Source organism: Zingiber officinale, chromosome 1A, assembly GCF_018446385.1.
Source record: "Zingiber officinale cultivar Zhangliang chromosome 1A, Zo_v1.1, whole genome shotgun sequence".
NCBI classification, from domain to species: Eukaryota; Viridiplantae; Streptophyta; class Magnoliopsida; order Zingiberales; family Zingiberaceae; genus Zingiber; species Zingiber officinale.
The window spans coordinates 48897993-48970081 of record NC_055987.1 but is presented as its reverse complement, the minus strand read 5'-3'; the positions used below and the strand labels follow the sequence as shown (position 1 = coordinate 48970081).

The 72089-nt window shown below is 38.9% G+C and overlaps 2 long non-coding RNA genes across 4 annotated transcripts; both read left to right on the top strand.

Moving 5' to 3' along the window:
• Nucleotides 1-46246: 46246 nt before the first annotated feature.
• LOC122003116 lies at nucleotides 46247-47624 on the top strand. Of its 2 annotated transcripts, XR_006117798.1 has the most exons (4): nucleotides 46247-46615; nucleotides 46721-46824; nucleotides 46942-47218; nucleotides 47564-47624. It is a non-coding gene; the product is annotated as an uncharacterized LOC122003116 (long non-coding RNA). The 2 variants fall into 2 exon arrangements; XR_006117793.1 differs by lacking the exon at nucleotides 47564-47624 and having other exon boundaries at nucleotides 46942-47325.
• Nucleotides 47625-53788: 6164 nt separating this feature from the next.
• On the top strand, nucleotides 53789-55219 carry LOC122003100. Of its 2 annotated transcripts, XR_006117783.1 has the most exons (4): nucleotides 53789-54210; nucleotides 54316-54419; nucleotides 54537-54813; nucleotides 55159-55219. It is a non-coding gene; the product is annotated as an uncharacterized LOC122003100 (long non-coding RNA). The 2 variants fall into 2 exon arrangements; XR_006117777.1 differs by lacking the exon at nucleotides 55159-55219 and having other exon boundaries at nucleotides 54537-54920.
• Nucleotides 55220-72089: the final 16870 nt, after the last annotated feature.

Genomic DNA, 72089 nt, shown 5'->3' with positions numbered 1-72089 from the left:
TCTTTAATTTATCAATGGGTGAGATTTAGTTCGATGAATCAATAAGCCCGATAAGTTGAGAAATGATATCACTTATAGTGTGTGTTGTTGATTATAGAAGGAAACTGTGTCCTAGTAATCTAGGTTGAGAATGTCCCCAAGAGGAGCTCATAAGGATTGTCATGTTAAACCCTGCAGGTGGACTTAGTCCGACATGACGATGAAGTTGAGTGGTACTACTCTTGGATCTAGATATTAATTAAGTGAGTTGTCAGTAACTTACTTAATTAGTGGACATTTGTTATCTTAAACACAGGGAGACTAACACACTCATAATAAGAAGGAGCCCAAAAAGTAATTTGGGATTGGTGCGGTAGTTCAATAATAGTTCTTTAGTGGAATGAATTATTATTGATGAAATTAAGTTGTGTGTTTGGGGCGAACACGGGATGCTTAATTTCATCGGGAGACCAAAACCAATTCCTCCTCTCGGTCCCTATCGTAGCCTCTAGTTTATAGAGATTTATACCCACCGCATACCCACCTTCTTATCCATCTAATGGGGCCGGCCAAGCTAGCTTGGAACCCAAGCTAGGGCCGGCCAAGACCAAGTGGATGAGCCATGTAGGTGGCCGGCCAAAGCTTGGGTCCCAATCTTAGGTGGCCGGCCACTAGAATATTAGAAAGGATTTTTATTAAAATTATTTATTATGTGGATATCATGATTTTAAAAGAGAGTTTAAAAATTAAAAATTTCCTTTTATAGTTTTCTACAAAAGATTAAGAGAAGAGATTAATCTCTTTCCTTATTTGTAGTTTAAAAGGATGGTTTTAATTTTTGGTTAAAACTTTCCTTATTTGTAAATCATCTACATGTTTAAAAGAGAGTTTAAAATTTGAAATCTTTCCTTATTTGTTGATTAAAGGAGGATTTTAAATTTTAAGAAGACTTTCCTTTTTAACCATGTTCATGATTTAAAAGAAAGTTTAAAAATTAATAATTCTCTTTTATTACTTTCTACAAAAGATTGAGAAAAGATTTGATATCTTTCCTTATTTGTAGATTAAAAGAGATTTTAATTTTTAGAGATAACTTTCTTTTTATCCACATGTTTAAAAGAAAGATTTTAATTTATTAAATTTCCTTTTTATAAACCAATCATGAAGGGATAAAAATTATTGAGAAATTTTTATAAATTTCCGGAAGCAAATAAGGAAGTTTTAATTGTTGTTTAAAATTTTATTTGCTTGGAGTTTTCTTGGTGTGGCCGGCCATTGCAAAATTGAAAAGAAAAATTGTTTTTTAATTAAATAACTTTCCTTTTCAATGGCAAAATAATTAAGGAAGTTTTTATTAAATTTTCCTTATTTGTCAAGACCAAGGATTATAAAAGAGGGGGTAGAGGAGGCTTCAAGGTGAACAACTCTATTATTTTTCTCCCTCTTTTCTTCCTTGGGTGTGGTCGGCCCTTTCTTTCCTCTCCTCTCCTTTGTGTGGCCGAAATTTTCTCATGGTGGAGATAGCTTTGGTGGCCGGACTAAGAAGGAGAAGAAGGAGAGAAAAGAAGCCTCTTTTCTAGCATCCCTTGGAGCATGGTGGTGGTGGCCGAACCTCTTCATCCTAGGAGAAGTTTTGATGGCCGAAACTTGTAAGGAAGAAGAAGGTGCTAGGTGGTTCTCATCTCGGAAGATCGTTGCCCACACAACGTCCGAGGTTAGAAGAGGAATACGGTAGAAGATCAAGAGGTCTTTCTAAAAGGTATAACTAGTAATTTTTCTTTCCGCATCATACTAGTTATTTTTGGAAATAATACTAAATACAAGAGGCATACGATTCTAGTGTTTCTAATTTGTTTTCGATATAGTGTTCTTTTGTTTTTCTTTTCCTTGTGATTTGATTGTTCTTTTTGGTTGACCTAAAGTTATTTTAGGAAATTAAATATTAGCTTTCCTTAAAAGGTTTTGTCTAGTCGGTGGTGGTTGCTCCCATATCCAAGAAGGCCATGTGCCTCGCCACGTCAGTATTGGGAACCAATTTTGGAAATTAATATTTAATGGAATTAATAACTTAGGTGATTTGGATCAAACGTGTTAAGTTCCGCAGGAGATCCAAGTCAAAACCTAAAAGAACAAATAGATTAAGTTTTGGATCAAACGTGTTAAGTTCCGCTGGCGATTCAAAATTTAATTTAAAAGAACACATGGTAGCTAGGAAAAGGTTCAGACCTTTGTACAAAATTTTTGTACAGTGGAACCTCTAGGTTTTCCGAGTAGCAACCAACAATTGGTATCAGAGCTAGGGTTTTGCCTCTGTGTATTTGGTATTAGTTTAATTATGCACATGTCATACATAATTTAGGCAGGATAATAGTAGGATGTGCTAACTTTGTGGATGCAAGATCCAACTATTATGGCTTATAGTTATTATGTGTATGATTGGACCCTTGGACATGTCAAGGGCATTTTATTGTGTGTGCATGATTGTATTATAAAATACAGAAGGAGCTGTATTTAGTTTTATTAGGATTTTATTTTTGATCTAGATACATGTACATTCCTTTTATGGAATATAGGATCAAAATGTAAAATTCTATTTATGTCGCGGATCGAATCTTGCAAAGCGTGGAACCTTCTAAGGACCAGAGGCGCAGCGGAACTAGGAGCAAGATTGATGCGACAGCTAGACCCGGTGGCAGTGGACAAATATGGCAGCAGCTTGGGATGACAACACACGGAGGACAACTAGAGATAAAAGCCATAATAGTTGAAAATTAGATTTTCTATTTATTGCTTTTATATTGTGCTGTGTGTGCATGTTAGTTTACATATTTAGTAGGCTAGCATAGTTAAAATTCCTCATTTATAAATAACTAAGTGGGAGAGGGATTTTTAAGTAAATCCCATGGTCTCCATTGCTGGTTTGTAAGTGATGCAAACAAGCTTGCGCGTTGGCTCTGAGTGCCTTCCTCCATAACGGATGAGCTTGTTTGTGGATCACTAGAACAGACTTCCATTTTTGGATGACTATAGGAAGTTAATTAAGAGCGTGTGATCTTCCCCAACGGAAGGGGCATAATCTTATTAATGGACATAGTGTCAAGTAATGGTATACACTTAGACACATCTAATAGTATCCTCCCCATCGGAGTCACTGCTATTATTTGTGTGACCAAATGATACCAACTATTAATTTTATTTGTCAAAAAGTTAGGTTGACAAGATAATAAAATTAATGGGTTAAAATCCTCCTTTTACAAATGTTGAATTTGTATACGTCCACACTAACGTGGCATACAAAATTCACGGTGTTTGAGGTGTTGGTGAATTTAAATAATATTGTTGGAGGAATCAATATTTTTTTAAAATTCAAAAGTTTTTGACCAAATATTTGATCAAAGACAGATCAACTATTAATTTTATTCGTCATAAAGTAAAGTTGATGAGATAATAAAATTAATGAATAAAATCTCCTCTTCGATTTTGTATACGTCCACACTATCGTGGCATACAAAATTCATGGGGATTTTTAAGGAGTTGATCTTGACCAAGTATTTTTGTGATTCTTAGGATTTAAAATGTTTGTCAATCTCCTAGTAGTCATACTATAAGAAAGACTTAGTAATCCCAATTGTAATGATTGGAAATAGGACTTGGACATTAAGGTAGACTGTCTTCTTAGAACTAAGAACAATATAGGTGTATTTAATTCATTAGTTGAAACATGTTTAGTGGTGTTATCTACTAGAACCTGGAGTGTAGATACAGATGCCATTAATCATTACAGGGTTCCAGGAAACCCGGCAACTAAATGAAAATTAAAACACCGTCTACATGGGCACTACTGTAAAAATGGTAGCTGTTGCAGTGGGAGATGTTTATCTTTTGATAAGAATAAAACATGGATTTTTTAGTAATTGTCTTTACGCACCAAGTTTAGAAAGAACTAGTTTTCAGTTTCTAAACTATTCAAAGAACTTGATATTCTGTCTCTTTTAATAACAATGTTGTTATTAAGAAAAAGAGGGAAGTTATCTGTTCTGGTATGTTGGTTGGTAATTTATAAATCCAATAACTCTCACGATGCAACAAATGGAAATTAGTAACACATCTTCTAACTTTAAGAGAAAGTAACCTTCGAAAATGAACCAATTATATCTTTGGCTTCTAAGGCTAGGTTATATTAACTTGAGTAGGTTTCATTGGTAGCTGATGAACTTTTGGGTTCATTAGTAGTGGAAATCTTTCCAACCTACGAGTCTTACTTGGAAGGAAAAATAACCAAGAAGCTTTTAAGTCTAAGGGGTATGGAGTCAAAGATATATTGGAATTGGTTCATTCTGATTTGTGTGATCCTATGAGCATCCATGCAAGAGGTTGTTTCAAATATTTCATCTATTTTATAGACAACTATTTGAGATACGGATATATTTACTTGATGTGCCGCAAGTCTAAGTGCTTTGATTAGTTCAAAGAGTACGAGGCTGATGTGGAGAAACGACAAAGTAAAAGTATCAAGACACTACGGTAAGATCGTAGTGGCAAGTACCTCTTGGGAGAATTTAGGAGTCATTTATCAGAAGTAGGGATTCAATCCCAACTAACTGCACCTGGTACACCCCAACAGAATGGTGTAGGAAAAGGAAGGTATAGGACTCTTATGGAAATAAGTAGATTGATGAGTTATTAAGAATATTATCAAAATCATTTTAAGGATATACTCTGGAAACGGGAGTGAATATAGTACCTTCTAAAGTCAGAACTCTCTACTCATATAGAATTGCTGAATAGGCGTAAGCCTATTTCGAAGCATATTCGGATTCGGGTAGTCCAGCACATATGCAGAAGAGAGACAATGATAAGTTGGACAGGAATTCACTTGTTTGTGGGTTATCCTAGAGAAATGAAAGTAGGTTTATAGTCTTAAAAATCAGAAGGCCATTGTTAGCATCAATGACCAATTTTAGAAAAAGGACTATGTAATAAACCATGTGCCCATAAGAAAACTTGTTCTTAAGGAAATAATAAAAGACATGTCTAATCTAGTACCAATTGTACAAGATGAGATACCACAAGGAAACTGCAACACGTATCACAAATGATACACAATTGCAAAAAGTGTCTTGTCGTAGTGGGAGGGTTGTTAGGCAACCTAAAAAGATTCATGTTTTGGGAGAGTTTTTAGACTCGATCCCCGAAGGACATGAACCTGATCTCCGGACATATGACGAAGCACTCCAAGATAAAAATGCAATATCTTGGCAAAGAGTAATGAATAACAGAATTAGAATATATGTATTCTAATAAAATCTGGAAGCTTGTAGAACCACCAAATGGTGTAAAAGCCTTTGGGTATAAAAAGGTCTATAATAGGAAAAGAGGGATAGATAGGAAGGTAGAAACTTTCAAAGCAAGGCTAGATGAAAAAGGAAACTTTTTCACTGGTAGCCATGCTTAAGTCTATCCGGATTCTTTTATCTATTTGGTAAGTGGATGTCAAGACAACATTCCTTAATAGAAGTCTTGAAGAAAGCATCCATATAAAGCAACCAGAAGGGTTCATTGCAAAGGGCTAAGAGCATCTTGTGTGCAAGCTCAATCAGTCTATGGACTGATACAAAGCTTCAAGGTCTTGGAACATCCAGTTTATCAAAGTAATCCAGACCTTTGGATTCATTTAGTAACTGGATAAGTCTTGTGTATACAAAAGGTGTGATGGAAGCGTGGTGGTATTTCTTGTACTATACGTAGATAACATTTTTGGTAGTTGGAAACAATATCAAAATGTTGTCAGAAGTAAGGGTATGGTTGTCCAAACAATTCGATATAAAGGACTTGGGAGAATGTATATATTCTTGAGATCAAAGTAATAAGGGATCACAAGAAAAGAATATTTTACTTATTCCAAGCTTCATACATCGGAAAAATCCTTGCTCGTTTTAAGCATGCAAAACTCCAAGAAAGGTTTCTTGCTTTTTTAGGATGGAGTAACTTTATCTAAAGATATGTCTCTGTAGACATCAAAGGAGATAAAGGAAATAAAGGCAGTTCTTTATGCTTCGGCTATCGGAAGCCTAATATATGCTATGCACGAGATCAGAAATCTGTTTTGCCAAGGGCATAGTTAGCAGATATCAAAGTAACCCTGGACAAGGACAGTGGACTGCAGTAAAGCATATATTGAAGTACCTTAGAGGCACTAGAGATTATATGCTAGCTTACAAGGCAATTAATTTGGTCCTAGTGGGTTGCATGGATTTTGTCTTCCAATCGGATAGGGATAATAATAAGTCAACCTCGGGGTTTTGTGTTTACTTTAGGAGGTAAAGTCATAATTATGGAAGAGTGATAAGCATAGGTGTTTTTCTGGACTCCACCATAGAAGCTTAGTATATGGCAAGCCTCTGAGGTAGCCATAAAAGCTGAATGACTCAATAACCTCAAGATAGACTTAGATATGATTTCTGGTTTGTCCAAAGATTGTTACAATTTATTGTAATAATGTTGGTGCAGTAGCAAAACTCGAAGAAACCATAAGTCTATAAGGCAAGTAAACACAATAGAGCGCAAGTACCACCCAATACGAGAAATCGTATAAACGAGGAGAAGTTGTTGCTGCCTAGATTACATCAGGTGATGACCTATAGATCCTTTCACTAAGGTCCTTAAGGCAAGAGCTTTTGATGGGCATGTTGAAGGGTTGGGAATCAGATGTATGGCAGCAGATATGGCAGCTTAGTCTTTTAGTATAAGTGGGAGATTGTTAGAGTGTATACTAAAAGTCTAGCTTTTGGTATAAACATTTATCTAGAAATAAGAATCACATTGGTCAAATGTCTACATTTGTGATAAATATAGTTGTTCAATTAATTTATATTGTAGATAACATGTTGTGTGGTGTCACACACAGAAGATCATGTTATCAGTACCTTATAAATTATAAACAGTAGCTCACGACCATGATGGAAAGGAACAAACCATTGGAAGGTCGTAGTGTAATTAGGTGTTAATTTATCTTAACTATATAATTACACTAGTACACTAAGAGTGTATTGAGTAGGACTATTAGAGGTCGTTTCTTTTATACTGACTTTATAAAGGGACAAAGACCTCAGTTATTATGGAAGTGTGTGCTCTTAATCCTAATATAATAACAAGCACATATATTTGATATTTATTTCTTTAATTTATCAATGGGTGAGATTTAGTTCGATGAATCAATAAGCCCGATAAGTTGAGAAATGATATCACTTATAGTGTGTGTTGTTGATTATAGAAGGAAACTGTGTCCTAGTAATCTAGGTTGAGAATGTCCCCAAGAGGAGCTCATAAGGATTGTCATGTTAAACCCTGCAGGTGGACTTAGTCCGACATGACGATGAAGTTGAGTGGTACCCTGCAGCCGATCGATCCAAGAAGACTGAATCGATCAGTGGATCGATTCAGCAGGGTTCAATCGATTGAAACCCAACTCCAATCAATCGAAGATGCTGATTTTAGCTGGGAAGGTCTGATTTCAGCATCTTTAACCTATTTTAGTCTAGGTAACCATTCCAAACCCCTGAAAATACATTTGTATACATAAAAAGGGTGTTTTCGTGTGGAAAACAAGGATGGATTGGTTAAGGAATGCTAAGTTGAAGTTTAGGTTGAGGTCTGTTTTCAAATTTTGAATATTTGAACCTCACAACTTCGAAATTTGGGTTTCTAAAGGTTTAGGGATTTCAAGTCATTGTTGGTGCAATGGCAGAAGTTATCACCATGTCTTTAGGGGGAGGGGCTCTTTAAAGACATGAAAATTATTTTTCATGAACCTTGGAAGGTGGTTAACCTTCCGTTAAGAACATGCTCAAGGTTGAGTGTTTGAACTTTAATGGGGAGTGGATATCCTCTTTGTTCAAGTGGTTTCAATTGGATAATGCTCAAGGATGGACATTTACCCACATTGGGGGAGAATGTAGGGTTAAGGATAATGAAGGGTATGGGATCTTCATTATCGTGTTAATCACAACGAGTGAAGTTGTGAACAACGATGAGCAACTCTTCAAGGGGAGAGTTTTCAACAAGTGAATTTGTTGATGTGTGCCCAAAAATGGGGCATGGTTTGATGTGTGCCAATAGGGGGAGAATGAAAGGGAGTAAGTTAGGATTTCATTACCTAAAGGGAGTTTGCCCTCTTAGGGGGAGAATAAAGGACTTAACTTATGTATTCATTGCCCAGTGGCATGAAGCAGGTTTAGGCTATGGGATTAGCCTAACTTACATGTGGTATTGTAAGTGATAGTGTTGGTATTGTCAAACATCAAAAAGGAAGAGATTGTTGGTGCAACATCCCTCAGGTCAAGGTTGACCTGGTTGACCAAGCTTGAGTCTTGGTTTGGGTTTCGATGTTTGACGATGCAAGGTTGATTGAAGAAGAGTCAAATAGGTCAAGGATGACCGGATACTTGACTGGGAAGTCCTAACTGGGATGTTAGGCAGAAGGAAAGACCTAGTGAGTGAAGCTAGGCAGTGAGGAAAATCCTAGTAAGTGAAGCTAGGTGAAAGTCCTGGTGAGTGAAGCCAGGCAGAAGAAAATCCTGGTGAGTGAAGCCAGGTGAAAATCCTAGTGAGTGAAGCTAGGTGAAAATCCTAGTAAGTGAAGCTAGGTGAAAGTCCTGGTGAGTGAAACCAGGCAGAAGAAAATCCTGGTGAGTGAAGCCAGGTGAAAATCCTAGTAAGTGAAGCTAGGTGAAAGTCCTGGTGAGTGAAGCCAGGCAGAAGAAAATCCTGGTGAGTGAAGCCAGGTGAAAATCCTAGTGAGTGAAGCTAGGTGAAAGACCTGGTGAGTGAAGCCAGGCAGAAGAGAAGTCCTAGTGAGTGAAGCTAGGCAGATTGGAAGTCCTGGTGAGTGAAGCCAGGCATGGGGAAATCCAGATGGGTCAAGATTGACCAGACATCAGGTGAAAGTCCAAGTAGGTCAAGGGAGTGACCGGATACTTGGCATGATGAAGGAAAGTCCAAGTAGGTCAAAGGATTTGACAGGATACTTGGCAAGAGGAGAAAAGTCCAAGTGGGTCAAAGGGATTGACCGGACACTTGGTGAGGGAGTCCTAGCAGGTCAAGGGAGTGACCAGATGCTAGGCATGATGTACCAACAGGTCAAGGTTGACCGAATGTTGGTTTGAGAGGCTTGGGACTTGGTTTTGGGCAAAAACCAAGAGCTGGATCGATCAGTGGATCGATCCAGGAGTTGGATCGATCAGTGGATCGATCCAGGCTTTTCCCCAGCGAACAGAAAGCCTCTGGATCGATCAGTGGATCGATCCAGGCCTTTCCCAGCGAACAGAGAGCCTCTGGATCGATCAGTGGATCGATCCAGAGGTCCCAATCGATCAGCCGATCGATCGGGACGCTGCTGGTTCGCGCGATAAGCGCTGGATCGATCCGTGGATCGATCCAGGCGTTTTCCCATAGCATAGAGGCGCTCTGGATCGATCCGTGGATCAATCCAAAGCCTCCCCGATCGATTGGGAGCTTTCGAATCGATCGGGATCCGACCGTTGGCGTCGATTTAAGCCGCAGGCGTTCATTTCCTTCGGTAGGACTTCACGATTTCATCTCAGATCAACACAGCGACTTCTCCACACTTCTCTCAAGCTCAGATCGCCAGTTCTTGAAGGTTCTTGGAGGTTTCCCAAGTCAAGAGGCGGATCAAAAGCAAGAAGAAGAAGTTAGGGTTAGGGTTTTTATTGCACATCTTGTAAGCTTTTGCTTATCTTGTATTTCCCTTTCTTCTTCTTGTATTGAGAGTGTTGTAGGGCTTCTCCGCCTTTGGTAGTTACCATAAAGGAGTGTTATTCATAGTGAAGGGTGCGTGAGTAGGTGTGGATTCTTGGACTAGTCACCTCTTATGAGGTGGATACTAAGTAAACCATCCGTGTTAGCGTTGTATACTTTTGTTTCTTATATTTCTGCTGCATATCTCTGAAGAAACGAGCAACGCCGACGACGAGCACGCGAAGAGCTATTCACCCCCCCCCTCTAGCTACTTTTCGGTCCCAACAGTGTGGTGTAAGCCTAGCCGGCTAGCATGTCATGTATTTTGGTTTTCTATCGTTTTTCTGCTGTGGTTTGGATTTTTGTTCCAGCCGAGTGGGCTGATGATATAAACTGCATGGATGACTTTGTGTTATATTTTTATTACTGTTATTGTTCCGGCCGTGTTGGCCGAGGTATATGTGGCCTTGAGGGCTTTGTATAAATGTTTCAGATTGTCACCCGTACAGGGGAGGTGCTGCCGAAATTTCTTCGGACAGGGACTTCCTCGGGGCGTGACAATACCTGTTCCTTCGCGAGGAGTAGTGTGGTAAGCCCATAGTATACTAGGTAATTCATCAACCCAACTTCCTTTGACATTATCAACTTTAGTTTTGAGGTCTCTAATAATTTCTCTATTAGTGACTTCATCTTGGCTATTTCTTTGAGGATACGACATTGATGTAAAGGTCCATAACTTGAGCAGCATTCTTTAGTTTTCTAGCCCTAGAATTATCTTCCACTATCTGAGATGACCTTGTATGGAATCTCGAATCGACACATAATATTTTTCTAGAGGAATTTGATAATCATCCGCTCGGTGATCTTAGCCAGTGACTCTACCTCCATCCATTTAGAAAAATAATCCACTGCTATCAATAAGAATTTTTTTTGAGCGAGTGTTATGAGAAATGGTCTTACGATGTTCATGCCCCACTGATCGAATGGACAGGAAACCATTGATGTTTTTAATAACTTTATGGGATAATGTGGAATAATCTCGTACTTTTGACATGATAGGTAAGTTGTTACCAATTTGATAGCATCAGCCTGTAGAGTGGGCCAAAAATACCCGACCAGTAATATCTTCCAGGCGAGTGACCGGCTACTTGCATAGCTTCCACAAGAACCTTAATGCACCTCTTGTAGGATATACTACACATCTTCGGGGCCTACACACTTGAGTAGTGCTTAGGAGAAAGTCCTCTTGTATAGATGGTCCCCAATCAGAGTAAACTAATCGTCTCTCTTCTTAATCATACATGTTTATTCCCGGTCGGCTGGCAAGACACGCTTTTGGAGAAATAAAATTAATAACATTCTCTAGTCAATCTGTAGCTCTAGCTTGACCTGTCTTTTAATGTGAGATACCAACAACGTTTGTTCCATAGCTTTGTCCAGAGTCCATGGAACTATAGTAGAGGCCAACTTGGTTAGATTATCTACTGTTTGATTTTTCAATCGAGGAATCTTTTGTATAACTACCTCCTGAAACTCAGTCTTCAATTTGCCAAATGCCTTTGCATAAAGTTTAAGTCATTCATTATTAATTTCAAAATTACCTAATAATTATTGAGTGGCTAACTGAAAATCTGAATAGATTAAAACCTAGGCAGCCCCTTCATGTCAAGCGACCTATAAGCCAGCTATCAGTGCTTCATATTCAGCTTTATTGTTAATAGCCCGGTAGTTAAGGCAGGCGGGCAATTACATTCTATCCTCACTTAGTGATATCATAAGAATTCCTATCTTGCTACCTTATTAGGTAAATGATCCATCCACATTTATCTTCTTGGTTTCTTTTGACTCGAGGCTTGGTATTTTCATTATAAAATTAGCTAAGGTATGATCTTTGATGGCCGCTCAGAGCTGATACTGCATATCATACTTACTTAACTCCGTGATCCACTTAATCAATCTCCCTAAAGTCTCCTAATTGATAAGCACTCGTCCCAGGATGCTATTGGTTGGTACAATGATCAGGTGGGATAGAAAATATGGGTGCAACCTCTGAGCGGCTAAAGCCAGTCTATACACTAACTTTTCAAGTGTGGTGTAGCGACACTCGGCTCCTTTCAATAAATAACTTAAGAAATATATAGGTTGTTAATATTTCCCTCTTGCCTCACTAACACCGACCCAACTACATGTTTATTGGCAGACAAGTAAACCCATAAAGGCTCACCCACTACTGATTTAACAAGTATGAGCAAGGTGGCCAAATAACTATTTAATTCTTTGAAGGCTTGTTGTAGTCGGAATCTTATTGAAATTTGGTCGCCCGATAAAGTATCTTAAAGAAAGGCAAGCTTCGGTTGGCCGATCATGAGATAGAGTGAGATAATGTTTTGATCCGACCAGTCAATTTTTGCGCTTTCGTCAAATTGCGTGGGAGAACCATGTTTGAAGAGCATGTACTTTACCTAGGTTGGCTTCAATTTCTCACTGGTCACAATGTAACTCAGGAAATAACCACTGTTTGCTCTGAACATACATTTACTGGGGTTGAGCTTCAGTCCATACTGTCTTAAAGTTTGGCAGGTTTCTTCTATATTGACATACAAATCTGTCGCTCGAAGGAACTTAATAAGAATGTTGTCTACATACACTTCCATGTTCCACCCGATTTGTTTCCGGAATACTTTGTTCATGAGTTTAACATATTAATAAGAAGTTGCTCCTGCATTCTTTAATCCGAATGACATGACAATATAACAATAGGTTCCTTCAGCAGTTATGAATCTAACATTTTCCTGGTCGTCTTTGGCAAGCGGGACTTAATGGTAGCCTTGGTATCCATCCAGCATGTATATAAGTTCACAATCGGAAGTTGATTCCATCACCTGGTTAATGCGTGATAAGGGATAATAATCTTTAGGGCATGCCTTATTGAGATATCTGAAGCCAATATAGACTTACCACTTGTTCCCTGACTTAGACACCATGACCACATTGGACAGCTAGCTCGGGAATTATACTTCATGAATGTTGCCATCCTCCAGTAACTTGTCCACTTTTACCCGGATGATTTTATTTTGATATACTCCAAAGTGCCTCTTCTTCTGCTTAACCGGCCGAGTGTTTGGGCAGACGTGGAGTGTGTGCTCCATGACTGTTGGTGAAACATCTTTGATTTCCTTGGGTGTCTAGGAGAAAACATTATTATTGCACATGAGACACGCGACCAACTCTACTTTAAGCTCTGAAGCTAAGTCGGCAGCTATCTAGGTGGTTGCTTCTGGTCGACCAGGCTAAATCTGTACCTCCTCTTTCTCCTCATAAACAAGTGTAGGAGGCACCTCACAAATAGTATTGACCTCCATCCACTGGATCTTCCGGGATGTATTGGCTTTAGTTTTTATTATGTCAATATAGCACCTTCTTGCTATCAGTTGGTTTCCTTTAATTTTCCTGACCTGGTCATTCATGAGAAATTTTATTTTTTGACAGAAAGTAAAGATGATTGTCGTCAATTCATTTAGGGTCGACCGACCCAAAATGACGTTGTATGCCAAAGGCACATCCATGACTATAAAAGTTGATTGGCGCATCCTTATTAGGGGCTCCTCCCCTAATGATATTGTCAGCTTATTTAGCCGAGCGGCTGGACTTCATTGCTCATGAAGTCATACAAAGGCGTTGCCATGGGCTGAAGCTCGCTCGGCTCTATTTGCAGCTGCTCAAATGCTTGTTTTAAGATAATATTGACAGAGCTACCTGTGTCAACAATAGTATAATGGATGTTATAATTGGCTATAACAACCTTAATTATTTAAGTGTCATCATGGGGCATTTCGACCCCTTCTAAATCCTTGGGCCCGAAGTTAGTCTCAAGCTTTTGTGCCTACTCTTAGTTATAGTCGACTGATGTGCATAGATTATATATGTTATTTTGTATTATTTAACGCACATCTTTCTGTATTCATTGCCTATAATCTATGCTTTTGCACCATTTATCATGTTAATTTTACCCTAATTAGTATTTTGCATTCAGAGATCTTCTTAGTACTTATTTTTATTTTCAGGAGCAGTTTGGAGTGGTAAAGGATTCAAAATATGCAAAAGAAGATAACTTGAAAAGACTACGATCAAGCCATGTCTTCCCCATGGTGAGAAAAGCAAAGGATTGGAGTGCCCAAGTCAAGGGGCGCAGGCAACAACCACTTCCAGAGGCAAATGAGACCTAGCCATGCCTTAAGGCACAGGCAAGAGAAGCTCCAAAAACTAGCCGTGCCAAAAGGCATGGCCAAGGAACTAATGAAGTTACTGGTCGTGCCATTTAGCACGGTCAGGAAGGAGAACCAGCACAAGTGAAGACTTGGTCATGCGAAATGGCATGGCTAGGAGCCAACCCGTGCAGATTTTCAATTCATAAATGGGCTTGGTCGTGCCCTGAGCCATGGTCATGCCTCCTTAAAATCAGAAAATACATGTTTGAAGAACTAGCCATGCCAAATGGCACGACCCAGAAGTTGAAAGAGAGTAGTCTCTACTCTGGTCGTGCCAACAGGCACAACCAAGAAGCCAGAGATAGATTTGGTCATGCCTAATGGCACAGCTTGTTGGGGTTGCAAGGTTGCAAACATAGTCCCACATTGAAAACACATGGGAAAGATCATGGGTTTATAAGAGAAAAGATATCTCCATTGGAATGAGGCCTTTTGGGTAAAGCCCAAGAGCAAAATCATGAGGGCTTAGGCCCAAAGTGGACAATATCATGTCATTGTGGAGATATCTAAATTCCTTTTGATCCTACAATTGGTATCAGAGGTCGGACTGCGAGAAGGTTTAACCATCGACTGTGCACAAGAGCTATGGTCTGATTGAGCCATGTGGGTATAATATTGACCTCAAACAAAGAAAGTGGGGGCTCCTATGTTTGGATCAAGAGGACTAGACACCAGGCAAAAAGTCCTAGTAGGTCGGGTGGACCAAGGGGCAAAAAGACCTGGTGGGTCGAGGATCGGACGTGGGAAGCCTGTGGTCCTTTGTTGGGGGGGGAGGGGGGATTGTTGGGGTTGTAAGGTTGCAAACAGGCCCGGCTCTGGAGGAGGGCAAACCTGGGCGATGGCCCTGGGCCTAGATTTTGAGGGGGCCCAAATTTTTTTTTTAATATTATGTTTAATAGTTAGTGGAGGAATGAAAATAGATTAGGGCAAAACTTACTTCTGCCGTGCGATGGAAAACTCGCTGCAGACCTGCAGCGCTCATCGCGACGCCGTCACACCGCCTCCCGCTTGCACCTGCGCCTACTGCCTACGAGAAGGACTCAAGATATGTCTTCTTCTCCCTGTTGCATCTCTTCTTCTTGCTCACGACTCCGCTCTTCAATGGTTATTTCTGTCATTCTGTGATTATGTCGCATCTCTTCTCTTCTTCTTCTTCTACTTTCGCATCTCTATCACTTCTCAAGAATTTTTTACCGTTATTTTTGTATCCACAGAGATGCTCAGATGAGAGATGATAAATACAGCCCATCTGCGCATGGAATGGAATTAGAATTTTCATTGTGATTTGTGAATTTGAGCTTTGGTAGTTTGGTTGTCTATTGATCACTGTGCTTCCTCTGTTCCTCGCCGGCGTTGCCGCCGGAAAATGCTCGTCCGCATCCTCGAATGCTCGCTTCCCTCTGAAACATTTGGTGTTTCAATTTAGAGTTTAGGTATGCTAACTTGCCCTAGTTTCAATGGTTTCTAAATTCTAATTTCTATTGGCATTGGCGTGTCTAGTTGTAGAACTAGGTTATCCTGCACTAGTAATAGTATGATACTATGATTATACTAGTTCTAGATTAGATTGGTAGGATGCCTTTTGTAAATCTAGTTAGTGGATACGTGAATTCACGGGAATAAACTAAAGATAAGTGCTTGAAATAGGAATTTTGCCTTGTGTTATTGTTTATAATAAAATGCATCCTTTTTTTAAGATTTATCTAATGCGTACCAGTATCATCTGTATTCTCTTGGTTTTATTTATATGATTGGTGCAATTGGATATCATACCAATTTAATGATGTGGTATACTAAAATCAAAAGGAAAAAAATAACCAGCTGCAGTTCTAAGCCTTTGATGCTATTATTTACTTTTGTTTGTAAACTTATTAAATAAACAAGTTTTGATGCTATTTAGTCCTCTATCCACCCACAAAGAAGAGGATCATCAACTGTCCAACTGAATCTTCTCAAAAAGCTCAGTGCAATTGATTCATTAATAATGAAGAAATTGTTTCTTAGCTGTTATTAAGAACTTGAATTGTAAGTTTTATACCAAAAATCATTATTTCCAAGGATCAAAGGTTTCGTGTTGATTTGTGATAGAAATTTAAGATGAAATAGACTTTTTTTATTAGGTTTTTGACTTCCATAAAAATTGTAGCATGTGTTTATAACTCCAAATTGTTTAAAGTCTTAAGGCGCAAGTTGATTTGTAAATCTGCTTGCATCACGGAGATCATGGAATGATGGAAAGATAACCAATAGGTTAAGATTATAACTTGTGTTGTTATAATTAATATTGTTGTTTCTTTAAGTATCATAATTTCACTAATTAGTTTTAATTTGATAATGATTTAATTTTCTTTTAACAGGTGTTGTCTGATGAGGTGCTTAACTTAACGACCTAGGACATTTCCATTAATATTGAAAACTATCATATTTCAGGTGCTATTATTCCTTTATTAGTGAAATAATTTGAATTATCTGTTTTTTTTGTAATTGTTGTGGTTTTATACATTATAATATGTTGCTTAAAAAACATCTTTCCGGATGTGAGAAAAGGAAAAAAAGAAAAAAAAAACTAGAACAATTGACTGAATCACAAAAAGGTGCTATTAATAAATTCTTTATTACAAGTTCTCATGGAAATCCACAAAATTTAACTATGACTGTGAATGATGTAGATGAGTGTAATGTGATTCACGATGTTAATAAAGAAAGGGAAAATTTGAGTGAGCATGAAAATGTTTTAAATAGGGTAAATAATGAGAATATTAACATTGATGAACAATTTATTTCTTCACTTGATATATATGATCCAAGAAATTGGGATAATCTTGATAACAATGCACGTGATATTTTAGTTGAAAAATGACCTATAAGATAAATGAATATTGTATATCCTTTGGACGACACTTCTAGGCATTTTTCTTATGCTCATTATTCTAGACATTTAAGTAATGGAGAAATAAGAGACCGAAAGTGGTTGGTTTATAGTAAATATGTGGATAAAGTTTATTGTTTTTGTTGCAAGCTGTTTAAATCTGAAAACAATATAAGTTCACTAGTAAAGGATGGATTTATAGATTGGAAACATCTTAGTGAACGACTTAAAGAACATGAAAATACTATTGAACATATAACTAACATGAACACTTGGAATGAATTAAAAATGCGATTAGATAAAAATCTAACAATTGATAAAGACCTACAATGAGAAATTTCCAAAGAAAAAGAGCGTTGGAGACAAGTTATAACAAGAATAATAGCAACTGTAAAATATCTTTCTAAATGTTGTTTGGCTTTTTGAGGATCTAATGAAAAACTTTATCAAGATAATAATGGAAATTTTTTGGGGTTGATTGAAATGATTGCTGAATTTGATTATGTGATGCAAGATCATATTAGACGTATTCAAAGTAATGAAATTCAATATCATTACCTAGGTCATAAAATTCAGAATGAGTTGATTTCTATTTTAGCTAATAATGTTAAAACTGTTATCATTAATAAAATTAAAGAAGCAAAATATTTTTCAATAATTCTTGATTGTACCCCAGATATAAGTCATCAAGAACAAATGACTTTTATAGTACGATGTGTTAATATGTCAGGTAATAAAGTGAAAATAGAGGAGTACTTTTTAGAGTTTCTAAAAGTAGATGATACATCTGGTTTAGGACTTTTTAACGAATTACAAAATGTGTTAAAATCACTTGATCTTAGTATTGAAAATATTAGAGGTCAAGATTATGATAATGGTTCCAATATGAAAGGAAAACACCAAGGAGTTCAAAAGAGGTTACTTGAAATAAATCCAAGAGCGTTGTATATGCCATGTGTTTGTCATAGTCTTAATCTAACTCTTAGTGATATGGCACATTCTTGTGTTAAAGCTGTTTCTTTTTTTTGAGTAGTGCAACGTATATATACATTATTTTCAAGTTCTCCTAAGAGATGGAAAATTTTACTTAATAATGTGAAGGGATTAACTGTCAAATCTTTGTCGAATACTCATTGGGAAAGTCGTATTAAAAGTGTTCAAGCTATTAGATTTCAAATTGTGGAAGTGAGAGCAGCTTTACTTGAATTAAATAATATTTGTGATGATGCAAAGTCAATAAGTAAAGCTGAAAGTTTAGCTAATTCAATCAAAAAATTTGAATTTTTACTTGGTATGGTCATTTGGTATGATATCTTATTTGCTATAAACATGGTGAGTAAGAAATTACAATCAAAATCTATGTGCATTGACTCTGCCATGAAACAATTAGAATGTGTAATCTCATTTTTTGAAAAGTATAGGAATGATGGTTATGCTGCAAGTTTGACTATTGCTAAAAGTCTTGCATTAGATATGAATATAGAGCCAATATTTACAACAAAGCGTCATATTTTTAGGAAAAGACAATTTAATGAAAGAGATGATGATGAAGTTTCACTATCATTAGAAGAGTCTTTTAGAATTGATTATTTATTGTTGTTGTGGACATGACAATTGCTTCTTTAAAATGTAGATTCGAGCAAATGAAAACCTTTGAAAATATATTTGGTTTTTTATTTGATTAAAAAACATTAAGAACTTTGAATGATGATGAATTAAGAAAATATTGTGTCAATTTAAAATCTACTCTAACTCATAACAACTCATCAAATGTTGAGTTAGATGATTTATTTACTGAATTAAAAATATTACAAATGACTTTATCAAATATGATAATGTCTGCAATTGATATTCTTGAATTTGTTCAAAGTGTAGATTGTTATCCAAATGTTGCAATTGCTTACAGAATTTTGTTGACTATGCCTGTTACAGTAGCATCGGCTGAAAGGAGTTTTTCAAAATTAAAATTATTAAAAACATATATGAGATCATAAATGTCTCAAGAAAGATTAAATGGATTGGCAATTTTATGTATTGAGAAAGATATCTTGGAAATTCTTGAAACTGATAATATTATAGAAGATTTTGCAAATAGAAATGCTAGAAGAAGTTATTATAGATAAATTATGTATTATTAGAAATTTATTTGGGATCTTATTTTATTATTTCGCCCAGGGCCTCTTCAGCCGAAGGACCAGGGCTGGTTGCAAACATAGTCCCACATTGAAAATACATGGGAAAGATCATGAGTTTATAAGAGAAAAGATATCTCCATTGGCATGAGGCCTTTTGGAGAGAGCCCAAGAGCAAAACCATGAGGGCTTAGACCCAAAGTGGACAATATCATGCAATTGTGGAGATATCTAAATTCTTTTCAATCCTACACAGCTAAGCTATCTGGCCAGAGCCAATTTAGCTCTAGCCATGCCAAATGGCACGGCTAGACCCCAGAGACTGGCTTGGGCCACGGCCACCCTGTGCCTCAATTCTATATATGGGGCTTGCACCCGAAGACATCATTTGGATGATCTAAGGTCGTTCTATTGCTCCATCCTTGTCGACACTCCAAAATCTGGATCCAAGGACTTCACTTGACATTAAAAGATAAGTTTCTTCTCCCCTTCCTTAGGGTTTCCAAAGTTTCTATCATTTTGAGTTCTTGGATTGTATTTTTTCCAATTATAGAGTAGATCTGCATTGTTCTAGGATGAAGGAAGTAATTGTAATGTGTGGATGATGTAAAACTCTATGGGATTGTCAATTTACTTGTTTGATGAAGCTTGTATGATACTTGTTCTATTTGATGAAATGCTTGCAAGAAGGTTTTCTCTATGAATATGAATTTATCTATCTAGATTGTATTTTTATATGCATAGATCTAATTTCTGTACTGGATACATTGTTGTGTGTTTAGATCTAAGCGTGAATCTAAAGTTTCATTGAATAGATACATAGTTGTTACATCTTTTGAGTGTATGTTCCGATATAGCTTGGGATGACTTTATGATGCTTATTTAACGTTGAGTATCTAAGGTAACTATCCTTCTATATGGATCATAACCTCCTAAGGAAGAACAATTTTATGTATGGATGAGTTTTTCACTTGACCTAATGGGCTTTCTCTAATCATATGCTATGCAAGTGACCTATGTAATCTAGAGACATAAATTCGGGGGAGGCCTTGTGACAGGAGGCACTCTACTGAAAATCTGAACTCTCTAGGTTACTTCTTCATTTGATGGCATACTTGGTTACTAGTAGGAAAGGTACTCTGATACACCATCGTGGGGTGGTAATCGATAGTAGTTTAGACCATCCTACAAACATAGAAGTGAAAACTAGAAATGGGCAAATACATAGCACAACATTCACCATTACAATGAAACCAAAGGCCTAGAACATCTTCTTAAATTTAGGACTTCCTCAATTATCTTTCTTTTATTTTCACATCTTAGTTGAAACAAATCAAACGATTATCGATTATGTTTAGATGAATTTGAAATGTAAAATCAATTAGTATTTAATCCTCAGTACTCGTGGGATCGACTTATATAAATTTTATTATTTGACGATGCCTATGTGCTTGCGGGACCACATCAAGTTTTTGACGTCGTGCCGGGGACTGAGTGTTTTAAATCTAGTTAATTTACATTAAAGTTTATCTAGATAATTCTTTAATTCTTATATTCTTTATTCTTTATCTTTCATTACTGCATTTCTATTTCTACATTTTCAATTCTACAATTTGTTTTCTAAAAAGGAAAAAAAGAAACAAATTCTAAGAACAACAAATTCTAGTTTTTCTCTTGTTTGTGTATGCAAAAAAATACTACAGGTCTTTTGCCCATTGATCAAGATTGACCAGACATATCATCAAAGATTAAATCTGTAAAAGAATCAACAAGAGCAAGAACAAAGAATTATGGCGAACAAACCTTTGAAGGACTATGTCGCGTCATATGCAAGAGGGGCCAAGATTCAGTATATCTAGACCTACAGTTGAAGCCAATTACTTTGAATTAAAGTCAGCCTTCATTTCCATGGTTCTAACAACATCAATATGGCGGTAGACTGATGGAGGATCTTAATCATTATTTTGATAACTTCAATGAATTATATAGCACGATGCATATTAATGGAAGTTTCTAAAGTTTTAAACAATCGTGTAATCATTATCTTCTCCCCTTCCTTAGGGTTTCCAAAGTTTCTATCATTTTGAGTTTTTGGATTATATTTCTTCCAATTATGGAGTAGATTTGCATTGTTCTAGGACGTAGGAAGTAATTGTAATGTGTGGATGATATAAAATTCTATGGATGTAGGAAGTAATTATTTAAGCATCATCATAGGGCATTTCAACCCCCTCTAATCCTTGGACTCGAAGCTAATCTTGGGTCTTTGTGCCTGCTCTTGGTTATAGCTGACCATGTGAATCTCCAATAGGCGGGCATGTGACTTCTCTACCCGGTTGAAATCCCCATCAGTCGGGCCTCTGACAATCATATCAATATCTCTCCGAGCGGCATTGTTGTGTTTTTCTTCTTGCCACGTTAGGGGTTGCTCCTGCTAGGCGCATGCGGGGGCCTGAGCCCGATCTCCCTGCTACTGAGGCGTCCTTTAGCATAGATTGACACCCTGGTAGTGTCTCCTGGGCGGACCATTCGACCACTGATATTGTCAGTGGTTGGGAAACGAGGAATGCCGGCGGCATCCTTGGTTAATGGCTTAGCGATTCCCATGTTTGTAATGATAACAATCCTGGGTGTTGTGAGTCACCAAGTAGTGGTATGTACAGAATCTAGGTGGAGCCCATCTTAGGGGTTCGAGGCATTCCACCCGCTCGACCTCCACATGTTGCACAATTTGAGGTTGGGGTTCTGGGTGACATGGGGGAGGACCTGCTCTAGGCCCTTTATGCGGGAGAGGCGGTGGACGCGCTCAATGGTTTGTGGAAGAGGCTGAAGTGGGCGTAGAGACTTCCTTCTTCCAAGCGGACTGTGCTTCCTCCACATTAATATATTCAGTCGTTCGGCTACGTAGATGATCGAAATCTCTGGGAGACCTCCTGATGAAAGAGTGAAAGAGATCATTATCAGGGAACCCTTGAGAAAAGGCCCTTAATAGAATTTTTGGAGTGGCCGAGAGAACATCCATGGTCACTTGATTAAATTTTTTTATATAAGCTCTGAACGTCTCCTTAAGCCCCTGCTTGAGCGAAAAGAGGCTCAAGGGGGTCTTGTGGTAACGGTGACTGCTGGCAAAATAATGGAGGAAGACCTTATGGAAATTCTTAAAACTACAGATGGATTCAGCGGGCAAACGCTTGAACCACCTCTATTGCGAGCCCAAGAGTGTCTTGAGAAACACTTGACACTTCACACCATCCATATACTGGTGAAGGGGGTAGCATTTTCAAATTTCAAGTGGTGATCCTCTGGGTCTGCGGACCCTGCATATTCCCCTATCGTTAGGGGACGGTAGTGTTTAGGTAGTTTATCGTCCAGTACTCCCTGGGAGAATAGTGTACTAATCCGTTCGGGAGAGCCACCAACCATCAAGGATTTTCCTTTGCGTAAATTTTAAGTGGGCACGTTTCCAGAAGACAATCCTTGGGGTCATTCCCCTTAGCCTATATGCTCGAGCGATGTGCAAAATAGTGCTCGGTGATACGCAAGTGATTGGGGCACAGATGGTAAGTTGATTGGTGGAACATATGGTAGCACCAAACCATCCACTGGAGAAATTGGCTAGCACTCCATTGAACCTCCCACCCGAGCCCTTCGCTCAGTATGAGGGCCTATTGTTGACGCAGCAGGGTCGTGCGGCAAAGTGCCACTGGTTGCTACTGCTAGTTGCTACATCAGTTTCTGTGCTCGGGCGTTGATCAGCATTTCTAACACCTCTTGTGTCAAGGTAATAGCGGTGAGTCGTCCATTTTTTTCATCCCTATGTTTTATATTCAGGCGAAAAATCCCACAGATGGCACAAAATATGATCCTGTCTAAAAGTTAGAGAGATGGTGCAATGGACAAGTGGCTCAGATGTTGACTGGGAGAAGACTTTTAACCAGAGAAAAGACTACGAGCGAGAGTGAAGATCCTCTCTACACACACTCAAATGGGCAGACATAACATCAGTGTCCAAAAACCAAGGAAGGGGTTCCTGATGAAGGTCCTCCGACACTCAAGTCAATACAATGTTTGGGCGGGCAAAATGGAGAGAAGAATAATAGAATGTGTGCACGTAAATGAGACTGATTTAAAAGTGCACCTTACCAACGAAGAAAACCCCTCTTTATATAGCACCTCTAATAATCTCTGTAATCATAAGGTGGCAGAGAATGTTGAGTGTCAGAAGCTATCAAGTAAGAGAATATGTACAGCCTGGGAGATATATAATCACCATCCGAGGAATCTTCCATTACTTGTGTGCACCCTTTTTATAACTGACGCCCTTAATGAGGTGGTTGAAGGAATATGCTATTAAAATATGTCGGCTGATAGAAAGTGTAGAGTCGCCTTCAAGAAAGGTTCCATTGAATACTCATGTAACAATAAAAGAATATTATTTGACAAGCGATTGTTATTCTCTAATATGCTATTGTGATTCTCTGACAATGTAGTCCCCCGAAGATATCCCAATCGGATATTTAGATGACAGGGTGTCACGCCCCGAGGAAGTCCCTGTCCGAAGAAATTTTGATAGCACCTCGCCTGTACGAGTGACAATCTGAAACATTTCTACAGACACAATATACATCAGCCACAGGCGGCTGGAATATATATACAACCACGTAGTTATATATGCAGCCTACTCGGCTGATACCACAAAAATACAACCACGCAGTTATATATAAATCTAACAACCCACTCGGCTATATCAAAACCAAACACAGTAGAAATCCAATAGACAACACATACAACTATAAACAAAGACTGCTAGTCGGCTAGGCTTACACCACACAACCACACAACACTCCGGAAACAAAACCGGAACACAAAGCCAAATACAGACATATCATAATCCAAGATAAAAATAAACAAAATGCGGAGACTGGTCTTCTAATGTAACGTGGGGACCGGCAGGTAGGATACTCCAAGCAACTCCATAAACAACCAGGTACCTGAAAAAGATAGTGTCCATGGGGGTGAGTTCAACAACTCAGCAGATACCAGTTGGCATGTATAGTAAGATATAACAGACAGTAATAACTATGGAGTACAGACTCTTGGACTAAAGCTAGAAATGCACAATAGAATAGGCTGAAGAGAACTGTACTCACCAGGGCCTCCTATCAGAATAGTCAGGTCGTCAGACCGAGAGTATCATAAATCCTGTATGCATGTCAAACATATGCATCCATCTAAATGCAGCATATAAGTGCAACAAACACAATCAGTATATGCATCAATGCATATGATGTCAATGACATGGTCACCCCTTACGCTAGTCAGTCATCTCACACACAATGGTGAGACCGAGTGGGTAGAGCTGTGACAATCGTGCACTCTGACGTCACTGCTCCTGATGAGTGACCGAGTAGACGAGATGCTGTCGGAGTACACCTATCCTCCTACCCCAAATCATAAGTGGGGGAGCACAATGCTCTCATCTCCCGGTACACGATGACGGGGAGGGATCTCGGCGTGCTACCACACTGCAGTACACTACCCATGAGCATCCCAACGAAGCACCACCGAGCAAACTGACGTGCTACCACGCTGCATCATGCTACCCATGAGCGGACGAACGGAGCACCGACAGTGATGAAACTAGCGATGTGCTCAACAATAATGGAGCAGACTATCGCGCAGCATGCAATCATGCGAATGATACATGACACTAAGCATGGCAATATCCTGAACCAATCCACATATATATAAAATGTGTACCCTAGTATCAATAAGTCATATCCGAAAATCTAAGGTACACAAGACAAGTATGGTATAAACAAAAACTTGGGTCCTGAACATAATAAGGCATGGTATGTCACTACCTCTATGAGCATATATATAATCATGTGGGTACTAACATAAAATGCATAACAGGTGAGCAAACAAGCATGTAACAGGTATCCGGTAGTGACATATCGAAACAAGAACGAACATAATTATTACTAAAAGCTATAACCTACTAAACATATCAACGTGACATTATCAAAGATAAGTCAAAGTACTCGCCTCAAATAGCAGGTCCAATCCATTCAAATCCAACGTCAAGACGCTCCTCTCGAATCAAAGTCCTGTAATACATCGTACAGTTTAGCTAAAAACAAAATAGCTAAACAAAATCCTAATCCGATTAGGAAACTATGTTTTAACTCCATTTAATTTAATTATCTTATCCTTTCTTCATAGTTCATATCCTTGAATTAGTCCAACTAGAGAAGTCAACTACTGAATAAATCTCAAATCCCTAATTAAATATAACTCAAGTTAATTAGGGTTAGTTTCATTAACCTTAACCCTTCCCTTATTCAATTGATCAGATCTATATATATAACTAACCTACTTAAATAAATTCGAGTACAATTTATTCTTAACCTTTCCTAGTTCAAATCCTGAGCATGCTGCTACAAATGAGGAATTCTTCCATTCCTTACCTCACTTCACCGCCGCTGCGGAAACCAGGTGATGCTGGAGGGAATTTCTGTCAGAACCAAGAAAAGATCCTACAGAACAAAACCTTGCCTCACGACCATGATCAAGTTGCTGTCCACCAACCGGATCAAGAAGAAGATGTCAGAATTCAACAAAACAACCTATCACCAACTAATATCCAACAACAACTATGCACCTTACCTCTTTTCCTCTAATCCCGTGACCTCCATCCGTAGCACAGAAAAGAAGATGCAAGATCTGATCAGGAGGAAAAGGAATGGAGTGGTCTGACACTCCCCTTAATCTAAACAAGAAGGATTAACACAGTAATCTAGCGAAATCCGTAAGCCAACTAGGGAATCCGGAAATGGATCAAGAGGGAAGAAAGGTTTCGGTTGCTCACCCTCGAAGCCCTAAGGCATCTTCACGTCAGCGTCGGCTATGGCGCGAGCTCGACTAAGGGGGAGAGGAAAGAATTGGGGCAGAGGATCTAGGGCAAAGAGATCAGCAACCGGCGGTCTGTGGCGTCGGAGATCAGAGTGGCAAGGAGGCGATGGGGCAGAGAAGAGGGAAGTGACGTTGGTGCTTCGGCGTTCCTTTGGCCGAGGGTTATGAACGCAAGGGGAGGAGAGGAAGAAATGACCAGCGGCGGTTGCGGCGCTGATAGGGAAGAAACGGCTAGGGCACGCGCACGGGAGAAGAGAAACGGCGAGGGAGAAAAACAAAGGAAAGAAAGAAAATAAACGAAATAAAGAAAAGGAAAAGGAAAAAACTTAATTTTTCCTTGTTTAAATGGGGTAGCCTCAACAGGCTTTCCTGGGGCCCAATATTATCCCCGTAAACTCATCCACTGAACTTGCCCAATCACTATCAGTGAACCTGCAAAGATCAAATTTTGAAACTTTAGTCTAATAAATTCCATAATCCACGGTTTCCAGCAACATAGCATAAAATCCTTTTAGTTACTCCAAGATGATGCTTCGTAGGATTTTGCATAAACCTGGAAATTACACCAATAGAAAAAGAAATATCTAGTCTAGTATTAGTTAGATGAATTAAACATCCAACCAAACTTCTGAAATTTCTTGCATTAGTTTTTTCTGAAACATCTTCCAGTTGTAATTTCTCATTTATATTCATAGGTGTAGTAGCTGGATTGTAATTGAATAAGCTAAACCTTTTCATAAGATCTATCGCATATTTTCTTTGTGAGATAAAAATCCCATCAACTCCTTGCTTTACTTCACGACCAAGAAAATAATGTAATATTCCCATATATGACATCTCAAACCTCTTCATCATATTAGATTTAAAATCGGCCAATAGAGAATCAGAATAACTCATATAAGTTATATAAAGGCACACAATAATATAATCATCTCTACCTTATTTTTTCACATAAAGAGTAGCTTCATTTTCATTTCTTGTAAAATCATGTTGTCGAAAATAGCCATCAATCTTGCTATACCATGCCCGTGGGGCTTATTTTAACCCATAAAGTGCCTTTTTCAATTTGTACACCTTCGTCTCTTTGCCTTCAATTATAAAACCTTTTGGTTGATCTACATAAACTTTTTCTTGCAAATCGTCATTCAGAAATGTAGATTTTGTTGGTTAGTCCTAGGAAAACGTATCGGTTCCACTGTACAAAATTTTTTGTACAAGTGTCGAACCTTTCCTTAAATAACCTATTGTGTTCTTTAGAAGTTAAATTAGGAATCACAAACGGAACTTAACATCATTGATTCCAAATTTAACTTATATGTTCTTGATGGTTTAGATTTGGATCGCAAGCGGAACTTAACACTATTGATCCAAATCCACCTATGTTATTAATTCCATTAAAAATTAATTTCTAAAATTAGTTTCCAGGACTGCATGGCGAGGCACATGGCCTTGTTGGATATGGGAGCAACCACCACCGCCTAGACAAAGCCTTTTAAGGAAAGCTAATATTTAATTTCCTTAAATAACTCTAGGTTAACCAAAAAGAATAATCGAATCACAAATTTGAAAAAATAAAATAAAAGTAACATAACTTCGAAACAAATCCGAAAACTCTAGAATCATATGCCTCTTGTGTTTGGTATTTCCAAAAATAACTATACAAAGAAAACTAGTATGATGCGGAAAATAATTACTAGTTATACCTTTCTTTGTAAGTAAATAACCTCTTGATCTTCTACCATATTCCTCTTCTAACCTCGGACGTTGTGTGGGCAACGATCTTCTGAGATGAGAATCACCAAGCACCTTCTTCTTCCTTCTAGGTTTCGGCCACCAAAAGCTCCTCCAAAGATGAAGAGGTTCGGCCACCACCAAGCTCCAAGGGATGCTAGAAATATCGCCTCCTTTTCTCTCCTTCTTCTCCAAGCAAAATCCGGCCACCACAAGGACTCCAAGGATGAGATGAGGTTCGGCCACAAGATGGAGAAGAGAGAAAGAGGAGAAGCCAGCCACACCCAAGGAGAAAAAGAGAGGAGAAAAATAATAGAGTCGTTCACCATGAAGGCACCTCTACCCATTCTTTTATAATCCTTGATCTTGGCAAATAAGGAAATTTAAATAAAAAACTTCCTTAATTCTTTTGCCATGAAAAGGAAAATTTATTTAATTAAAAATAATTTTCTCTTCTCAATATACATGGCCGGCCACTTATTTCCCCAAAACAAGGAGAGTTTTAATTAAAACAAAAATTAAAACTTCCTAATTTGTCTCCAGAAATTTATAAAAAATTTCTCCAATAATTTTTCCCTTCATGGTGGTTTGTAAAAAAGAAATTTTATAAATTAAAATCTTTCTTTTAAACATGTGGATAAAAAAGTTATCTCTAAAAATTAAAATCTCTTTTAATCTACAAATAAGGAAAGATATCAAATCTTTTCTTAATCTTTTGTAGAAACTTATAAAAGAAAATATTTAATTTTTAAACTCTCTTTCAAATCATGAACATGGTTAAAAAGGAAAGTTTTCTCAAAATTAAAATCTACCTTTCAATCTATAAATAAGGAAAGATTTCAAATCTTTTCTTAATCTTTTGTAGAAAGCTATAAAAGGAAATATTTAAATTTTAAACTCTCTTTTAAAACCATGATATCTACATAAGAAATAATTTTAACAAAAAACCTTTTTAATATGATGTGACCGGCCACCTAAGCTTGGGCTCCAAGCTATTGGCCGGCCACCTTAAGGCTCAACCTTTAGGCTTGGCCGACCCTAAGCTTGAGCTTCAAGCTTGGCTTGGCCGGCCCCTATTGGTTGGGTAAGAAGGTGGGTATGTGGTGGGTATAAATCTCTATATACAAGAGGCTACGATAGGGACCGAGAGGAGGAATTGGTTTTGGTCTCCCGATGAAATTAAGCATCCCGTGTTCGCCCCGAACACATAACTTAATTTCATCAATAATAATTCATTCCACTAAAGAACTATTATTGAACTACCGCACCAATCCCAAATTACATTTTGGACTCCTTATTATGAGTGTGTTAGTCTCCCTGTGTTTAAGATGTCGAATGTCCACTAATTAAATGAGTTACTGACAACTCACTTAATTAATATCTTAGTCCAAGAGTAGTACCACTCAACCTTATCGTCATGTCGGACTAAGTCCACCTGTAGGGTTTAACATGACAATCCTTATGAGCTCGCCTTGGGGACATTATCAACCTAGATTACTAGGACACAGTTTCCTTCTATAATCAACAACACACACTATAAGTGATATCATTTCCCAACTTATCAGGCTTATTGATTTATCGAACTAAATCTCACCCATTGATAAATTAAAGAAATGAATATCAAATATATGTGCTTGTTATTATATTAGGATTAAGATCACACACTTCCATAATAACTAAGGTCTAGTTCTTTTATCAAGTCAGTATAAAAAGAACTTACCTAAAATGGTCCTACTCAATACACTTAGAGTGTACTAGTGTAATTTATTAGTCAAGATAAACTAATACCTAATTATACTACGACTATTCCAATGGTTTGTTCCTTTCCATCTTAGTCGTGAGCAACTGTTTATAATTTATAAAGAACCGATAACATGATCTTCTGTGTGTGACACCATACACCATGTTATCTACAATATAAATTAATTGAACAACTACATTTATCATAAATGTAGACATTTGGCTAATGTGATTCTTATTTCTAGATAAATGTTTATACCAAAAGCTAGGCTTTTAGTATACATCCTAACAATCTCCCACTTATACTAAAAGACTATGCTGCCATATCTGCTGCCATACATCTGATTCCCAACCCTTCAACATGCCCATTAAAAGCTCTTGCCTTAAGGGCCTTAGTGAAAGGATCTTCCAGGTTATCACTTGATGCAATCTAAGCGGCAACAACTTCTCCTCGTTATACGATTTCTCGTATTGGGTAGTACTTGCGCTCTATTATGGTTTCTTCGAGTTTGCTACTGCACCAAATTATTTTGGGCAAACCAGAAATTATATTTAAGTCTATCTTGAAGTATCTGAGCCATACAGCTTCTATGGCTACCTCAAAGGCTGTCATATACTCAGCTTCTATGGTGGAGTCCGAAAAAACACCTATGCTTATCACTCTTCCATAGTTATGACTTTACCTCCTAAAGCAAACACAAAACCCCGAGGTTGATTTACTATTGTCCCTATCCGATTGGATGTCAAAATTCATGCAACCCACAGGGACCAAATTATCTGCCTTGTAAGTTAGCATATAATCTCTAGTGCCTCTAAGGTATTTTAATATATGCTTTACCGCAGTCTAATGTCCTTGTCCAGGGTTACTTAGATATTTGCTAACTATGCCCTCGACAAAATAGATTTTTGATCTCGTGCATAGCATACATTAGGCTTCCGACAGCCGAAGCATAAGGAACTGCCTTCATTTCCTCTATCTACTTTGATGTCTACGGAGACATCTCTTTAGATAAAGTTACTCCATGCTAAAAAGGTAAGAAACCTTTCTTGGAGTTTTGCATGCTTAAAACGAGCAAGGATTGTTATGAAGCTTGGGATAAGTATAATATTCTTTTCTTGCGGTCCTTGATCGTGAGAATATGTGCGCATTCTCCCAAGTCCTTCATATCGAATTACTTGGACAACCGTACCCTTACTTCTGACAACACTTTGATATTGTTTCCAACTACCAAAAATGTCATCTACATATAGGACAAGAAATACCACCATGTTTCCATCACACTTCTTGTATACACAAGACTTATCCGGCCACTAAATAATTCCATAGGTCTGGATTACTGCAATAGACCAGATGTCCAAGACCTTGAAGCTTTGCTTCAATCCATAAGATGCTCTTTGCCCTTTGCAATAAACCCCTACTGGTTGCTTTATATGAATGCTTTCTTCAAGACTTTCATTAAGGAAAGCTGTCTTGTCATCCACTTGCCAAATCTCATAATAGATAAAAGAATCCGGATAGACTTAAGCATGGCTACCGGTAAAAAGTTTTCTTTTTCAACAAGCCTTGCTTTGAAAGTTTTCACCTTCCCGTCTATCCTCTTTTCCTATTGTAGACCTATTTTCACTTAATGGCTTTTACACCATTTGGTGATTCTACAAGCTCTCAGACTTTATTAGAATACATATATTCTAATTCTGTATTTATTGCTCTTTGCAAAGATGCTGCATCTTTATCTTAGAGTGCTTCGTCATATGTCCGGGGATCAGGTTCATGTTCACAAGGGATCAAGTCCAAAGACTCTCCCAAAACATGAATCTTTTAGGTTGCCTAACAACCCTCCCACTACGACGAGGCACTTTCTGCAATTGTGTATCATTTGTGATACGTGTTACAGTTTTTGTGATATTTCATCTTGTACAGTTGATACTAGATTAGATGTGTCATTTCTTTAAGAACAATTTTACTTATGGGCTTGTGGTTCATTGTATAGTCCTTTTCTAAAATCGGTCATTGGTGCTAACAATGACCTTCCGATTTTGAGGACTATAAATCTCCTTTCGTTTCTCTAGGATAACTCACAAAAAAGTGAACTCCTGCCCAACTTATCAATGTCTCTTATGTGCTAGACCACCCAAATCTGAATATGCTTCAGACTAGGCTTACGCCCATTCTGCAATTCTATGGGAGTAGAGAGTTCTGACTTAGAAGGTACTATGTTCACTTCCGTTTCCAGTGTATATCCTTAAAATAAATTTGGTAATTTTTCTGAATAACTCATCATCGATCTAATTATTCCATAAGAACCTCATACCTTCTTTCCACTACACCATTCTGTTGGGGTATACCAGGTGCAGTTAGTTGGGATTGAATCCCTTCTTCTGATAAGTGACTCCTAAATTCTCCCAAGAGGTACTCGCCACTATGATATTACCATAGTGGCTTGATACTTTTACTTTGACGTTTCTCCACATCAGCCTTGTACTCTTTGAACTAATCAAAGCACTTAGTCTTGTAGTGCATCAAGTAAATGTATCTATATCTCAAATAGTTATCTATAAAATAGATAAAATTTTCGAACCTACCTCTTGTCTGGATAGTTATAGGACCACAAATCAGAATGAACCAATTCCAACACATCCTCGGCTCTATACCCCTTAGACTTTAAAAGCTTCTTGGTTATTTTTCCTTCCAAGTAAGACCCGCAGGATTGGAAAGATTTCCACTACCAATGAACCTAAGAGTTCATTGGTTTTTATTCTTTGAATCCTTCTCAAGTTAATATAACCTAGCCTTAGACTGCCAAGGATGTGATTGGTTCATTTCCGAAGGTTCCTTTCTCTTATTAAAGTTAGAAGATGTGTTACTAATTTCCATTTATTGCATTGTGGGAGTTATTGGATTTATAAATTATCAACCAACGTACCAGAATAGATATCTTTCCTATTTTCTTGATAACAAGTTTGTTATCAAAATAGATAGAATATCTATTCTTCGATAGTTTAAAAATCGAAATCAAATTCTTTCTAAACTTGGTACGTAAAGATAATTTCTTAAAATCCATATTTTATTCCTATCAGAGGATAAGCATCTCCCACTGCAACAGCTACCACTTTTGTAGCAGTACCCATATAGACGGTGACTTCCCCTTCATTTAGTTATCGGGTTTCCTGGAACCTCTGCAATAAATTACAGACATGATCAGTGGCTCCCGTATCTACACACCAGGTACCGGTAGATAACACCACTAATCATGTATTAACTAATGAATGAAATACACTTATTTTGTTCTTAGTTCTAAGAGGACAGTCTACCTAAATGTCCAAGTCCTATTTCCAATCATTACAATTGGGACTACTAAGTCTATTCCATAGTATAACAATTAGGGGATTGACAAATATTTTAAATCTTAAGAATCACAAAAATATTTGGTAAAGACCAACACCTTAAAATTCCCATGAATTTTGTATACCACGATAGTGTGGATGTATACAAAATCAAAGAGGAGATTTTATTCATTAATTTTATTATCTCGTCTTCCTAACTTTATGACAAATAAAATTAATAGTTAGTCTATCAAATATTTGGTCAAAAACTTTGAATTTGAAATAATATTGATTCCTCAAAACAATATCATTTAAATTCACCAACACCTCAAACACCGTGAATTTTGCATGCCACGATAGTGTGGACGTATACAAATTTAAACATTTGTTAGAGGAGGGTTTTATCCATTAATTATCTTGTCAATAAGTTTTTATGACAAATAAAATTACCTCAAATACCGTGAATTTTGTATGCCACGATAGTGTGGACGTATACAAAACCAAACATTTGTTAGAGGGGGGTTTCCCATTAATTTTATTTCCTTGTCAAACTGACAAATAAAATTACCTCATACACCATGAATTTTTGTATGCCACGATAGTGTGGACGTATACAAAATCTCAACATTTGTAAGAGGGGTATTTAATTTTATTATCTTGTCAACCTCTCTTTATGACAAATTAATAGTTGGTTTTCTTCGGTCACACAAATAATAGCAGTGACACCGATGGGGAGGATACTATTAGACATGCATAAGTGTATACCATTACTTGACACTAAGTCCATTAATAAGATTGTGCCCCTTCCGATGGGGAAGATCACACGCTCTTAATTAATTTCCTATAGTCATCCAAAATGGAAGTTTGATCTAGTGATCTGCAAACAAACTCATCCGATATGGAGGAAGGCACTCAGAGCCAACGCGCAAGTTTGTTTGCATCACTTACAAACCAGTAATGGAGACCGTGGAATTTATTAAAATAAATCTCTCTCCCACTTAGTTATTTAAAGTGAGAAATTTTAAACTATCCTAGCATACATCATATACATACACACACATCACAGTAAATAAAAGTAATAAATATGGAAATTTATTTTCCAACTATTATGGCCTTTTCCCATCACTGTCTTCCGTGTGCTCCAACCCTAGCTGCTGCCATCTTTAGCCACTGCCATCGGGTCGAGTTGTCGCATCCATCTTGCTTTTTATTCCGCTGCGCCTCTGGTGCTCCAAAAGTACCACGCCTCGCAAGAATCCGATCCGCGACAAAAATAGAATTTTACATATATCGATCCTATATTCCACGAGGGAATGTACATGTAATCTAGATCGAAAATAAAATTCTAAAATCCTAGGGCTAATACAGCTCCTGCTGTATTAGTTACATACAATCATGCACACACAAAATAATGCCCTTGACATGTCCAAGGGTCCAATCACACACAACATCTATAAGCCATAATAGTTGGAGCCTACAACCACAAAGTTAGCACATCCTAATATTATCCTGCCTAAATTATGTATGACATATGCATAACCTAATTTGAAAACCAAACACACAGAGGCAAACCCTAGCTCTGATACCAATTATTGGTTAGTCCTAGGAAAATGTACCGGTTCCACGGTACAAAATTTTTTGTACAAGTGTCGAACCTTTCCTTAAATAACCTATTGTGTTCTTTAGAAGTTAAATTAGGAATCACAGACGGAACTTAACATCATTGATTCCAAATTTGACTTATCTGTTCTTGATGGTTTAGATTTGGATCGCAAGCAGAACTTAACACTATTGATTCAAATCCACCTATGTTATTAATTCCATTAAATATTAATTTTCAAAATTGGCTTCCAGGACTGCATGGTGAGGCACATGGCCTTCTTGGATATGGGAGCAACCACCACCGCCTAGACAAAGCCTTTTAAGGAAAACTAATATTTAATTTTCTTAAATAACTCTAGGTTAACCAAAAAGAATAATCGAATCACAAATTTGAAAAAATAAAATAAAAGTAACACAATTTCGAAACAAATCCGAAAACTCTAGAATCATATGCCTCTTGTGTTTGGTATTTCCAAAAATAACTATACAAAGAAAACTAGTATGATGCGGAAAACAATTACTAGTTATACTTTTCTTTGTAAGTAAATAACCTCTTGATCTTCTACCATAATCCTCTTCTAACCTCGGACGTTGTGTGGGCAACGATCTTCCGAGATGAGAACCACCAAGCACCTTCTTCTTCCTTCTAGGTTTCGGCCACCAAAAGCTCCTCCAAAGATGAAGAGGTTCGGCCACCACCAAGCTCCAAGGGATACTAGAAATATCGCCTCCTTTTCTCTCCTTCTTCTCCAAGCAAAATCCGGTCACCACAAGGACTCCAAGGATGAGATGAGGTTCGACCACAAGATGGAGAAGAGAGAAAGAGGAGAAGCCAGCCACACCCAAGGAGAAAAAGAGAGGAGAAAAATAATAGAGTCGTTCACCATAAAGGCACCTCTACCCCTTCTTTTATAATCCTTGGTCTTGACAAATAAGGAAATTTAAATAAAAAACTTCCTTAATTCTTTTGCCATGAAAAGGAAAATTTATTTAATTAAAAATAATTTTCTCTTCTCAATATACATGGTCGGCCACTTATTTCCCCAAAACAAGGAGAGTTTTAATTAAAACAAAAATTAAAACTTCCTAATTTGTCTCCGGAAATTTATAAAATTTCTCTAATAATTTTTCCCTTCGTGGTGGTTTGTAAAAAGGAAATTTTATAAATTAAAATCTTTCTTTTAAATATGTGGATAAAAAGAAAGTTATCTCTAAAAATTAAAATCTCTTTTAATCTACAAATAAGGAAAGATATCAAATCTTTTCTTAAACTTTTGTAGAAACTTATAAAAGAGAATATTTAATTTTTAAACTCTCTTTTAAATCATGAACATGGTTAAAAAGGAAAGTTTTCTCAAAATTAAAATCTACCTTTCAATCTATAAATAAGGAAAGATTTCAAATCTTTTCTTAATCTTTTGTAGAAAGCTATAAAAGGAAATATTTAAATTTTAAACTCTCTTTTAAAACCATGATATCCACATAAGAAATAATTTTAACAAAAAACCTTTTTAATATGATGTGACCGGCCACCTAAGCTTGGGCTCCAAGCTATTGGCCGGCCACCTTAAGGCTCAACCTTTAGGCTTGGCCGGCCCTAAGCTTGAGCTTCAAGCTTGGCTTGGCCGGCCCCTATTGGTTGGGTAAGAAGGTGGGTATGTGGTGGGTATAAATCTCTATATACAAGAGGCTACGATAGGGACCGAGAGGAGGAATTGGTTTTGGTCTCCCGATGAAATTAAGCATCTCGTGTTCACCCCGAACACATAACTTAATTTCATCAATAATAATTCATTCCACTAAAGAACTATTATTGAACTACCGCACCAATCCCAAATTACATTTTGGACTCCTTCTTATTATGAGTGTGTTAGTCTCCCTGTGTTTAAGATGTCGAATGTCCACTAATTAAATGAGTTACTGACAACTCACTTAATTAATATCTTAGTCCAAGAGTAGTACCACTCAACCTTATCGTCATATCGGACTAACTCCACCTGCAGGGTTTAACATGACAATCCTTATGAGCTCACCTTGGGGACATTATCAACCTAGATTACTAGGACACAGTTTCCTTCTATAATCAACAACACACTATAAGTGATATCATTTCCCAACTTATCGGGCTTATTGATTTATCGAACTAAATCTCACCCATTGATAAATTAAAGAAATGAATATCAAATATATATGCTTGTTATTGTTGGAGGATCTTGCGGCCGGCTTGAAGGGGGGTTGGATAGACGGCACCCCCAAATCGTTAGCTTCCTACACTATTGTTAGCTTGCGCAGCGGAATACAAATAAAAACAAACAAGCTAAACTAAATACAAGACAAAGAAATGTAAACCGCTAACACGATTGTTTACGTGGTTCGGAAATAACTTGCTCCTACTCCACGGCTGTCTGTAAGGTGGACGATCCCTCAATCCGTCGGTGGATTAGTCCCCAGAAACTCCGGCTATGTCAAGTCGCTCCTTGTGGGTGGAGAAACCTCACCACAAACTCATCAAGACCTCTTGGATTACACAAGCACTTGAGAACTCTTGTGACTACTAATTAGGCTTTAACCAAGTCTAATTTCGTCGCCTTGGCCGGCCATACCAAGCTCCTTCTTATACAGCTTGGAACAAATCAGAACCTGATTTGCCCGTTACCGGTTATGCTACAGTGCATCAGTCGACTGATCCATCACCAGTCGACTGCTACAGTGCGCTACAGTAACTGCTACAATGCGCTACAGTAACCGCTACAGTGAAATCCTAAAACTAGGATTTTACTCCGAGTACAATATCTCATGCACTCGTACCCTCACCCTTATGACTCATTTGACGCTTTCTTTGTAGCTTTGACCTCTTGCCTTCAAGCCTACTTCCTTTGGCTCTCGTCCCTCGGATGCATCCAAGCCCGCGACTTGTCCCCAATGCCATCCTTCGCGTATGCCTCGAAGTCGCTTCCCTCGGCCCTTGTCCTCGCTGCCTTGTCCACGGTCCCTCGGATGCTCCATCCTTCACCGGACCCGAAGCCGTCAACCTGAGTCACATGTGTCACCTGCAGTCCTGCACAACTCAAGTACACATATCAAATAACGAGGGTAATCCTAACTTAAACCCTTTGCCCAAACACCAAAACACATGGTCCCGCGGACCATTGGGATTGCTCCAACAATCTCCCCCTTTTTGGTGTTTGGCAATACGTTTAAGTTAGGGAAAACATATAGCAAATAAACATGCTAAAAACAATGGACTTACGATGCCAAGGCTACACACTTGGACTTACTCCGCCGAATGGACTTACATTGCCAAGGCTACACACTTGGCAACCGCCGAAACAATGCACCAAGCATTGGAACCTATCACAAGGCTCCCCCTACACCTAAGCTCCCCATTGAGCTAGGACTTTCCCACAGGGCTTTTTAAGAACCTATCCCAAGGCTCCCCCTACTCAAAGGAACTTTCAGGTTTTCCCAACTAAACCTTACTTCTCCCCCTTTGCCTAACATCCAAAAAGTTCTCCAACAATATCCCAATTGTTGAAAACTTGTCATCTAAATTGACCCTAAACTCATGTATTAATCCCCCTTGGATCCCATACATCTAAGCGAGTTGACATGGTCACAAACCAATGCTGAAAATGATTTCAGACTGGTATCAGTCGACTGCCCTAAGTGCCAGTCGACTGCCCCCTTCGACACAACCTTACAAAACCATTCTGTGGTCGAAAGACACTGTTACCAGTCGACTGGTATCATCACCAGTCGACTGGTATCGACAAAATGAGCTTACAGAGACATTCTGTGCTCAAAAACACTATTACCAGTCGACTGGTATCTGTACCAGTCGACTGGTACCCTATTTATGAAAAAATCAGCCTTTTCAGACCAACTTCAGAAATGCACTAGAAATTCCCTAGACCTCCAAAAATTCCCAAATTTTGTGGAGAGGTATATTGTACCCTTGTCTACTTGGAAAAAATAAATTACAAAATGTATCTATCATCAATCCCAAGATTGACACAAAATCCAAAACTGGCTAAATGGTTCAATTGAACATTGACCTAAAATCCTAGTTTTGGCTTCCTCTTGATGTATTTGCCATACCAACCCACAATGCATCCCTAGCATTGGTTTATATGGCATCTATACATCCAAAATCAATTATCATGCTATATGACCCCAAATATCATATTTCTTGCATGAAACACAAACCATGTGTGCCAAATCCCTAGGTTTGAGACTCAAATCCGTCTCCAAACCATTTGGCACATTCCATGACTCCTCTAGACTCCCAAGTAAAACCCACCTGAGATCCATTGGCCATGAGTCCCAAATGGACTCTTTGAGCTCCCCCTATAGCTCTTAACCTTAGCCACCTTGATTGGTGACTCATCTATTGTGACCAAACCACAATGTTGTCCCTTAGAAGATCTCCTTATCTTCTTGACCTTGGGCACATCATCCTTTCCATAATCATATGCAACCTTAGCATATTTATTTTTGTCCTTGGATGACTCTCCCTTGCCCTTATCATGTGCCACCCTAGCACATGGTCTTCTTTTAACCTTGGAGACACTAGATCGGTATCCCAAACCCGATCTATCATTGTTGGGTTTTTGACTCCCCAACACCATACATAATCCCTTAGATCCAATAGTGAATCTCTTAAGGAATTTCTCTAAACCATCAAGCTTTGCCTTCAAAGCTTGATTCTCCCTTTCTAGGTTCCTAAACCTAGAGTCAACATGTCCACCTTGGACATTCCTAGACTTACCCTTTCTAGGCATATGTCTCCCCTTCTTGGGATTAATGTCTTGGTTCTCTATTATCTTCTTCTCCTTAGGTAATGAGAATTTAACTTTCCTAGGTTTATCATGCATAGGTCTCCTAGGGTTATGATCGATTTTTATCCTATTCCTATCATGATATTTAAATCCAAAATTTTGCATGGGTAAATAATAAGAATTATTCCTAGCATGCATGGAGGAATTTAAATTTAACTTCAAATTTAAACTAGGGTTTACCTTACCCTTTACCTTTGGAGCTCCCCCTTGACTTGAGCCTCCATTCTTCCTCCAATTCTTTTCCCATATCTTCAAATGCGCCAATTTCTTGAGCTCTCCCTTCCTTGGGCATTTGGTGTGGTAGTGACCCATTTCTCCACATGTGAAGCATCTAATGTGCTTCTTCTCTTTCTTCTTCCTACAACTCAAATTAGATACAAAATGAATTGCATTGAGTTTAGGATATACCTCTTTCTTACCCAAAGGACATCTACTCTTGTAGTGCCCCTTTTCATTGCACCCGAAGCACACAATGTGATCTTTTGAATTTGCTTCGGTGGAGGTGCTCACTAGGTTGACTTCTTCCAAGATTTCTTCTTCATTTGTCTTGGACTCTTCTTCAACCCTTGAGGATGTTGATAATGCCTCATCTTCCTTCTCCTCCTCGGATGTTGAGCATGACTCAACTTCCGGTTGCTCCTCCTCCTCTTCTTGAGCTACTAAGCCCATCTCCTTGGGCTCTATCTCCTCATGTGTAGGCAAAAGTTCTTCTCCTAGAACTTTCTTTACCTTACTCCACAACTCGTGAGCATTCTTGTATTCACCTACACGACTTATCACGTTAGAAGACAAAATTTCAATCAATATTGATATTACCTTTGAATTTGCCTCCGATCGTGTGGTTTGCTCCTCCGTCCAATGTCGTGGTCGGAGCTTCTTCCCGTTCTTGTCTTTAGGGACTTGAAATGGCTCTTCCACCACCATCATTGTGTCCCAATCCGTCTCGAAGAAGTTCTTCATCTTCACCATCCAAAAGGTGATGTCCCATAAGCTTCCTCCTTCAAACTTTGGTGGATCTATCAAGCCGGTCATCTTTGCTTCCTCGGCGGTTAGTCCAACGGAGAGCGGCCTCACTCTGATACCACTTGTTGGAGGATCTTGCGGCCGGCTTGAAGGAGGGTTGGATAAACGGTACCCCCAAATCGTTAGCTTCCTACACTATTGTTAGCTTGCGCAGCGGAATACAAATAAAAACAAACAAGCTAAACTAAATACAAGACAAAGAAATGCAAACCGCTAACACGATTGTTTACGTGGTTCGGAGATAACTTGCTCCTACTCCACGGTTGTCCGTAAGGTGGACGATCCCTCAATCCGTCGGTGGATTAGTCCCCGAAAACTCCGACTATCTCAAGTCGCTCCTTGTGGGTGGAGAAACCTCACCACAAACTCACCAAGACCACTTGGATTACACAAGCACTTGAGAACTCTTGTGACTACTAATTAGGCTTTAACCAAGTCTAATTTCGTCGCCTTGGCCGACCATACCAAGCTCCTTCTTATAGAGCTTGGAACAAATCAGAACCTGATTTGCCCGTTACCAGTCGACTGGTCCTTGCACCAGTCGACTGGTGCCAGCCCAACAGCTCTCTCAACGGCTATGCTACAGTGCATCAGTCGACTGATCCATCACCAGTCGACTGCTACAGTGCGCTATAGTAACTGCTACAGTGTGCTACAGTAACTGCTACAGTGCCACTACAGTAAAACCCTAAAACTAGGATTTTACTCCGAGTACAATCTCTCATGCACTCGTACCCTCACCCTTATGACTCATTTGACGCTTTCTTTGCAGCTTTGACCTCTTGCCTTCAATTCTACTTCCTTTGGCTCTCGTCCCTCGGATGCATCCAAGCCCGCGGCTTGTCCCCAATGTCATCCTTCGTGTATGTCTCGAAGTCGCTTCCCTTGGCCCTTGTCCTCGCTGCCTTGTCCATGGTCCCTCGGATGCTCCATCCTTCACCGGACCCGAAGCCGTCAACCTGAGTCACATGTGTCACCTGCAGTCCTGCACAACTCAAGTACACATATCAAATAACGAGGGTAATTCTAACTTAAACCCTTTGCCCAAACACCAAAACACATGGTCCCGCGGACCATTGGGATTGCCCCAACAGTTATTATATTAGGATTAAGAGCACACACTTTCATAATAACTAAGGTCTAGTTCTTTTATCAAGTCAGTATAAAAAGAACTTACCTAAAATGGTCCTACTCAATACACTTAGAGTGTACTAGTGTAATTTATTAGTCAAGATAAACTAATACCTAATTATACTATGACTATTCCAATGGTTTGTTCCTTTCCATCTTAGTCGTGAGCAACTGTTTATAATTTATAAAGAACTGATAACATGATCTTCTGTGTGTGACACCATACATCATGTTATCTACAATATAAATTAATTGAACAACTACATTTATCATAAATGTAGATATTTGACCAATGTGATTCTTATTTCTAGATAAATATTTATACCAAAAGCTAGGCTTTTAGTATATATCCTAACAGATTTAACATCAAATTGATAAACAGGCTAATGCAATTATGTAGCTAATGCTAGGATAATTCTCACAGTTTCAAATCTAGCAACTGGAGAAAAAGTTTCTTCGAAATCAATACGTTGTTGTTGCGAATACCCTTTTGCAACAAGTCGAGCTTTGTGTTTCTGAATGATTCCATCGACATGATATTTTGTTTTAAACACCCACTTGAGACCAATCACATTCTTTCCTTCGGGTAGATCTACCATCTCCCATGTTTCATTTTTATGGATTGTAATTAACTCTCCTTTCATTGCATTCCTCCATTCCTCTTTTGTTACTACTTCTTCAAAGGTTATGTAACAACTCAAATTTCCTCATTTCGAGTCCTAATAGTACTTATAAATATTTATAAATGCTTTAGAAATATTCTAGAGATTTTTAGGAATTTTTAGAGTATTTTTATGTAATTTTTAGAGTTCGTTTGATATTTTTACCAAAAGAAACAAGTTACAAAAAAAATAAAGAGGTTAGCCGAGGTTCGAACCGGAGACCTCTGGTTAAGCAAAGCCTTAAGTTGTTTTGGATGACCAGGAACCCAGCAAGGTCGTGCTGATCAAAGAGAGGGCGAAATTAATTTAAGCAGTAATAGATAACAGAAATATCTAGGTATTATAAAGGGAGACAAGAGAGGAGCTTAGGTTTTTAATTGCCCGTGACCTAAACCCTTTCTCTTCTCTATCTCGTGTGCGACGACATCTCTGCTTGGGTGGAACCGAAGAGGAAGCTAAGGTTCATCTCCGGCGGCCGGCGAAGGGCAAATCCCGTGAGCTCTTCACGGAATAGAGACATTCTCGTCGAGGGAATCCGTAGGCACGAAGGAAAGGTTGGATTTTCAAGTTCTCCGAAACCCTAGAAGCCTTCTTCTTCGGTGGTGAGTCCAAGAACGCAAAGGTAAGTGTACTCACCTGCGGTAAGGATAGTTTTGAGCTTTGATTTAGTGTTTCTTTTGGTTTTCGAAATATGCTATAAAGAATTGTGGATTGCTAGGGATTTAGTTTTCTTTGGCTTTCGGCATATGCTGTAAAGGATTGTGGTTGCTAGGGAATTTAGAGTAGATCCGAGATTTGCTTTTCCCTTATAATTAGAAATTTAGATTTTTATGTAGATTTTTCTGTTGAGATTTTTAATGAGCATGATCAGTTAAATATGGAGTTTTACAGGTTTCGGATTTTGTTGCTACTAGGCCATGAATATGAAAGGGTTTAGTTGTTTGAGCATGTAGGTTTCGGTTTTGTGGTCACTACAAAGAATGTCTATGTGTAGCAATTCAGTCCCTTTTGTTTTCCTTACCGTGGTACTGAACAAGAGGATGGTTATGTTTTCGGTTTGTGTTGCAATGGGTATGAATAAGTTTAGTTGTGGAAAGATCCAGTTAGATCATTGGTAGAATAATTAGATGTGCAACTTTGATTTTTTTTTTTCCGTGGAACTCTTGAGTAGGAATGACTTGTGTGTTAACCATGCTGTTAGACTTTTGGTCATTTTGTTTTTAATGTGCAGTGTAGATTCTTTACTAATTTATTCAAGCATTTCAGTTAGATTTTTGTTCAAGCACTGCAGTTTTAGATCTTTTAACCGAGCACTGCAGTCTAAGATCTTATTCAAGCATTTTAGTTTTAAAATTTGTTTAAGCACTGCATGTTTTAAATTCGTTCAAGCACTGCAGTTTTAGATTTGTTTTAGCACTGCAGTTTAGATTTGTTTAAGCATTGCAGTTTTGTATGAGGCATTATTTTATTAGAAGTATTAACAAGAACAAGTATTTATTTGAAAAGGCTAGTACCCGACTTCTGAGGTTGTCGTTAAACAAATCCAGGTGATCGGTTCTGAGGTCTTGGCCCTGGTAAGACCAAGGTCTTTACCCTCGTAGAACTGGTGGCTCGCTACCTCAGTTTCTATTAGGGAGCACGCAATGATACTGAGCTTGGGCCCAAGAGATTATTATTTTGAAGTATAAAAGTATAAGTTTTTGAACAAATGTAATAAGCTCCACATAAGTTTAAAAAAATTAGCAAGCTTAGTTCTTTTATTCTTATATGTTTAGATTTTTCTTATTGCTATTAGATGAGCATGAGTAGCTTTACATGTTTAGCATTTCAGGATGTTTGATTCCTTATTGTTATGTGCTATTAGATGAGCATGAGTAGTGTTTCTTTTAAGCATTCAGTTCTTAGATTTCTTCCTGTTCATATTCATATCCGAGTTTTGTGAGTTAGATAGCGCTTACTAAGCATTCTTCTTATAGTTGCATTTTCCTCTTACTACAGATAAAGGGAAAGGAAAGCTATAGAGAAGGAAGGCGACAAGGAGGTGTGGATGGATGTGTGATGTCTGGACTATGGAAGCCTTGGGATTTTGCTTAAGAATTCATTAAGATTTTGTATTTAGACTGTTGGAATTATTCTTTCATGTTGCTGGATTTGTCCATTGAATATTTTAAGTTTTAGAATTCTTCCTTTTATTTGCTATGCACATTAGTTCCACTATCTGAGTTGTATTATTGTTGCATGCATGTTCAGATTAATATATATAGTTTTAGTTGAGAATAAATAATTGAGTAGAATGTATTATGTGAGTTATTTATGTTTTCAGCTGTTACTTATTGCATGTTTCGAGTTCTAAAGAGTTATAAGTATAACTATGAACATGTGAGCAACACTAGTTAAGAAAAGTTAATAGTACAGTAACGTCCCACCCTCACAAACTAGTAGAGTGGAGGGTGGGGTGTTACAGGTTATAGTATCTATAACAAAAAGAGCAAATTGACTTAACTCATATATTTCTCTTAAAGATCTAACCTTTGCTGGAGGTGCTTCATTAGAAGATTCTTGTAAGGAGGATGAACTGCTATTTCTTAAATTTGATGGTGAGGGAGCTGGTGATCCCAAAGGAGATGATTCAATACCTTCTATTGTTGGAGTTCTGTTCTCCATTGGGATGTGAATTTGAGTCTCTTCACCTTGTGTATTCCAATTCTACCTTGAATTTTCATCAAAATTTACATCTGTCCTTATAATTAATTTGTCAGTAAGAGGATTATACAACCAATATTCTTTTGATTGATTGCAATATCCAACAAATATGCATTTTTCAGATTTCTTCTCAAGTTTATGATGAAATTGAGAGTTAATCAAAGCATATGCAATACAACCAAAAATTCTTAAGTGATTTACCGATGGTTTTTTACCCCGCCATGCTTTATATGGAATTTGATTTAAAACGACCCTTGTTGGAGAAATATTCAGCAAGTAAACTGATGTGGCCACTACTTCAGCCCAGAAAATTTTGGAAGTCCTATGATATTCAGCAAACGTTTAGCCATTTCTACAACGGTTCGATTTTTTTGTTCGGTGACACCATTTTGCTCCGGTGTATAAGGCGTTATTAATTCCCTATGAATGTCATGTTCTTTATAAAATTTACTAAATTCTTTATATAAGAACTCACCTCCTCGATCTGTACGAAGAGTCTTTATAAAAGTACCATTCTGATTTTCCATAAGTGCCTTGAATTTTCTAAAACTTTTAAAAGTCTCTGACTTGTCTGCTAGAAAATATACCCAACTCATACGACTAAAATCATCAGTAAACATTAAAAAATATTTACTTCCACCAAACGATGTAGTTCTTATAGGACCACATAAATCAGCATGAATTAGCTCAAGACATTCTGAAGCTCTCTATGATTGCCCACTTGGAAAAGACTTCCTTATTTGTTTTCCATAAATACATCCTTCGCATAAACCAAGAGAACTAATTTTAGGTAATCCAAAAACCATACTGTTGTGGTTCAATCAAAGTCTCATATTGGAAAGATTTGGTAAAGATCATGGGTTCAAAAGGATGCATGATATCTCCATTGGCATGAGACCTTTTGGGGAGAGCTCAAGAGCAAAGTTATGAGAGCCTAGGCCAAAAGTGGGCAATATCATGTCATTTTGGATATATGTGAACATTCTTTGGGCAAAACAAATGGTATCAGAGTTATGGTCTAGACCAGATGCAATGTGGGGTGGCCTTGAATGAAATTAAGGGTAGGCCCGGGGTAAGTCAGGTTGACCGGATGCTCGTAAGGAGGCCCCGAAGCAGGTCAGGATGACCAGATGCTTGTGGAAAAGGCCTTGAAGCAGGTCAGGATGACCGAATGCTTGTAAGAAAAGCCCCGAAGCAGGTCAGGGTGATCGAATATTTTCGGGGAGGCTCGGAATAGGTCAGGATGACTGGATGCATGTAGGGAGGCCCGGAGCAGGTCAGAGTGACCAGATACTTGTTGTAAGATCTCAGGAAATTTAAATACATAGGGTTATTTCAGAAATAGCCTTATAGAATTTTTCCGGAATTTTTAGAAATTTTCTGGGAATTTTTCGGAGCTCGTACGGAGGGTTTTGAGGGGATCAATTTTGGGTTCGGATAAAGCCTATTTGGGAGACCTATTTAAGAGAGGAAATGTTTAATTATATAAATTCCCTTTTCTTATTTCTTTTCTTCCCAAACGCCGATCCCAACTCGACCTTTACCCTCTCTGCCGACGCGAATTTCTGATCTCCTTCCCCGATCTCCCCTCTCTTCTTCCCGATCGCCTCCGCTCGTCACCGATCACAGCCGCCTGTGCCGGTTGTCCAACCGTCGGCCGAGACCCCTTCGGATCTAGCCGAAGCCCTTTCTCTCTCTCTCTCCCTTCTCTCTGTTCTCTTTTGCGGACAGTCGACGCCGACGCCGACAGGATTAGGGCTCCAGCTCCGGCGATCGTTGGTGTCACTTGAGGAGGAAGCTGCTGGATTGAGCGCAGATCCGGCCGACGCCTTTCATCTCCGGGCTGCAGACATGCGCGTCTTCTTGCGCCGATCACTGAGGCCATTGAATCGAGCGAGATCCACTCGGTCGCCAATGTGGAAGAGCAATTAGGGCTTCAAGGGTAAGCCATCGAACCTTATTCCTTCTATTTCTTTGATTTGTGCCCTAGTTCGAGTCTTCTTCTCCGGTTCTTGCTCGCCTTCTTGCTGATGGTTGGCGATCTCAGGTTAGGTCATGGATTTCTTCCTTGTTCTTGTTGATTGAAGGTTAGAGAAGTCCCTGGTGTGCAGAATCTAATCGAGCAACACCTTTTGGAGACGATCGATTGAGGTAAGATTAAGGTGTTGTTTGATCTGTGATTTCCATTGTTTGATCTCTTCACTTGATCCGATCCAATGAGATGAGGTGGAGTTTTGTTCTGATTAGTGAGTTGTGTTTGGGCTGTAGGGCAAAGACTAGAGGGGTTGATGCTTGATCAGTAGTCTTACTGCTTGATTCCTTCTTGATTCGAATTGTGGAGTGGAATCAAGCACCTTGCTGTTCTGTTTATGGTGTACCTTGTTCCATAGCTACTTATCTCACGTTCGGCAGCAACCTATCCAGTGAGGTGAATCCAGTGAGGATTTGTGAAGGTAATTTTGGTGTCCTGCAGCATTTCTAGTTTTGGCAGCAACCTCATTTAGCAGATTGCTTGGTTTCAGCAATCTACAGCAGCTTGATCAAGGTAAGGTGTATAGGTTTTGTTCTTTGTTTTAGATATGATTTGATTTCATGAACAGATGTAGATTGGAATTAGGGTTATACTTAGTTGTTTATGTGTAGAATTATTTAGTTTAGAATTAGTTTAATAGAATGATTAGGGTTAAGGTAATTAACCCTAGTCAACCGTTGGATTTCTAATCTAATGGGAGATTAGGGATTAGATAACTAATCCTAATTGACCGTTAGATTTAATTAGATAGGATAAGGTTGTGGTGATTAGGGTTTTGCCCTAATTTAGTTTTGAGAATTTTATTTAGCTATTTCATTTGGATTTAGCTAAATAAAATATATATATTGTTTGACACAGGACTCTGATTCGAGATAGGCGTCTCGACTTCGGATTTGGATTGTACCTTCTATTTGAGGCGGGTACCCTTTGACTTATCTGTTGATACTGTCTTATGATATGTATAGTTTATATATACTTACTAGTGATAGGTGGTAGATTTATTTCTTCCCTGGTCTTAGCTAGTTGATACCTATCGCATGCTTCATCTGTTAGTTGCTTTACTTCAGGATTGGATATTTACCTCTTGCCATGTGTATATATGTTCATTGAGATGCATATCTATAGTGCTCTACTCTACTGGATTGGTTGCTTACATGTGTGATACATGCTCTTGGATTCATGTTACTTACATCATTGTTATATGTGATGTCTTTGGATTATGCTGTTTTTATCATGGTTATATATATATGCGTTTACCTTTTGGACACACACATATATGGAGGAGGCTATGTTCAGGTATGACATACTGTAGCATCATGCACCATCCTGCATGATTGCATGCTGGGCGATTGACGTCTCCATTATTGTTGAGCTCGTCGGCCGGCTACATAGGCCTGCACACAACGTGTTTCACTACATGGGTAGTGGCACAACACTTAGGGTGTGTATGGCGGGTTGCTCGGTGGTGCACCGCCGGGGTGCTCATGGGTAGCACGATACAGCGGGGTTGCAGCCGTGATCCCTCCCCGTCATCGCGTACCGGGAGTTGAGAGCATTGCGCTCCCTCACTATGTTTGAGGTAGGAGGATAGGTGTACTCCGACAGCATCCCGTCCACTCGGTCACTCTTCAGGGGCAGTGATGGCAGAGTGCACGGTGTCACAGCCCTACCCACTCGGTCTCACCATTGTGTGTGAGATGGCTGACTGGTTGACAGGGGTGACCATGTCATATTGCATCATATGCACAGATTGCATTTATTGTGATTGTTGCATATTGGATGATGCACTTGGGTGACTGCATATGATTGACATGCATACAGGATACATGCGTATTTGTTCTGACTATCTTTATCTGTGTACGTCCACAGTCATTCGCCCAAGCCTCGCAGGTGAGTACTGTTTATTTCAGTATGCATTTCTTATTATTCTTGTAGTAAACTGTATTACATGCGTTAGTTACTACAGTTTATTCAGTTATGCATACCTGTTATATTGTTAGGAGACTGTACTGTAGGTCCTATGTTAGGAGACTGTACCTTAGGATATTCTTGGTAGTTATATGTTACTGTACATATCTATTGGATTCACCCCGTTGTTACTATTTTTCAGGTTGAGGTCGTCGGGAGATATTCCAGTCGCTAGCCCCGTTATCGCGAGGATTTTCTTTGTTGGATTATATTTTGCTTTTGCATCTTATATACTTGTATTGTGGGTTTGTATTGTGGACTTTACATTGAACATTCGGGTTTGCCACTTTTGTTTTCCGCTGCGGTCGTATTTCTATTACTTCGTGGATTTGTTTCTTCGTTGTAGTGGAGTAGGCTGTTTACATATATCTTCGAGATTTTTATATCGTCTTTCCTTATTAAACTGCGTGGATTGATTATATGTTGAATTATGTGGAATGTTGATATAAACTGCGTGGCTTGTTCTTTTGTATTGTATTATTCCGGCCGTGTGTGGCCGAGGTATGGAGATATATGTATACTGAGCTTCATATTGTCCGCCGTACAGGGGAGATGCTGCCGAAATTTCTTCGGACAGGGACTACCTGGGGCGCGACAATTTTTGGTATCAGAGCATGGGTTACGATGCTCTGTAGTTTCTTTTTATCTGATACCAATTTATTTAGTATCAGAGCATGAGTTACGATACTCTGTATTTTCTTTTTATCTGATACCAATTTATTTGGTATCAGAGTAAAGTTTTGCGATACTTACTTGTCGAGTTTCGGATTTACGATGCCTACTTTCATGAGCCTTTCTCGGTATTTTCGGATTTGTCCGGATTTCCGTCGATTTTCTCGTTTCGAAATTCCGAGGTATTTTGACGAGGTTCTATTTGGGGCTAAGCAGCGATAGGATATCTCCAGACGGCAAATAGGTAATTTAGGTAATTTTATAGTTTTTATACCTGTAGAGATATCTAGGTAACATTTTGTTGTAGATATGACACATACACGTGTTCCGGTATCGAGACGTGGTCGTCCACGTAAGATGCCGATAGATTCTCCGGAGACAGAGTCTCCAGAGAGATTTGCTATGGTCGAGCCTGTCCGTCAGGGACAGACTCGTCAGGATATTATCGGCACGTCGGATTATTATATCCCGACGATTCCGACTTCAGAGGTACATACCTCGACTATACCACTAGTGGTATCACCTTTAGTATATCCGGCACCCCCTCCAGTCGTGCCTATTACGGCGTACTTGAGCTACGAGATGAGGCAGAGATATTGTGGGACACACAGCGCTCCATCATAGGCGATCAGCATATTACCTGGACGAGATTTAGGGAGGCATTCGAGAGTCAGTATTTTCCCCGAGCATATCAGATGACTCTACGGCAGGATTTTCTTAGTCTGCGGCAGAATAACCGCTCAGTGATGGAATATAATGCTGAATTTAATCGGTTGGCCAGATTCTGTCCTGAGTTAGTTGCTGATGACAGATCTCGTATGCTTCAGTTTGTCCAGGGACTGGACGGGCATCTTCAGCTGAAGATGTCTGGTTTTGGTACTTCATCATACACCGAGACACTGGATAGAGCTCTCATGATTGAGTCTACTCATCAGAGAGTAAATGCTGATAAGAAGAGGAAGCAGACTGATCGGACTGCGGGACAGATCCAGCAGCCACAGACTACTGGACAGCAGCAGAGCAGTCGCACTCAGACGGGTCAGGGTACTTCTGGGTCATCTGACCGACGCCAGAAGTCAGGACGATCAGGACGTTCCCGCTCTGCTCAGCAGAAGCGGAAACAGTCCACTGGTGACTCTTACTGCACCAGATGCGGATCCCGAGATCACATCACCTCTGCGTGCGCCTTGGGACAGTCAGTTTGCTATTATTGCAAACTGCCTGGGCACTTGAGCCGAGATTGTTCGCTGAAGGCTCAGCATACAGCATCTGGGATCTCTATCCCGGGAGGACAGTTTGGTCAGTCCGGGACTTAGCGAGGCGGGCCGAAAGGCTAATCTTCGCATCGTCAGCAGAGGACAACTGCCCCTGTAGCAGCTGCATATGGCATGCACGGGCAGGAGCATTCCGGTATCCTTGTGGAGAACCCCACGGTATTCCACCTTAGTGTTCTCCAGTACTATTCGTCAAGAAGAAGGATGGTACTCTGAGGTTGCGCATCGATTACAGGCAGCTGAATGCAGTGACTATCAGAAATAAGTACCCCTTGCCACGGATTGAGGATTTATTTGATCAGCTTAGAGATACATCAGTGTATTCCAAGATTGATCTGCGGTCTGGATATCACCAGCTGAGAGTCAGAGATTCTGATATTCAGAAGATAGCATTCCGCACCAGATACGGACATTATGAGTTTTTGGTAATGTCATTTGGGCTTACCAATGCTCCTGCAGTATTCATGGATCTGATGAACCGTATCTTTCTGGAGTACTTAGATCAGTTTGTTATTGTATTTATCGATGACATATTGATCTATTCGCGTTCCGAGGAGGAACATGCGCAGCACCTTCGCATAGTCTTGGAGACTCTTCGACGGCATCATCTGTATGCGAAGTTCAGCAAATGTGCATTTTGGCTATCCTCAGTTGGTTTTCTGGGACATGTGGTGTCTAGCCGAGGTATTTTTGTAGATCCTCAGAAGATCGAGGCTATCACTAGCTGGGAGCAGCCGAAGTCAGTCCAGGAGATCCGTAGTTTCTTGGGCTTGGCTGGATATTACCGACGATTCGTTGAGGGTTTCTCCAGCATTGCTATGCCATTGACACGTCTGACTAGGAAAGGCGTGAAGTTCACGTGGTTAGAGGCTTGTGAGACCAGCTTCCAGGAGCTGAAGCGGAGATTGGTATCAGCACCAGTTTTGGTTTTACCTTCTGGTGATGACGAATTCGTACTTTACACAGACGCATCTCTTCAGGGCTTGGGTGCTGTTTTGATGCAGCACAGTAGAGTAGTCTCCTATGCTTCTCGTTAGTTGAAGGAGCATGAGAAGAACTACCCAGTACATGATTTAGAGCTAGCCGCTATTATCTTTGCTTTGAAGATTTGGCGACATCATCTTTATGGTATTACTTTTGAGATTCTTACTGATCATAAGAGTCTCAAATATATTTTCACACAAAAGGAACTCAATCTCCGACAGAGGAGATGGATGGAGTTCCTGAAGGATTGTGATTGTACTATTAGCTACCATCCGGGTAAAGCTAATGTGGTTGCTGATGCACTGAGCAGAAAGTCCAGAGGGACTTTAGCTTGTCATCGAGTTACAGTCACGGACTTGATTCAGGGATTCGCCGAGTTGGGCCTTGAGGAGCAGGGACGGACAGAGCAGGGTATTCTTGTTACCATGGTTGCTCAGTCGTCGATCAGGATGAGGATTCGAGAGGCCCAGGCCGGAGATCAGCATTTACAGTTTATCCGGACAGCAGACTGAGTTTACACGAGACGATGAGGGGATTGTTTATTTCCGAGGCAGATTATGTGTACCTCAGTCTCACCCGGTCATGGAGGAGTTACTTCAAGAGGCTCATCGTTCTAGATTTGCTATCCACCCAGGTGGGACCCGTATGTATCGTGATTTGAGGCGTTCCTATTGGTGGAACGGTATGAAGAAGACATCGCGGAGTTTGTAGCCAGATGTCTTGTCTGTCAGCAGGTGAAGGCTGAGCACCAGAGACCTGCTGGATTACTTCAGAGGATCCCTATTCCCGAGTGGAAGTGGGAGCACATTACTATGGATTTTGTGGTAGGATTGCCTAGGACTCGACGAGGTCAGGATGCGATTTGGGTAATCGTTGACCGATTAACCAAATCCGCACACTTTTTAGCGATCCGGAAGACTGATTCTCTGGATCGATTAGCTGAGTTATACTGTCGAGAGATTATCAGATTGCATGGAGTTCCGTTGAGCATCATATCTGATAGAGACCCACGGTTCACGTCCCGATTCTGGCAGAGTCTGCAGCAGGCCTTGGGCACACAGCTTCGTTTCAGTACGGCATTCCATCCGCAGACAGATGGGCAGTCAGAGCGGACTATTCAGACATTGGAGGACTTGATGAGGTCTTGTGTCATGGACTTCGGAGGCAGTTGGGAGGACCACCTGCCATTAGTGGAGTTCGCGTACAACAACAGCTATCATTCGACTATCCAGATGGCACTGTTTGAGGCGTTGTATGGTAGGCCTTGTCGTACACCCATCCTCTGGGAAGAGGTTGGGGAGGCCCAGCTGATAGGACCTCAGAGAGCTCAGCAGGATGCAGAGTTAGTTCGCACTATCAGACGGAGGATGTCAGAGGCTCAGGACCGTCAGAAGAGTTATGCTGATCAGAGACGGAGACCCCTGGAGTTCTCCATCGGTGATCATGTATTTCTTAGAGTTTCACCCACGAAAGGGGTGAAGAGATTTGGTCTCCGAGGTAAGCTAGCTCCCCGATATATTGGACCATTCCAGATCTTGGAGAGGATTGGAGCAGTAGCTTACCGTCTGGCGCTACCACCATCTCTAGCTGGCATTCACGATGTATTCCATGTATCTATGCTGAGGAGATACGTACCCGATCCGGCACATGTTCTGTCAGATATATCTGTTCCTATTCAGCCTGATGTTACTTACGAGGAGGTTCCGGTGCGGATTCTGGACCACAGAGAGCGTCAGCTACGGAACAAGATTGTCCGGCTGGTTAAAGTCGGATGGCAGCATCATTCTGACGAGGAGGCTACTTGGGAGCTGGAGGATACGATCCGAGCTCGATACCCTCATCTTTTTACTTGAGGTATGTGGGTTAGAGTTTCGTTCAGCATTTATATTGGTTGGTTATATTCTAGTGGTTGCTGTTGGTTATAGCGAAATTTGGGGACCAAATTTTTATTAGTAGGGGAGGATGTAAGATCTCAGGAAATTTAAATACATAGGGTTATTTCAGAAATAGCCTTATAGAATTTTTCCGGAATTTTTAGAAATTTTCTGGGAATTTTTCGGAGCTCGTACGGAGGGTTTTGAGGGGATCAATTTTGGGTTCGGATAAAGCCTATTTGGGAGACCTATTTAAGAGAGGAAATGTTTAATTATATAAATTCCCTTTTCTTATTTCTTTTCTTCCCAAACGCCGATCCCAACTCGACCTTTACCCTCTCTGCCGACGCGAATTTCCGATCTCCTTCCCCGATCTCCCCTCTCTTCTTCCCGATCGCCTCCGCTCGTCACCGATCACAGCCGCCTGTGCCGGTTGTCCAACCGTCGGCCGAGACCCCTTCGGATCTAGCCGAAGCCCTTTCTCTCTCTCTCTCCCTTCTCTCTGTTCTCTTTTGCGGACAGTCGACGCCGACGCCGACAGGATTAGGGCTCCAGCTCCGGCGATCGTTGGTGTCACTTGAGGAGGAAGCTGCTGGATTGAGCGCAGATCCGGCCGACGCCTTTCATCTCCGGGCTGCAGACATGCGCGTCTTCTTGCGCCGATCACTGAGGCCATTGAATCGAGCGAGATCCACTCGGTCGCCAATGTGGAAGAGCAATTAGGGCTTCAAGGGTAAGCCATCGAACCTTATTCCTTCTATTTCTTTGATTTGTGCCCTAGTTCGAGTCTTCTTCTCCGGTTCTTGCTCGCCTTCTTGCTGATGGTTGGCGATCTCAGGTTAGGTCATGGATTTCTTCCTTGTTCTTGTTGATTGAAGGTTAGAGAAGTCCCTGGTGTGCAGAATCTAATCGAGCAACACCTTTTGGAGACGATCGATTGAGGTAAGATTAAGGTGTTGTTTGATCTGTGATTTCCATTGTTTGATCTCTTCACTTGATCCGATCCAATGAGATGAGGTGGAGTTTTGTTCTGATTAGTGAGTTGTGTTTGGGCTGTAGGGCAAAGACTAGAGGGGTTGATGCTTGATCAGTAGTCTTACTGCTTGATTCCTTCTTGATTCAAATTGTGGAGTGGAATCAAGCACCTTGCTGTTCTGTTTATGGTGTACCTTGTTCCATAGCTACTCATCTCACGTTCGGCAGCAACCTATCCAGTGAGGTGAATCCAGTGAGGATTTGTGAAGGTAATTTTGGTGTCCTGCAGCATTTCTAGTTTTGGCAGCAACCTCATTTAGCAGATTGCTTGGTTTCAGCAATCTACAGCAGCTTGATCAAGGTAAGGTGTATAGGTTTTGTTCTTTGTTTTAGATATGATTTGATTTCATGAACAGATGTAGATTGGAATTAGGGTTATACTTAGTTGTTTATGTGTAGAATTATTTAGTTTAGAATTAGTTTAATAGAATGATTAGGGTTAAGGTAATTAACCCTAGTCAACCGTTGGATTTCTAATCTAATGGGAGATTAGGGATTAGATAACTAATCCTAATTGACCGTTAGATTTAATTAGATAGGATAAGGTTGTGGTGATTAGGGTTTTGCCCTAATTTAGTTTTGAGAATTTTATTTAGCTATTTCATTTGGATTTAGCTAAATAAAATATATATATTGTTTGACACAGGACTCTGATTCGAGATAGGCGTCTCGACTTCGGATTTGGATTGTACCTTCTATTTGAGGCGGGTACCCTTTGACTTATCTGTTGATACTGTCTTATGATATGTATAGTTTATATATACTTACTAGTGATAGGTGGTAGATTTATTTCTTCCCTGGTCTTAGCTAGTTGATACCTATCGCATGCTTCATCTGTTAGTTGCTTTACTTCAGGATTGGATATTTACCTCTTGCCATGTGTATATATGTTCATTGAGATGCATATCTATAGTGCTCTACTCTACTGGATTGGTTGCTTACATGTGTGATACATGCTCTTGGATTCATGTTACTTACATCATTGTTATATGTGATGTCTTTGGATTTATGCTGTTTTTATCATGGTTATATATATATGCGTTTACCTTTTGGACACACACATATATGGAGGAGGCTATGTTCAGGTATGACATACTGTAGCATCATGCACCATCCTGCATGATTGCATGCTGGGCGATTGACGACTCCATTATTGTTGAGCTCGTCGGCCGGCTACATGAGGGCCTGCACACAACGTGTCTACTGCATGGGTAGTGGCACAGCACTCAGGGTGTGTATGGCAGGTTGCTCGGTGGTGCACCGCCGGGGTGCTCATGGGTAGCACGACACAGCGGGGTTGCAGCCGGGATCCCTCCCCGTCATCGCGTACCGGGAGTTGAGAGCATTGCGCTCCCTCACTATGTTTGAGGTAGGAGGATAGGTGTACTCCGACAGCATCCCGTCCACTCGGTCACTCTTCAGGGGTAGTGACAGCAGAGGGCACGGTGTCACAGCCCTACCCACGCGGTCTCACCATTGTGTGTGAGATGCTGACTGGCGTCAGGGGTGACCATGTCATATTGCATCATATGCACAGATTGCATTTATTGTGATTGTTGCATATTGGATGATGCACTTGGTGACTGCATATGATTGACATGCATACAGGATACATGCGTATTTGTTCGACTATCTTTATCTGTGTATGTCCACAGTCATTCGCCTAAGCCTCGCAGGTGAGTACAGTTTATTTCAGTTATGCATTTCTTATTATTCTTCTATAGACTGTATTACATGCTTACTGTTACTTATTACAGTTTATTCAGCTATGCATACTGTTATATTGTTAGGAGACTGTACTGTAGGTCCTATGGTTTAGGAGACTGTACCTTAGGATATTCTTGGTAGTTATATGTTGCTGTACATATCTATTGGATTACCTGCTGAGTTCTTTGAACTCACCCCGTTGTTACTATTTTTCAGGTTGAGGTCGTCGGGAGATATTCCAGTCGCTAGCCCCGTTATCGCGAGGATTTTCTTTGTTGGATTATATTTTGCTTTTGCATCTTATATACTTGTATTGTGGGTTTGTATTGTGGACTTTACATTGAACATTCGGGTTTGCCACTTTTGTTTTCCGCTGCGGTCGTATTTCTATTACTTCGTGGATTTGTTTCTTCGTTGTAGTGGAGTAGGCTGTTTACATATATCTTCGAGATTTTTATATCGTCTTTCCTTATTAAACTGCGTTGATTGATTATATGTTGAATTATGTGGAATGTTGATATAAACTGCGTGGCTTGTTCTTTTGTATTGTATTATTCCGGCCGTGTGTGGCCGAGGTATGGAGATATATGTATACTGAGCTTCATATTGTCCGCCGTACAGGGGAGATGCTGCCGAAATTTCTTCGGACAGGGACTACCTGGGGCGCGACACTTGTGAGAAGGTAAGTAGGTCAGGGTGACCAAATGCTCGCAGGGAGGCCTGAAGTAGATCAAAGTGACCAAATGCTCGTGGGGAGGCTTAGAGTAGATCAGGATGACCGGATGCTTGTGGGAAAGGCCTGAAGTAGGTTAGGGTGACCAGATACTCATGGGGGCTTAGAGCAGGTCAGGATGACTTATGCTTACGGGGAGGCCTGGAGCAGGTCAAGGTGACCGGATACTTGTAGGGAGACGGGTAGGTCAGGGTAACCGGATGCTCGCAAGGAGGCCGGGAGTAGGTCAAGTTGATCGGATACTTGCAGGGAGATGAGTATGTCAGGGTGACCGGATGCTCGTAGGGAGGCCAGAAGTAGGTCATGGTGATCGGGTGCGGATTCTTGCGAGGAGACGCAGAGCAAGTCAGGGTGACCAGATGCTCGTGGGGAGGCTGAGAACATGAGAATAATTGTGGTCCTTCATTTGAGGGGAGGATTGTTGGGGTTCAATCAAAGTCTCACATTGGAATGATTTGGTAAAGATCATGGGTTTAAAAGGATGCACGATATCTCCATTGGCATGAGGCCTTTTGAGGAGAGCCCAAGAGCAAAGTCATGAGGGTCTAGGCCTAAAGTGGATAATATTATGTCATTGTGGAGATATATGGACATCCTTTGCGCACAACACATACCTTTCTGATTTAAAAGTTGCATGCCTTTGATGTTGAGATGCCCATATCTCAAGTGTCATATCTTGGATTCATTATCTTCGCTAGCAATAAAAGTTTGGTTTCCTACATTAGAGATCTTTAGTGGAAACATCTTATTTTCTGTCATTTGCACGCTAACAATAGACTTTCCAGAATCTTTATCAAAAATAGCACAAGCTCCGTTATCAAATACAATAGCATAGCCACCCATCATCAATTGCCCAACACTTAACAAACTATGTGCCAAACTAGGAACAAAATAGACATTGTAAAGTAATTTTACTTTACCATCGTTAGTCTCCACGACAATTGTGTCTTTGCCTTCGACTTGTATTTGCTTAATATCTCCAAGTCTTACTAGCATCTTCTGTGATTCATCAAACTCTTTAAATAATGACTTATTGTCAGTCATGTGATTTGAACATCCACTATCCAAAAACCAAATATCATTTTGAACTTCGTTAGAATGAGAATGAATCATAAATAACTTACTTTCCTCATTTTCTTCTTTCACATAGTTTGCTTGTGAACCATTTTTGTAATTTACCTTTATATGTCCAAATCTTTTGCAGTCATAACACTGAATGGAATTTTTATTCCATTTTGTATCCCCGTTAAATTGCTTCTCTTCTCCATTAAAATGATTTCTTCCTCTACCATGTCCTCTACCACGAAAACCTCCTCTTCCACTACCTCTGCCAGCAAAGTCTTCCTTTTTTTCTATCTCCCCCTTCACTTAAGAAGCCTGAAATATCTTTTCTTCATTTTTCTCAGCGGATCTATTTCACCTTGCCTCATGAGTTTGTAAATAACTCATTAGTTTATCAAAAGATAAAATTGAAAGGTTTTTTGCCTCCTCGATCGCAGTTACTATGTAATTATATTTAGGAGTCAAACTTCGTAAAACTTTCAAAACAATAATTGTATCAGTGATCTTTTCTCCATAAGATCTTATTTGACTGATGATCGAAATTACTCTAGATAAAAAGTCTTGTAAAGTTTCATTACCCTTCATAAGTAAGGCCTCAAACTCACTTCTGAGAGTCTGGAGTTTCACTGCTATCACCTTGAAGGAGCCTTGGAATTCTTTCTGTAATATTTTCCATGCTTCTTTGGAAAATGAGGTAGTTGTAATTCTTGATAAAATAGTCTCATGTACTGTTTGTTGAAGAATGAACACTACTTTTGAATCTTTCTTTCTATTCTCCTTCAATTAACCTTCATCAGCATCCTCGTCGTCAAAGTCTTTCTCTACTAAATCCCAAAGATCTTGAGATCTAAATAGAGTCTTCATTTTGATACTCCAAAATTCGTAGCACTCTCCTTTGAAAATGGGGATGAGGGGTTGAGAAACTCCGTTGATTGTCATTGTGAGTAAATTAGGACACATGAAACTCGGCGCTCTGATACCACTGTTAGAGAAAATTGGGAGGATAAGAGGACAAGTGGAACACAATAATTTTTCACACTTCAATTAAATCATAAAACATATAGCTTATTTATAAGCTACCTATATAACTCATTACAATCCACTAACTCCACAATTCACTCCACTAACTCAACTACTCTACCCCATTACTATCACTACTACCACTCATTGCCACATCATCAATCCACTAACTAATTTTTTAATTTTAAATCATTTATCAACAAAAGAGCCACTAGAAGCTATCCGGATCGAGCACGTCGTGTCCATCGAAGCTCAACTCCACCAGCACCGCCTAGAGCTGGCTGCCGCTCATCGCCTGTCACCGGAACCCACGACGCCGGTTAGAGGATGCGGAAGGCAGGCGGTTTTGGCCAGCCGGTCCGAGATCGCTGTGACGACGCATGCAAATAAAAAAAGGCGCCGGCTTTGGCCAACCGGCTCGTTTTCCTCCATCGGATTACAACTTGCGAGTCATCCGGTCGAAATCATGAATTTGGGTCCGTTGGATCACATCTGATCGGATTGATCGTGACCATTAATCCAAAATTATAGTATTTCCCCCAAACTATAAAACGAGATTTTTTCTCAAATAAAAAATAATCTTCCCAAAAGTTAAAAAATACAATATGACATCATCTTTCTGATTTTTTTTAAATAACAATGACATTAATTATTAAAGAGTAAATTGTTGGAAAAAAAACCATAGCAAATATAAAAGAAACAATAATAACAATAATAAGTAGTTTTATAATTATAATTTCGGTTATTTTCCAAATAAAGTAGCTAGTTTTATATATTACCCAAAAAGCATATTCATTTTAAATTAATTAAATCATGTATCCTTTCCCATTTTCTTTCATTTAATACCTCATTTTTCTTTTTACTATTATTTTGAAAAAAAAACTTCGAACCATTTTAATTTTTCTCAAAAAAAAATATATAATCTCCTCTTTTGTCTCCGCCGAATAATTCACTTACAGAGTGGACTTATGACTTGCTCTCTAACTTGTTGAGCTTCGTTTAGAAATCTACGATTGTCACGCGAGATAGGGTCGTCACTGTTGAGGCAGTCACTGTGACCAAGAAGTACCTTCATAGCACTGAAAAAGATACGTGAATTGCTGACACCATTTTTCTCATCCTCGTAGTTCCCCTTATCATCGAGATGGACCATGAGCAGTAGCTAAACGAGTTGAAGATGCAACAGTCAATCCTCCTCGTTGTCCCCACCACCTCGATGTCCCTTTACACCACCGTTGCGCTATCCAAGTGAGGAAATGAATGAGATGATTATACTTCAGTGTTTTTCGTCTAATTAAATCTTGGATTTTATTGCAGATAACTTTGATTATTTATTTTATGATTCTCTTAAGGTTGATTGAAAATTATAGATGACCTCTTGATTGATTTGTTCCAAGACTATAGTTTTAAGTTGACCTAATATTTTTCATATAACGATTGGTTTGTTGGACTTTCTGTTGTCACTTTGGTCAAATATTTTAGTATGAACTTTGCCTTTGTAACTAATTATTTGGATTGAATTGATTGTCTTAATATATGCAAAACCTTCATTAACAATATGTTGATTGTTCAGCTCTAATTTTTATCCTTATATTTTATTATCATAATTCAAATATTCTACCTTTTCGAAATAATTTGGAAAAAAATGGCATTGTCATGGAATAAATTATGTCATGAAATTAAACATCATAATCTTATACTAAATTTGAATAATAATATTAAGAGATTATTTATTCTTATAATTATAATAGCATTAATCCCGCTCTATTCCTTTTTCTTTTGAATTAACAAGAACCTATTTAATTATTATTTGAATAATATTTATCTCTTCTTATAAAATACTAAGAATAATAAAAGGATATGAAACAAAAGTCATACCAAGGAGGACCACTTGAACTTCTTACTGTAGTCTTAGCTTTTGGATATATATACTTTATTATATTGGATCGAAAAGAACGCTAGAGAGGGGGTTGAATAGTGATCATTGAAAAATCATTATCGAGTCAAAGTATGCAGCGGAAAATAATAATGAAAACAACGCTAACACACCGAGTTTTACTTGGTTTGGAGCCTTCGTCAACTCCTACTCCAAGACCCGCACGTGAGAGTGCTTTCGTTGGACAATCCACTAATAGTTCGCGAAAAAATTACACAATAAGTACAAGAACTATAAAATAAAGTTACCGACAACAAGGAAAATAAAAATTGAGTCGCAGGTTGTCGGAGAAGCTTCACAGCGTCGCAGGAGCGTCTTTGGAGCAGTGCGCAAGAAAGCAGTTACAGAGAGTTATGTTTTGTGCTCCTGGTGGAAGGCTGCTTATATAGGCAGTTTCGGGCGCCTGGACCGTGTCATCAGCCATCCAATCAACGCGCTCCAAGCTAGCGACAAGATTGATTTTGGGCATTCCTGACGCCTAGATCCCTTCTGAGCTCCCGGACCAACTTTTCCAACATCCTTTATTTCCTACAAAATGAAGTTAGTCCGAGACAATAAAACTAATATTACCCTGCAAAACAAGTGTTAGTACAATTATAGTCAAGAGTAGTAATTAGATTCTGTCTCCTCGAGACTAGAATCTAGTCAAGATCTCAATTTAGATTTTCCAAATGGATCTAAGTTGGATCAACACCTACTGTTCCCTTAAAAAGGGAACGCGTCCTCACCAAGTCACTCTCCTTTAGTGACTTACCTTAAATTACCACTTTGTCAGACATCCAGTCAGCCCGTCGACCTGTCTGGACTTCATGTCAGCTATTCGGTCGGCCCATTGACCAAACTAGACTTTGTGCCAGATATCCGGTCAGCTCGTCGACCTATCTGGACTTCGTATCAGCTATCCAATAGCCCGCCAACCTAGCTGAATTTCTTGCTAGATATCTGGTCAGCCCATCGACCTATCTGGACTTCGTACCAGCTATCTAATCAGTCCGTCGACCTAGTTGGATTTCTTGCTAGATATCCGGTCAATCCATCGACCTATCTAAACTTCTCCTGTACACTTAGTTAAATCATTAGATCACATTAAACCTAACTTAACTTACTTTATCATTCATCAAAACCTGAGTTAGACCGTTAGTACAACCTGTACTAATAATCTCCCCCTTTTTGATGCAATGACAACCTGGGTTAAGTTAGGAAAAAAATAATATGCAAAAATAAATGACATGACTTTTAAGTTTGTCTTGTTTTGATGTTATGCTTGGTATTTTACTAACTTAATCCACCTAACCCTCCCTCTTTAACATTCATCAAAAAATAAGAATAGACAATACAAGGAAAAAATTTGCTAAGTAAAGTAACCAAAAAAACTGACAATAGAAAATTTTCAGGATTACTTGGGGCAGTTAAAAATAACTTAGAAAATAAGTTAATTAACTTGAAGAGAATCTTTAGAAATCTTGTAAAGTGATTTTTAAAAGTAGAAAACTTTATGTCAGGATTTTCAAAAATAAGGTGATTTTGAAATTATTTTCCAAATCTACACCGTTTTCAAAATATAAGATTTTCAAAAGATATAAAAATTTGATAATTCTAAGTTTTTGTAAAAATAACTTTAAAGATTAGAAAATTTGAAATTATTTTCAATGTCTACTAATTTTTCATAAGATTTTTAAAAGAAAAGTTTTTGCAAAAATAACTTTAAGCTTAGAAAATTCAAAAATAAAAACAATAAATATTTTGAAAATAGATAGGTTTTTTAAGATAACTTCTGAAAACATTTGAAAACTTTTTTTTCCAGAAATGTCTTTTAAAATAATATTTCAAAAACTTAAATAGTGGTCAAACTAATTTACAAATCTATCATTTAAAGATACTAAGGGTGATAATGTAACACCCGAAAATTCTCAAAACTATATTAGAAATATTCTATAATTATTCTAGAATTTTTAGATATTTTTCCGGAATTTTTAGGATAGCGGAAGTAGCGAAAATAAATAGAAAACGAAAATAGCCTACGCGGGAATTGAACCCGAGACCTAGCGAACCCTCATAGATAGCTTTAGTAAACCAAGTGAACCCAGCAGGGCCGTGCTGAAAGAAAAGGGAGGCAATTAAATTTATATTAGAGTTGGGTGAAATTACCCACTTAATATAAATAGAAAATTTAAGTGGGGTTTGGTTTATTTTGTTTGGTTCGGCAACTTCTCCTCCACTCCAACCCTCACCGCCGACGCCCCTTCTCCCTCCTCTTTCTCTCTCGGCGCACCAAGCCTAGGGCCCTAGGAGCACCTCCCGGCAACACCAAGGGCACGAGGACGCTCCCCTCCGCGAGAGGAACGCATAGACGCGAGAAGATCGTCGAAGAGATCTCTCCTTCGTGAAACCTAGCGATTAGAATCGTAAGAAATTACGAACAAAAGGTAAGAAACCCCTCACCTGCAGTATAAGTAGCTTCCGTGTGAATTTCATGTTTTAGTTTAGTAATATGTAGACTTTCGGCACAAGGATGCGAATTAGTGCATACTAAGTGTTCGATTAAATTATTTAGCACAGAAAAATGCAACTTAGGCATTTTAATAACTCAGTAAATGCAATAGAAGCATTTAAATAGTTTAATTAGCCTTGCCACGGCATATATGGGACTACGGTCCAATGGGTGGGCACCCACAGTCGCCTCTAGGTTCAAATAACCTAGTAGAAGCAAGGTAAATTAATTAGCTATGATTCAGTATTTTATTTTCAGTAGTGGCACTGTACAGGATTAGATATCCATTGGGCTGGGCTCCCATAGTCGGTCCCTAGGTTTAGATAACCTAGTAAACCTTGCTAAATTCGGGATTTGCAACCCCGGGTTTAGTTGAGGATGCGCGCATAGCATGTACAGTTGCCGGGCCCATTAGCAGTATGATTATGTATTTTAATCTATTATATTATAGTTTTTCAAAACTCACAAAGATCAGTTATGTTAGTTGAGTTTGAATTCAGTTCCAGACTAGTTTAATTCATGTTCAGCTCAGTTTTCCTTGTTGTTACACATGATAGTTATGGTTAGCTTTGTATGCCATGTTTTAGTGTTTATGTTCAGTTTTTATTACACATGTTTAGATGATAGTATGTCATGACTAGCTTTGATTTCTATGTGTTGTATGTCATGCCATGTTTAGCATATTCAGTTTGTATTTCAAATAGCATGTTTTTAAAAGCATACTGCATCGAATGCATGTTTTAGTGAGGTAGATGGTTTCTTACTAAGCTTTAAGCTTACAGATACTTTTTCCTTATACTGCAGATAAAGGTAAAGGGAAAATGGACTAGCGGAGGCTGGAGGACAATGCGATGAAGATGTGTGTGGAAGGAACTTGGAATAAAAGATCTTAGGGATCTAACAAGCTTTATTTATGCATTAGAACTTTCAGCAAAATTAGTTAACTGTTAGAACTTTATTATTCTACACATAGTATATTTGCATGCCATGAATTAGGGAACCATGTGTGATATCATGTTTAAAATGTTAGCAATTACATGTTAAAAATAGTTCTAGCTATTATAGACTTGATGTGTATGAGTTGGACACGAAATAGTGCTGAAATCATGGTTCTGATTCGAAATTAGAAACCCAGATCGATCTACAGATCGATCAGAATGGGGTTGTGCCACTAGATCGGTCAGCTGACCGATTCAGTCGCGAACAGAGAGTTTGCAGGGAGTACAGAAGCTCACTGATCGGTCAGCCGACCGATCAGTGAGCGACCGATCAGTGTACTCCTGGATCGGTCGGTAGACCGATCCAGCCGCGTACAGAAGAAAAATAGTTTATGGATCGGTCAGCCGACCGATCCAGAGTTTTCTCCGTGCCAGTATCAAGCTGGATCGATCACTGGGTCGATCCGACAGCTCAATCGATTCTATGGATCGATTGAAATGCCTGGTTACAGCTAGCAGGACATCCGAGAGGCATAGATTATCTTCCTTAACATGTGTACAACTCCTAGGTACACCTAGAATATTAAGTTCAGATTTTACGGTAATCAGTTTAGTAAAATTTTAATCAATCCAGATTTCCGCAATAGTAATTTAGCACAGCATAATGTAGCGATCGGCCTCACAGCTTAGTCATTAGAAGGCGGGTCGTTACAGATAAAGTTGAAATGTTTACAAACTTTATAGTTTTTGAAAATGCTAGTAGTAAAAAAAATAAAGTAATTTTCAAAATAATTTTTAAGTTATTAATCCATCCACTAAACCTGACATTATTTAAAAATAAACAACTAAAAAATGTCCTTAACTGTCTAACCATTAGTTACTTACTAACTGTAAACTACCGAAAAAGGGCGGATAACCATAAGGGAATTTTCTGGAAATTTTTCGGAGATCGTATAGCTTAGGTTACAGGGATAAATATTGGGTCCGGGAAAAACCTATTAAGGTTACCCCATTTTAACGAAGAAAAATTAAAATTTTATTTTATTTTATTTTTATTTTTATTTTTTATTTCCTTTTCCTCTCTTCCTTCCCCGTTTCCGCACCCGACCCGCGCCCCCGCGCCCGACGCAGTCCGTTTCTTCTTCCCTTCTCAAACGGACGCGCCGCCTCCGCCCTTCCTCACGTCGTTTCTCCTTCCTCGTGTTTAAGGCAGTGGCCAAGGGAAGCCTCTTGCCTCTGCCCGTTCTTCTCCTCTTTCCCCTTCCTCGAGTGCCCTAGCCGACGCCCTTCTTCCCTCTGTGCTGCCACTGACCCCCTACAGCCGACACGACTCACGGCCAAGCCCTAGCGCCAGTCGCGATCTCCTCTGCCAACCACTGGGGAACCACGACGGTCGTCGCAACCTGGGCTGAGCCCTAGCCGTCTCCACCACCGCCCTCTCCCTTACTGACTTCTCCCCTTTCACGCGACGTAGACGCCTCTTCCTCTTCTCTTTCTTGCCTGTGCCCTAGTCTCCAACCGACGTCTCCTTCTCACCAGCACCCGAGCACCACCGTTGACGATCCTCTGCTTTCCCTCTGCCCTAGCGCCAACAGCCGATCTCATCCGTACACTAGCAGAGATCTTGGAGGTAAGGGAAGCTTGATTGATGCTAAATTGTAGTGGTGCATAGATATCTTGGTTGAGTCTCAGTTTTTCTTATGATCCGAGCAGTGAGGAGGGTTTCCAGCAGTTATCTTTTCCTGGAAGGAACGATCCTTGGCTGAGGATCAATAGAAGGGGGCTGTGAGGAAGAGGTAATGTGCATAATTGTTGCTGGAAATTAGTTGGTGATAGACTATCTTGTTGATTTCTTGATTCCTCTACTTGATCCGATTGATTCCAACAGTGAGGATTTGCTTTGTGGGGTTTTCTTGGTTTCGGCAGAATTCCATCCAGCAGCACTTTGTTTCCGCAGCGGCTGTGAGTTTGAGGATTCGGATTCAGGACGAGCACTTCGACATAGAGGTTGATTAACTCGATCTACATTGGAGGCGAGTACCTTGACCAATCTATTTTGATATGTCTTGTTGATATGTTTAGTAGATTTTAACAAGTAGTACTAAATATGTTTATATCTGCATCGACATGTCACTATTTATTTCCGAGCATATTTTGTTTGTTACTTGTTTAGCGTTCATGCCCTGTTTGTTATGTATGTCATGGAGATAGTGGCATGCCATGCTTTATGATATATCAGACTGGTTAGATACTATACCTGACCTGTGTACCTAGATCATATTATTTGATCTACGTATTTTGGTACATGTTTGTTTTTATGGAGGTAGATAGGATCAGGATATTTCTATGCTTAGTGTCATGTACCATCTCGCATGATTGCATTGTTGCACGATAGTCGGCTCCATTATTGTTGAGTGCATTGTTAGTTACATGGATCTGCACACACAACCACTCACGGGTTAGTGGTATATCAGACAGGGTGTAGTGCTGGCTTTGTCAATGCTCCGCTGGTCCACTCATGGGTAGCATGACGTAGCGTGGTAGCACGTCAGGGGTCCCTACACTGGATTGTCTCAGGGAGATGAGAGCATTGAGCTCCCCCACTTATGATTTGGGGTAGGAGGATAGGTGTACTCCGACAGCCTCCCGTCCACTCGGTCACTCATCAAGAGCAGTGATGGCGGAGTGCACGGTTGTCACAGCCCTATCCACTCGGTCTCACCATCGTGTGTGAGATGGCTGACTGGCGTCAAGGGTGACCAGGACATGTTATTGGCATCATATGCATTATTTGCACTTATTGCTTGTGTTTGCTGCACTTTATATGCTGCATATCGGATGGATGCATACATTTGACATGCATACAGGATTTATGATACTCTGGGTCTGACGTCCTTGATATCCCTATACCCAGGTTCTGGTTAGTATAGTTACTCCTTACCTTACAGTTTGCACTTTCCATATGTTATATCCAGGAGACTGTACGCATATTTATTACTGCTGGTTATTATTTACTATGCATGTCAACTAGGTATCCGCTGAGTGTTGGACTCACACCCTCCTCCGTTGATATTTTCAAGTTGATGCTATCCGGAGGTTCCAGTCGCTAGTCCCCCACCACTGCGCGTCACGACGAGTTCGCACAGTTTGAGTCTTCTTGTTATGTTAGACTATGTTTTCAAACTTATAGCTTTTGACATTTGGATCTTGTATAGTTTTGGTTATTTGGCGATGGATTTTCATTTGGATGTATGCTGGAGTTTTGTGCTTTATGGGTGTAGTTGAGTAGGATATCGGTTTTGTGCTTTATGGGTGTAGTTGAGTAGGATCTCGGTTTTGTGCTTTATGGGTGTAGTTGAGTAGGATATCGGTTTTGCGCTTTATGGGTGTAGTGGAGTAGGATTTTTGTGATGTTTCCTTATCTTTGCTTATGTTTAGTTGTTAGTATTAAACTGCGTGGATGATTGCTTATTGTACTGTTATGTTCTACATTTGTTCTAGCCGTGCTGGCTGAGGTACCTGGGTGGATGCAGGAAGTTTCAGATTGTCACCCGTACAGGGGAGATGCTGCCAAAATTTCTTCTGGCAGGGACTACCTGGGGCTTGACACTAACTATCAGAAGATAGCAATTTTCACTTTGTTAATCAGGGTAAGTTAATTTATCCAGTTAGTGTTTGACTAAGATGAAAAACTTAACCTGATTACTGCTAGTTTGGTATTTAATGCCCATATTTGTATTGATGCACTGATATAAGCATCTTAAGTCCAGGCAATCTGCCTATGCATCTCACCCCTTTCTAAGTTTGGCAATACACAAACAAGGTAGTCCTAGTATGTTGGTGAGATGCTCAAGTTCTAGATCTATAAGAGCATGTTTTTTAAGAGTTTGATCTAGACTAAGGCTAAAAGTAATTTTTAAAATTCTAAAAATAAGGAAGTTTTGAGAAAAGTAAATAAAGAATTTTACCCTAGAATATTAAAAAATAATTTTTGAAAGCAATTTTGAAATTAAGAGTCCTAGTCTATTAAGCGCATTCCTAATTATCAACGCAAGTTACTAAATTCACTTTCAGAGAGGTGTTTAGTGAATATATTAGCTAGGTTTGATTTAAACTCAATATATTTGAGTTCAATGTCACCTTTAGTGACATGATCCCTAATAAAGTGATGTCTAATTTCGATGTGTTTAGCTCTTAAATGATGCACAGGATTTTGGTTAAATTAATTGAACTGATATTATCAATTAGTACTTTTGTATTTGTAAAGATTAAATTGAAGTTTTTTAAAGTGTGCATCATCATAATAATTGGACAACACATTCTCTTATAGCTATATATTCTGCCTCAGTAGTAGATAAGGCAACACAGTGTTGCTTCCTACTAAACTAGCTGATAAGTAATGGGCTAAGTAGCTGACACCCACCACTTCTACTTTTACGGTTCAGTTTACAACCAGCATAGTCTGAGTCAGAGTAGCCTATGAGTTCAAAATTGGGTGTTCTAGGATACTAGATTCCTACATTTGATGTTCCTTTGAGATATCTAAAAATTATTTTGATGTTAATCAAATGTGATTCTTTAGCACATGTTTGATATCTAGCATACATACTAACTACAAATAAAATATCAGGTCGACTTGTAGTTAAGTATAGAAGGTTACCTATGGCACTCCTATAGTATTTTAGGTCAACTGGTTTTGTATTTGGGTCATCATCTAAGGTTGTGTTATTGCCATAGGTGTCTTTATTTCTTTAGTATTTTCCATTCCAAAATTTTTAAGTAATCCCTTAATATATTTTTGTTGATAAATGTAATTGTCTTCATTTGTTTGTTTAATTTGTAACCCTAAAAAGTAAGTTAGTTCACCTACTAAGATCATTTCAAATTCTTGTTTCATTAGGGTTATAAATTCTTGCAAAAATTCTAAATTGGTTGACCCAAAGATTATATCATCTACGTATACTTGAGCTATAAAAATATCTTGATTGATTGATTTGACAAATAAAGTTGGGTCAATTTATCCTTGGTTGAACTCTTTAAAAATTAGGTAAGAGGTTAACCTTTCATACCATGCCCTAGGTGCTTGTTTAAGATCATATAAGACTTTCTTAAGTTTAAATATATGGTCAGGATGATCTAAATTCTCAAACCCAGGTGGCAGACCTACATAAACTTCCTCTTTTATCAGACCATTTAAAAAGGTAGATTTTACATCCATTTGATAAAGTTTAAATCCTTTATGGGTTGCATAGCTAAGTAGCATTCTAATAGACTCTAGTCTGGCTACTGGGGCATATGTTTCATCATAGTCAAGTCCTTCTACTTGACTAAACCCTTTAGCAACTAGTCCAACCTTGTTTCTAATAATCTCTCCATTTTCACTTAATATATTTCTATATACCCATTTTATTTCTATTATCTTTTTATTTTTAGGTGGTGGTACTAAGTCCCAGACTTCGTTTCTCTCAAATTGGGCTAACTCTTCTTGCATAGCTATGATCCAATCTGGGTCAAGTAAAGATTCAGCTATTATTTTGGGTTCAATTTTTAAGATTAGGGATATCTAACTTAAGTTTCTGAAAGATGACCTAATCTGAACTCTTAGGTCTAGGTCACCAATTATTTGGTCAATTGGATGATTTGGGTTGACTATTATGGTTCTAGTAGGTTCATTCATTTGAAGTTGATCTTCTTCTTCTTGACTTAGATTTTCACTGGCTCCCCATTGACTAGTGTTACTTTGAACAAAATCAATTGGTTGAATCTAGGTTTATTCTAAGTTTTGGTTGAACTCTTCAAATTTTACATTTGAGGTTTCTTCAATTCTTAGTGTAATTTTATTATATATTCTATAACCTCTACTGTTTAATGAGTATCTTACAAAGATCTCATTTTCTATTTTTGATACAAATTTTTCTAAGTGTTCTCTTGTATTTAGTATGTAGGTTGGACATCCAAATACTTTAAAATATTTAATATTAGGTTGTTTGTTATAATATATTTCAAATAAAGTTTTATTATGAGTTTTATTTATTGTGGTTTAGTTTTGTACATAACAGGCTATGCTAACAGCTTCTGTCCAAAAGTATTTTGGTAGGTTATACTCATTTAGCATTGTCCTAGAGGCTTCAAATAGGGTTCTGTTCTTTCTTTCTACTATTCCATTTTGTTGAGATATTTTAGGACATGAATATTCGTGATGGTAACCGTTTTCAACGCAAAATTGGTTAAAGTTATGATTTTTAAATTCACATCCCTTGTCACTTCTAATTCTTTTAATTTTTAGGTCTTTTTTATTTTTAACTTGTTTGCAACAATTAGTAAAGATTTCAAATGTTTCATCTTTATTTTTTAAGAATTTTACCCAGGTGAATCTAGAGTACTCATCTATTATTACTAAACAATATAGGCTTCCCTTTATTGATTTGACCTCATGGGAATTAAATAGGTCTAAGTGCAATAGTTCTAGTATTAAATCTGTTTGAAGTTGATTAATTGATTTGTGAGTAGATTTTGTTTGTTTTTCTTGTTGACAAGCATTACAGATAGTTGAGTCTAAGGTAGGTAATTTTGGTTGGCCTCTAACTAATCCATTTAATTTAATTAGATTTCTAAAGTTTGTGTGTGACATTTTTCTATGACATAACTAGGTTTCTTCTTTTTGTGTTAAGTAACACTTAAGTGAGGAAGAGGTTAGGTTAATTGCATAGATATTGTCCTTTCTAAATCCTTATAGACTTATAGTAGGATTATCTAAGTGCTTAATTAAACATTCAGAGGAAAGAAACCTAACCTTATATCCAAAATCAAATAATTGACTTACACTAAGAATGTTGTATTTGAGTTTTTCAACAAGTAATACTTTCTTAATAATGAAATCAGTTTTGAGTTCAATATTACCTATCCCAATTACCATGAGTTTGCTGTTATTTCTGAAGACAACTATTCCTAAGCTTTTGTAAGTTAATTGAGTGGATTTGGTATGATCCCCAGTCATGTGTTTGGAGTAACCATTGTTCAATATCCACTTGGTTTCCTATAATATGTAAAGACCCACCCTTCTTACTATACTATACCACTCTCTAAGGATGACCGTTACTTAACTACTAACTCTACTTACTAGTGTTACTTATGCTATTATTAGCAACACTTAGATCTATCACGGCCCCAGACAAGTTCATACCGAAAAATTTCGACAGAGTCTCCCCTGTACCGGTGACCATAAACTGAGATACAAAAATATATACTTCAGCCACAGGCGGCTGGAACATGTATCAAACACTCATTCAGTTTAATAAGTGTCAAACACTAAAATAACTACTTAATACACAGAGATTCATCACAGCATGCAATCTAAGACACGAATAAACTCAATAAAAACAAGGAATAAAAATACAATCTCAAATGACACAAATCATAAAGTATAACTCAACTATTTCTTATCCACTATACATGAAAACTCATAGCTTCCCAGATCTCTCCATAGTCCTGGCATCACACACATCCATCACACATCCTCCTTGTCGCCTTCCTCTTTACACTTTAACTTTTCCTTTATCTGCAATAGGAGGAAAAATAAATCTATAAGCGAAACGCTTAGTAAGTACTAAACTATCTCACAAAAACTCGAAAGTGTATAAGATGCAAAGGATGCTGAAACTGAAATGCTAAAAAGAAAAGCTAAATATGT